General features: G+C 43.4%; 1 pseudogene; it reads left to right on the forward strand.

Annotated features, from left to right (window-relative positions):
• Positions 1 to 23,890: 23,890 nt before the first annotated feature.
• On the forward strand, positions 23,891 to 36,029 carry LOC141153367 (dead end protein homolog 1-like; annotated as a pseudogene).
• Positions 36,030 to 72,089: the final 36,060 nt, after the last annotated feature.

Here is a 72,089-nt window from a genome sequence, read left to right on the forward strand (position 1 = left end):
GAGACTTGTCCCAGAGCAGAGCAGGGACAGACAGTTGCACTGCACCTAAGAGGAAGTGTGGCAGGAGGAGAGCCACAAGCCAGAGACAAGAGGCGAAGAGAGCCTGTCTTGGCAGATAACGGACTTAACTTTACCAGACTTTGGTGTCTGAGGCTGGGAGGATTCTACATCCCCCAGCAGAGAACCAGTCCGCAAGGGACTGTATATTCCTTGGCCTAAGAAACCTGGAGGCCCTGCCACAACCGAAGGGACCAGTAAAGCCGTACAAGGCTGGGAGCAGAAAGGAACCCACGTCGCAGGCCATACAGGCGAGAATACACGGAAAGCTCGGAAACGTGGGCTGTTACCCTATAACGAGGAGATAGCCAGAAGGAGCACAGAAAGCACGGTAGGCCTACACCCTCACCCTGACCAGGGCCAATTTCCCCGTTGCTCTCAGACATCCAGGTCCCCTCCTAGCTGGGACTGTTTGTGGGTCAATTTACCTGCTCTAGTAAAGACCCTGGACTGCAACCTGTTGTCTGCGTGCTCCTTGCTCCTCCAGCACCATCAGCACTGGGACTCTCACTACCATCACTCCCAACATCCATTATACTGCCCTGGGGCCGCACTCTTCCCGTGGGGAGTCACACTATCCTAGCTGCACACCTCATCAGCCCCAGCGGTCTGCATGCAGCGGCGGTTCCTAATAACCGCAATCCACGGGTGGCGTAGTCGGACATAATCAATAGCACATAACGGACTACCACTGGCCTGACCACCCTGAGCCACGGAACCGGGTTGCCACTACTACCCCCATCGTTCCCTATTGCCCGGATCCGAGTGCCCCACGGCCCAGGGGGCGAGTCAGAGGCCCAAAACATGGCGGCCAAGGCCCGGGCCCGCCAGGCAAAGTCCACCACACCGAGTCCCCGTCTGGAGGGGATCATAGTTAAATTTGACTTAGACGCCGGGTAGGGCTTTGTGATAGAGCCCCACACTGATCGGGACGTGTTTGTCAACCGGCGGGATGTAGAACCCCACCTCCAACAGGGGCATCCCTGCCGGGATCTATACCCAGGCGACTATGTCAAATTTACCCACCACAAGGACGAGCGCGGGTGGTATGCCCTCCAGTTGTACCGAATGGCAAAGAAGAGAGACATGCCCCCGCAGTACAAGGCTGAAGACCCGGCTGGGTCAGCCTGTAGGAACCAGGAGTTTCCTCCCCGGAGGGAACCCCACTATTGAACTGGCTAAGTTACAGAAACTGTATATAGTTACCCGTAGGGGTAAAACAGAAAAGTTGCGTTTTCAAAGTGAACTGCAAAAGTTTATTTGTTTTCGTGTGCCTTTACAGGTTTTGTAAGTGTACCCGGTAAGGGTATAGAGACATTGAGGTAGAGGACGGTGATCTCCCCAAAAACTTTTACTTGTATATAATTGCACTTCTTAAAGTGCCCCTTATTGGTTTTATGCAACGAATGACCTCAGAACAAAAACCCGTTTGGCGTGGCCGAAGATGTGGTCCAACACCTGGATCATCTATGTCCTGCAGCCACGCCCAGGGCCTACGTTGAGGGTTTTCGGACGGGTCCCTCATGCTCATGTTTGCTAGCTTGCACCTTGTTGAAGAGAATGGACACCCGGTTGCAGATCGTACTGTAACCTGCTAAAAAATGTTTTATGAGTGTAAAGAAGAAAAATGTGTTCTTAAAAAAAAAAAGTCTTATAATGTTTTGATAAAAATGTAACCAGTAACGTTCAAGGAAAAGTGCCTCCCATAAAGGGAAGAAATGTTATGTTTATGATCTTATATGTGATGCATCTAAAATTTGCATGTCTTTAAAATACCCTCTTTTTACTCTGTTCCAGCCCACGGACGTGCTGTGTTTTACCAAGGGGGTATGTGGCGCCCCTGAGTTTTCAGTCGCCAGTCGCCACAGAGGTACTGCATCCCACCCAGAGGTGTGGTATCCCACTCTCAGATAAGGATAGAGTGCTGCCCGGGACCCTAACACCTGCATCCAACACATCCACTTCAGTAGGGCAGGGCGAGATTGCGCCTAAGGGAGAGCACAGTCCCTGGTCCCTGGCTGGAGTGGAGGGGAACCAAGTGAGGGGGAACCATGTAGTGGGTGTGGGTGGAGCAAGAGGACCAAGGGAGCACTTGTGAAGGAGCAGTATAAAAGAGGGAACCATCTTGGGGAGACAAGCCAGTCTGAGAGGAGGAGTGGAGGGAGCAGGGGCTCTGCACGAGCTCTGCTCCAGAGTGGGCCTAGCAAAGAGGCCCAAGACTGAGGAGAGGAGCAGGAAGGAAGGCTCCAGGAGGAACGAGGGGATCCTAGGGGTACGGGCAGTGCTAGAGGCCACCCGTACGCCCGAATCTACCTGATGTGGAAGGATCAAGTCGCAGAGGAGACCGGCCCCTAAACTAGTGATGAACTACAAGGCTCAGCTAGAAACCGGAGGCTTCTGTACTTTTAGGGTGCAGTTGCCACAGCCACAATTACATCGCCGAGAAGGTGGTCACAGAGGGTCCAGGGGACTGCAGGTCACCCGACAAGACCCGAGGCTACCGGATTGGGACACTGATTGTGAGGCGCAGGGCAGGAGGGTGAGAGCCAGCGCAGGAAGAGGACTGAGAAAGGCACACAGAAAGGGGTCCCGTTAAGCGCTCTGGAATTACCAAAGGGATTGCTGAACCCCTGCCTGGTGAACGCAGCGTGACGTGGGAGGCTGTAATCTGTACAGTGCAACCTGAGGAACTTAACAACTGTGAGTAAACTCTGAAGACTGCACCCCACTGTCTCTGTGAATTACTGCTGCACCATCACCCCCTGCACTACACTGCACTACAACGCCCACCAACATTTACAACATCTACCCAGCTCTGGAGCTAAGCTCTACCTGTGAAGAGCTAAACCAACCCTGCTGCATTTACATCAGCTCCAGAGGACCTGCTCCGCAGCGGCGGCTCCACATAGCCGCATACCACAGGTGGCGTCACAAATTTTATATAAAGAACTATAAATCCCCTGTAAATAATCCCCTTTTGATTGACCGCCCTGGGTCACGGACTGGGTCACCGCCACTGTGACATCTCCCCTAGCAACGACCGGCCCGGCACCGAGTACCCCACGGCCCAGGGGCGCGCGTCAGCTACACTAACCAAAACTGTGCAGGCCATGTAAGTGTCTCCAAAGGAAAGGATCCAGCTGGCTTCCAGTTCAGATGACGTCCCGTGGCGACGGCAGAGAAGAATTCCACCGACCAGAGGGGGGAACAGCGATCGCTACAACCAGGACGGACAACCCATCCGCCGCCGCTGTCAAAAGGCGGGGCACTACGCAAGATTCTGTGATTTAAAACGAGCAACCCCTGGAGCAGAGGGCCAACCCCCAGGAGTAAGACGACCAGGCCCACAAAGCTGGCGAGACAAGTATGTGGGAGGACACCCGGTCATACCTGTCGTGCTTGATGGCATCTTGATGAACGCACTGCTGGACACTGGGTCCCAGGTGACCACGATGCCATATATCCTTTATAAACGATACTGGACTGACTCATACATTACCCGTCGTCCAGATGAACATCTTAACATCTATACCAGCAATGGTCAGCCCTTGCCTCAGGTGGGGTATAAAGAGGTGAGCATAAAAGTTGGCCGAGAAGAATTGCTATCACAAGGAATGATTATTGTAGATATTGATCGCTGAGAAAGTCATCCTATGATAACTATAGGCACCAATGTGATAGAGAATTGTCTTGGAGAAATTATTCTTTTGTTACAGCAGGTTGCAGAGACTGCCAGGTCCAGTCAGCAGTGAGTTCTGCAGAAGGAAATCAGAGCCCTGATGAAAAGACAACAGGTAGAGTTGTCTGGTGGAGAAGTCGGCAGTGTCAGGATGAGTGATCCATTCCCCATTGCAATGCCCCCTAGGAGTGAAATGTTAATATGGTGTCGGGCAGCAATCGGTCTTAGGGGTCAAGATTATCAGGCCCTGGTAGAAACCGTGTACTCTGATAGTAGGCCCACCATCTTGACAGCCAGGGGTGTAGTCGATGTCCGCAAGGGGAGAGTACCGATACGCATCCTGAATTGTGGGGAGAAAGAGGTCCATTTACCCCGGTATACCATCCTTGCTAAGCTATTCCCGGTCAGTAACCACGCAATAAAGGCAGTGGAACCCTTGCCTCCATCCAATCTGGCGGAGGATAATGGCTCCAAGGGGCAGATGGAGGATTGGTGTCAGAAGCTACAAGTGGGCACTGACTCCACCCCTTTGCACCAAAAGCATGGAGTGTACCGGGCGGTCCAAGAATATGAGCGAGTCTTCAGCAAACACCCACTAGATTTTGGGCAGGTAAAAGGGGTCCAACATCATATCCCCACAGGAGATCATCCACCCATTAAAGAGAGGTACCGGCCTGTACCCCCAGTTCACTATCAATGTGCCAAAGGAATGTTAACGGGAGATGAAGGAGGCTGGGGTGATCAGAGATAGTTGTAGCCCCTGGGCAGCTCCATTAGTTCTCGTCAGAAAGAAAGATGGTACAATGAGGATGTGTGTTGATTACAGGCAGATTAACCACATTACACATAAGGACGCCTACCCATTACCCAGAATTGAGGAATCATTAGCTGCACTGAGATCCGCTAAGGATTTCTCCACTTTGGATCTCACCAGCGGGTACTGGCAGGTTCCTGTGGCAGAGGCGGACAGAGAAAAGACCGCGTTTACAACACCAATGGACCTCAGTGAGTTCAACTGCATGCCATTCGGGCTCTGCAATGCCCCAGGAACCTTCCAGCGGTTAATGGAGTGTTGCCTAGGACACAAAAACTTCGAAACCGTCCTGCTGCTCCTAGATGACGTAATTGTCTACTCAAAGACATATGAAGACCACCTGGAGCACCTGGCCGAGGTGTTCGAAGCCCTATCTGGTTATGGCCTGAAAGTAAAGCCGTGCAAGTGCCACCTGTTAAAGCCCAAGGTGCAGTACCTAGGTCATGTGGTAAGCGCCGAAGGTGTAGCACCAGACCCTGAAAAAGTCACTGTGATCAAGGACTGGCCAAGACCCTCCACTATCAAGGAAGTGCGGCAGCTCCTCGGGCTGGTAGGCTACTACAGGAGATTCATCAAGGGTTTCACCAAGATAGTGGCACGCATGCAAGACCTCTTAGTGGGCCAGTCCAAGAAGGCCAAGAACCCGAAACCTCCGTTCAAATGGGGTAAACCAGAAGACGAATCTTTCACTCGACTGAAAATAGCTCTTACTGCAGACGAAGTCCTGGCCTACCCCGACTATGGCCAACCCTTTGTACTCCATACGGATGCCAGCAATGTGGGATTGGGAGCGGTGAAGTCCCAGGTACAGCAGGGCAGAGAGAGAGTGATTTCCTACTCCAGCAGGAAGCTCCGTCCTACGGAAAGGAACCCCGACAACTATAGTTCCTTCAAGTTGGAGTTTTTAGCCATAGTCTGGGCTGTAACAGAGCGCTTCAAACACTACCTCGCCTCCTCCAGATTTACAGTCTTCACAGACAACAACCCGCTGACACACCTGGAGACTGCGAAGCTTGGTGCCCTAGAGCAACGATGGATGGCCCGACTGTCTAACTACGAGTTTACCATCAAGTATTGGGCGGGGCATAAAAGCACTAATGCTGATGCGCTGTCCAGGATGCCCAACTTGCCAGGTGGGGGAGAAGACCCGGAAGATCTGGAGGAGATAGAGCTACCCGCTTTCCATCGTCACGGGGTGACCCAGTGCTCCCACTGTGTGAGGGAAAAGCGCTGCGCCAACAGAGAGGCCACGTTCAACCCATTGCCCCACCATGGATGGGCAGAGATGCAGGATAGCGACCCAGCTGTCCGCCTTGTAAAGGAGTTGCTGACACAAGCTGACTCGCACCCTGATCCAGATGCTCCACAGGAGGCCCAACAGTTGTGGAAGGAGAAGGGCAAACTGTTCATCTATGAGGGAAAGCTGTGTCGAAGAAGTATCAACTCCCGGACACACAAAATGGTCTGGCAGGTGGTAGTCCCGAGGCGGGATGCACCAATGGTCTTAGAACCGTACCACGATGGAGCAGGACACTTCAGGTGGAAGAAGTTGGAAGTCCTGCTACATGAGCGATTCTACTGGGTTGGCATGAGGAAAGCAATCGAGAGATGGTGTCGAGAATGTGGTCCATGCAACCTGAGACGGAAAGACCGTGACAGACAGAGGGCTCCCCTGCAGTCCATAATCACCAAACTACCACTTGAACTGGTAGCCTTGGACCATGTGAAGCTAGCCCCAAGCTGGTCAGGCTATGTCTACGCTCTCACCATAGTAGACCACTACTCCAGGAGCTTGGTAGTAGTGCCAGTGAAAGATCAGACGGCAGAGAAAGTGTTTCAACAACACTTTTGTCGCCCGCACGGTGACCCTGAACGAGTGCTGACCGACCAAGGCCCAGCCTTTGAAGCAGAAGTGTTCCAGGAATTCTGTAACTTGTATGGCTGCAAGAAAATAAGAACGACACCGTATCATCCCCAGACCAACGGGTTGTGTGAGAAGATGAACCAGGTGGTAATAGACTTGTTGAAGACGTTGCCCCTTGAAGAACATAGCCTGTGGCCAGAGAAGTTACCAGATTTGGTGGACCTATATAACCACATCCCGGTGAACTCCACCAACTGTACACCCGCTTACCTGATGAGAGCAAGACCTGGCAAGTTACCCATTGACTTAGACATGGGAGTCTTAACACCAGAGACGACATCACCAGATGCAGATTGGGATACAGAGCGGCAGCAACAATACCGTAAGGTGCAAAAATGTGTGGAGAGAAGTTTGTCCCAGGCGAGACAGAAGCGGGAGAAAGCTTACAATCAGCACGCACCTGCACTTCCCTTATCACCTGGAGAACAGGTACTCAAGAGGAAGTGAGGAGTCCATAAATTAGATGACCAGTGGGAGGTTGAGCCATACACTGTCCTACCCTCGAATTACTATAACACCAAAGTGTGCCTCATCAGTAAAGATGGAGGGGAAACTTCAGCGGCAGTCTCAAGAGACCACCTGAAGATATGTCCTGAACAGTTGAAACACAAAGAAGAAGACCAAGACAGCCCTCAGCCCATAGAAAAAGTGGAGGAAACGGTCCAGACAGTCCTTGGAGCATTTCCCCGGTCTTGGACACAGGTCAACAGAGCAATTGTGGTACCGGTCCTGATCTTTCTCAAAGCGGCCTCACCGGAAGCTGCAGAGGCTCCAGAACAGCAGAGAGACCAATCGGCCCCAGAGACAGATGCTTCATCAGCAGCAGATCAGGAGAATCTACCCTCTGCTAGCAGTGAACCTGTCGTACCCAGGGTGAGTCAAAGAATTCGTAGGAGATTACCCAGCCTACCGGTGTTACCTCAGACTACCCGTAGTGTAGCTCACACTGAACCCACCACACCAGGGGTAGACACTAGGGACCAGAGTAGGTCAGTGACAACAAATGTACTACGTAGATCGACCCGAAGTACTAAAGGTCAGCTCCCTGCCCGCTGGAGGAACTACAGGACAATATTGAAAATAGTTAGTAAGTGGCCTTGAAAATAAACCGCAGGTGTGGCTGAAGACCAGGCCCAACGACAGAGTGCCCTGAAGCCACGCCCAGGGACGATACACAAAGTGGGTTGATGTGGTTCCCACCAGCCAAATTTCAATTATCCGGAAAAAGACAATCCCCGGATTGTGGCGTAAAGAGTAAGCGCCGCAGTGACTGCTAAAAAATTTTGGTTGGGTTTTTTGTCATTTTTGACTTTGTAAACTATTTGTAATGTGAATTGTTATTATTGTTGATTATTAATTCAAAAAGGTATCCTCAGTCTGGGAGTAGTAAATTTAACTAGGGGGGAATGTGGCACCCCAGGGGTCCGGTTGCCACAGTGGCATTGTCTCCCTCACAAGAGGTGATGCCATGCCTGGAAGCAAGCAGGGGTCCCCTAGTCAGGTATACTAGCATGCAACACTTTCCTGGCTCCAGACCAGCAAGGGGAGCCCCTCCCCTTAGCAACGGGATCTGGAGGCGGGGTTAGTTAGAGTTAGTGAGAGGAGTTGAAGTCAGGAGAGCGAAGAGGAAAGACCTGTTGAGTGGAGCTGCACGGCAGTTCACCCCAGAGAGGAGCGTAGAAGAACCGGACAACGGAGTCCGAGGTTGTGGGGCACTGAAGGCCCAGCAGCAGAAACCGGAGGGCAGCAGACTGCAGGTCTCCTGGTCCCATCAGACGCTCGGAGGCTCAGCAGCACGATAGGGCCCAGCACCGCCACGTGGGAGCGACACTCCAGGAAGGCCCGAGCTGCCTGCCATACGGGTGAGCACAAAGACGTTTTACTCAGGGACGAGGGCTGCAGCATAGCTATAAGCAGCAGGGCCAAAGAGATTAGCGCAAAAGGAAAGGCCTCCAACTTCACCTGGCGAGGTGGATTCCTAACTTGCTTCCAGGCCGCCCGGACCTCTACTACAAGTTAGTACCCGTGCCCCGGTCTGCTTAACAACCGCAAGTAAAGATAAGAGGAAACCGCCATTAAGTTCAAGTTGTGGACTGGTTATTATCTGCGCCATCACCTGCACCACACTGCACAGCAACATCTATAACATCACCATTTCCTGCCCTGGAGCTAAGCTCTGCCTGTGGAGAGCTGTCCCAACTCTGCTGCGTCACCATCAGCTCTAGAGGATCTGCACCGCAGCGGCGGCTCCATATAGCTGCATACCACAGGTGGTGTCACGATCATTAAACTATAAAAACTATAATCCCCTTTTATTGACCGCCCTGGGTTACGGACCGGGTCACTGCCACTGTGACATCCCCTGCACTGACCGGCCATGCTACCGAGTACCCCACGGCCCAGGGGGCGCGTCATGTGCATCTTGCCAGAGCCTCTCTGGATTCGGGTCAACTGTTTGTTCTTCCAACTGTTATGGGGGAATAGACTGAACCTGGTCAAGAGTGAGGTTACTTACCGTACGAGGAGACTAGGAGGGTTGGGTATGGTGAACCCTGTGGTATTCCTTGTGAATACCTTCATTAAGATCAATATTGCAAACCTCTGGAAAGAGAGGGCTCCTCCGTGGGTATTCTCCTGTAAGGGATGGTTTCAGCCTTTCTTCCAGGAATGGGAGACAGGAGGGCAAGTGTAGGATCTACGCACACCGCATGGACATCTCCCGGCTTACGCTACTGTGGTTCTGAAGGTAATTCGCGGAGGGGTCTGGGAATGTGGGAGGTCAGGACTCTGTCAAGGAAGCTCCTTGATAAAAGGGTTCTATTGACCTGACGCGCCCCTGGGCCTGAGTCGCGCAGCGTTGCGCACGCGGGAGCCTACCCGGAGCCGGATCTGATAGGGGTAGTAGTCTCGTGGCGGTGACCCGGTCCGTGCCCAGGGAGTCAAGCTGAGTGGCAGTATATTAGCAGTAGATGTAGGACGACTACGCCACCCGTTGAATGCAGCTATGGAGCTGCCACTGCAGGGCAGACCGCTGAGGCCGGTGGAAGGATGGTGCAGCGTGGATGGTGTAACCCCCAACGGGAGGGGTATGGCCTCAGGGCAGCCGACGTGGATGATGGGGGTAGCAGGAACCACTCAGAGACGATGCGGTGTAGTTCAGGGTCTTTACTGGTGACAAAGATAGACCCTCCCGGAGTACTGGCTAGCGGTCAGGGCCTGGTCAGTCCTTGAGCAGATGGGATCCCCCTTGGCCAGGCGGAGTTGTAGGCCTCCCCAACTAATTGTACTCTTCTGGCTCCCTTGCTAGAGGCGGGTAAAGGTAGCCCACGTCCCTGAGTGTACCGTGTGGTGCTCACCCGTATGGCCGGTGACTCGGGGCCTTCTAGTGGCTTCCGCTCCACGACAGCGGTGCTGGTCCCACGCGTGTGACCGTGCCTTCGGGTTTCTTGGCCAGAGGACCTGAAATCCCCTGCCGGTCGGTTTCTGCTGCTGGGTCAGGGTTAATCCCCACAGCCTCGGACTCCGGGTCCGGTGGTAACTCTTCAATCAGGGCGAGCTCTTCAGCTGCCAGCCCCTGATTCCTTTTAGCACTGCTCCCACTGAGCTCCTGATCTTTCTTTCCTAAGCTGCTCCTCTTCTTCTCTCTACTCTACTCACTAACCCTGCCTCAGCCCCAGCTTTATATAGGGGAAGTTCTTCCCCTCCCAGGGCTGGGCAGGAGGTGTGGCATGCATAGGATTCCTGACCAAGAGACCTCCCATCTGCTCTCAGACATAACATTGCTATTACTGTGGAGACCAGACCCCTGGGGTGCCACAGACCCATTTTCAGAGGCCTCTGGCGCTCAGGGATTGCCCAAGTCGAGATCTTGGGGTGGGTCTGCATCTTTTGAATTCTATCAGGATCCCCTCGAAGGTTTGGGACTTGGCTTGGCGCTGCTTCCATGGGAAACTGTGTGTGAGGGACAATCTGAAGTGTAGGATCTCTGAGGACAGGAACTGTCCTCGGGAGCATTGTGGTACCATGCTTGAAAGCATGGACCACTTCCTGCTTCGTTGTCCCTTTAACACAGAGGTGTACAACAGGGTGGGCGCCTCCATTGGCTGGCCCCGGCTGGCCGGTCTCTCTTATGCGGAATGGGCCTATGGAGCATTCGGGGACCTGGGTGGTCGGGACCGCTGCACCTTATTTCTAGTTAGCGCAGTGGTTAGGTATCACACGTGGAACGCACGGTGCTTAGTATCGACGCAGCGGAAAATCCTCGCAGTGGACGATGTGTTTAGGACCATACTCGGTGACCTGGTGAAGGTGCGTTCTCTGGAGTATGAGAGACTGGGTACACGGAGGGCCGCTCTCCTCTGGAGGGGCTTTTCTTTTAGTGTGCCCTAGTCTGGTCGTCTCCTCTCCTGGTGGTGGGCTGCTGCTGACACCATAGATTTTTGCTTTGTTTTGCTCAGTAGACAGTGATGTAGGGCTGCAGGCGCCGAACTTGGGCTTTGTCAGTTGTGGTTATTGTACTGTGTGTTTCTGTATATATTGTATATATGGGTTTGGGTGTAGGTGTTAGGTTGGGTGGAGGGAAAAGGGGGGAGGTGGGTTCATCTTGTGGGACACTGGTTATTTGGGTGAAAAACTGGCACTGCCTGATCTGTCCTATGGACGTTGGACATGGACTGAGGCATGAGACGCAGGACCAGCTCTCAGGTCAGTGCCGGGGAGGGACTGGTGGGCTCGAGTGTGGGGGTTTTTGTTTAGTCTTGTATATATTTGTATAGTTAGTATTTATTTTATATTAATTTAAAAAAAAAAAGTTTGTATATATTTTGCCTGCTATTGTTTATTTTATTTATTGTTTGTGGTTATTATTTTCTTTGGTAACCGGACCAGATGTCACAGTGTAAGTTGTTATCATTGTGTATATATGTATAATATCTGTGTGAGGAGAGAGGGAGCGGCTGGACCAGTTCATTACATTGTTTATTTTCTGGTTATTAATTTTGTTATGTTTTTCATTTTTATAATAAAAGATCTACAGGATGTAACTCAGGATCAGTAATGTAATGTATGTACACAGTGACTGCACCAGCAGAATAGTGAGTGCAGCTCTGGAGTATAATACAGGATGTAACTCAGGATCAGTAATGTAATGTATGTACACAGTGACTGCACCAGCAGAATAGTGAGTGCAGCTCTGGAGTATAATACAGGATGTAACTCAGGATCAGTAATGTAATGTATGTACACAGTGACTGCACCAGCAGAATAGTGAGTGCAGCTCTGGAGTATAATACAGGATGTAACTCAGGATCAGTAATATAATGTATGTACACAGTGACTGCACCAGCAGAATAGTGAGTGCAGCTCTGGGGTATAATACAGGAGGTAACTCAGGATCAGTAATGTATGTACACAGTGACTGCACCAGCAGAATAGTGAGTGCAGCTCTGGAGTATAATACAGGATGTAACTCAGGATCAGTAATGTAATGTATGTACACAGTGACTGCACCAGCAGAATAGTGAGTGCAGCTCTGGAGTATAATACAGGATGTAACTCAGGATCAGTAATGTAATATAATGTACACAGTGACTGCACCTGCAGAATAGTGAGTGCAGCTATGGAGTATAATACAGGAGGTAACTCAGGATCAGTAATGTAATGTATGTACACAGTGACTGCACCAGCAGAATAGTGAGTGCAGCTCTGGAGTATAATACAGGAGGTAACTCAGGATCAGTAATGTATGTAGACAGTGACTGCACCAGCAGAATAGTGAGTGCAGCTCTGGAGTATAATACAGGATGTAACTCAGGATCAGTAATGTAATGTATGTACACAGTGACTGCACCTGCAGAATAGTGAGTGCAGCTCTGGAGTATAATACAGGATGTAACTCAGGATCAGTAATGTAATGTAATGTACACAGTGACTGCACCTGCAGAATAGTGAGTGCAGCTCTGGAGTATAATACAGGATGTAACTCAGGATCAGTAATGTAATGTATGTACACAGTGACTGCACCAGCAGAATAGTGAGTGCAGCTCTGGAGTATAATACAGGATGTAACTGAGGATCAGTAATGTAATGTATGTACACAGTGACTGCACCAGCAGAATAGTGAGTGCAGCTCTGGAGTATAATACAGGAGGTAACTCAGGATCAGTAATGTAATGTATGTACACAGTGACTGCACCAGCAGAATAGTGAGTGCAGCTCTGGAGTATAATACAGGATGTAACTCAGGATCAGTAATGCAATGTATGTACGTAGTGACTGCACCAGCAGAATAGTGAGTGCAGCTGTGGAGTATAATACAGGAGGTAACTCAGGATCAGTAATGCAATGTATGTACGTAGTGACTGCACCAGCAGAATAGTGAGTGCAGCTCTGGAGTAGCAGTGTTTTATTACTATATGCCCTTGGCACCGGCTGTGAATTCATGCTGATCTGTATTCCCAGGACTCCTCTTGGCAGTAGTCGGGCTGCAGCTGATGACTCTCATGATGATTGCGCCTTGTCCCTGTTAGTTATTAGTGGTTCACTCTATGAGGGGCGGGGTCCTGTATCAGTGATTTCGGGTTACCCATGTCAGGTCCCTCTGCTCATCTATAATATAACCGGGGATGAGTGTCTCTTTCTGAAGCCTCGATAGACTGCGCATGCGTGACGCGCAGTCTGGCTCCAGACAGAAGAACGCATGGAGCCGTTACACGTAAGTGCAGTGTATGACGCCGGAGATCGCGGCGCCATACTTACATACTTACCTGACCGGGAGGAGCATTGCCGCGGCGCCTCTCTTCGCCGGACATCGGGGCAGGAGTGAGGCGTTGGAATCGGCGTATGCGCATAGTGCTATCCGGCGCCATTTTACTGAAGACACATTTGCAGTGTGTCTTCAGCAAAATGGCACCGGACAGCGCGGTGCTCTGGCACCGCACTCCTCCCCCGGCCTCCGGCAGAACAGGACACAGCAGCCCTGGAGCACAGAGAAGAAAGGAGAGTATAAGTGTTTATTTTTTTGTATGTCTGTACAGCGTGAAAGGGATGAGGGGGCCACACATACCAGGATTGGGGGGTGAGGGGACCATGCATACCAAGATGAGGTGTACCACACATGCCAGGATTGGGGGTGAGGGGGCCACGCATACCAGGATTGGAGGGTGAGGGGTACCACACATAACAGGATTGGGGGGTGAGGGGTTACCACACATACCAGGATTGGGGGGTGAGTGGTACTGTGCATACCAGGATTGGGGGGTAAGGGGTACCACACATACCAGGATTGGGGGGTGAGGGAACTATGCATACCAGGATTGGGGGGTGAGGGGTACCACACATACCAGGACTGGGAGATGAGGGAACCATGCATACCAGGATTGGTGGGTGAGGGAACCATGCATGCAAGGATTTCGGGGTGAGGGGTACCACACATACCAGGATTGCGGGGTGAGGGGACCATTTATACCAGGATTGCAGGGTGAGGGGACCATGCATACCAGGATTGGGAGGTGAGGGGTACCACACATACCAGGATTGGGGGGTGAGGGGACCATGCATACCAGGATTGGGGGGTGAGGGGTACCACGCATACCAGGATTTGGGGGTGAGGGGTACCACGCATACCAGGATTGGGGGGTGAGGGGACCAAGCATACCAGGATTGAGGGGTGAGGGGTACCACACATACCAGGATTGGGGGGTGAGGGGACCATGCAAACAAGGATTGGGGGGTGAGGGGTACCACACATACAAGGATTGGGGGGTGAGGGGACCATGCATACCAGGATGAGGGGACCATGCATACCAGGATGAGGGGTACCACACATACCATTATTGGGGGATGAGCGGCCCATGCATACCAGGATTGGGGGGTGAGGGGACCATGCATACCAGGATTGGGGGGTGAGGGGATCATGCATACCAGGATTGGGGGGTGAGGGGTGCCATGCATACAAGAATAGGGATGAAGGGTCCATACATACCAGGATAGGAATGCGGGGTACCATGCATACCAGGATGAGGGGTATCATGCATGCCAGAATAGGGATGAGGGGTGCCATGCATACTAGGATGAGGGATTGGGTGTCATGCATACCAGGTTTCTGGGATGAAGGGTCCATACATACCAGGATAGGAATGCGGGGTACCATGCATACCAGGATGAGGGATGGGGTGCCATGCATACCAGGATGAGGGGTATCATGAATACCAGAATAGGGATGAGGGGTGCCATGCATACTAGGATGAGGGATTGGGCGCCATGCATACCAGGTTTCTGGGATGAGGGGTGCCATGCATACCAGGATGAGGGGTACCATACATATCAGAATAGGGATGAGGGGTACCATACATACCAGGATAGGGATGAGGGGTACCACGTATGACAGGATAGGGATGAGGGGTACCATGTATGCCAGGATTGGGGATGAGGAGTGCCATGCATACCAGGATTGGGGATGAGGGAGCCATGCATACCAGGATTGGGGATGAGGGAGCCATGCATACCAGGATTGGGGAAGAGGGGTGCCATGCATACCGGGATTGGGGATGAGGGGTGCCATGCATACCAGGATTGGGGATGAAGGGTGCTATGCATACCAGGATTGGGGATGAGGGGTGCCATAAATACCAGGACTGGGGATTAGGGGGGCCATGCATACCAGGATTGGGGATGAGGGGTGCCATGCATACCAGGATTGGGGTTGGGGACAGGATGGGGGAAGCCCAAATACCAGGAGGGGGGCAGCACATACCAGCATGGGAGACCATATACCAATAAAAATGCTCGCCACCCGGGCGTAGAACGGGTTCAATAGCTAGTTGTATATATTCCTAATACGTCCCAGATGTGTGATGTGAACAGGATTCAGGGATCTGCAGCTAAAACCGCAGTTCTCCAGAGAGGACAACTCCCCGGTCATGTGACAGATCCGGACTACCTCTCCATCATCTGCATCTCCTCGTGATTTATAACAACAGGGAAATGTTGGCCGGACTGGGGCTTATTAAACCTTCTGTATCAATCAGACGCTGGTTTATCTCCCTCCTGGAGCAGCGAAGTCTCTCTGCAAATTAAGATTCCTCCCTTTCATACAAAACTCAGATTGTGCGCTGTGTCCAAGCTGAACAGTCATTTTATGATTGCTTACTTTGAGTTTCATCATGTTTTATCCTCGAGTCACCTTCAGAGCTGCGATCATTATTCTGCTGTTGCATAGCGTCTTATCCTCCAGTCACCTCCAGAGCTGCAGTCACTATGCTGCTGTTACATAGCGTCTTATCCTCCAGTCACCTCCAAAGCTGCAGTCACTATTCTGCTGTTACATCGTGTCTTATCCTCCAGTCACCTCCAGGGCTGCAGTCACTATTCTGCTCTTACATCATTTCTCATCCTCCAGTCACCTCCAGAGCTGCAGTCACTATTCTGCTGTTACATCATGTCTTATCCTCCAGACAGCTCCAGAGCTGCGATCATTATTCTGCTGTTACATAGCGTCTTATCCTCCAGTCACCTCTAAAGCTGCAGTCACTATTCTGCTGTTACATCATGTCTTATCCTCCAGTCACCTCCAGGGCTGCAGTCACTATTCTGCTGTTACATCATGTCTTATCCTCCAGTCACCTCCAGAGCTGCAGTCACTATTCTGCTGTTACATAGCGTCTTATCCTCCAGCCACCTCCAGAGCTGCAGTCACTATTCTCTGTTACATCATGTCTTATCCTCCAGTCACCTCCAGAGCTGCAGTCACTATTCTGCTGTTACATCATGTCTTATCCTCCAGTCACCTTCAGAGCTGCAGTCACTATTCTGCTGTTACATCATGTCTTATCCTCCAGTCACCTCCAGAGCTGCAGTCACTATTCTGCTGTTACATAGCGTCTTATCCTCCAGCCACCTCCAGAGCTGCAGTCACTATTCTCTGTTACATCATGTCTTATCCTCCAGTCACCTCCAGAGCTGCAGTCACTATTCTGCTGTTACATCATGTCTTATCCTCCAGTCACCTTCAGAGCTGCAGTCACTATTCTGCTGTTACATCATGTCTTATCCTCCAGTCACCTCCAGAGCTGCAGTCACTATTCTGCTGTTACATAGCGTCTTATCCTCCAGCCACCTCCAGAGCTGCAGTCACTATTCTCTGTTACATCATGTCTTATCCTCCAGTCACCTCCAGAGCTGCAGTCACTATTCTGCTGTTACATCATGTCTTATCCTCCAGTCACCTTCAGAGCTGCAGTCACTATTCTGCTGTTACATCATGTCTTATCCTCCAGTCACCTCCAGAGCTGCAGTCACTATTCTGCTGTTACATAGCGTCTTATCCTCCAGCCACCTCCAGAGCTGCAGTCACTATTCTCTGTTACATCATGTCTTATCCTCCAGTCACCTCCAGAGCTGCAGTCACTATTCTGCTGTTACATCAGGTCTAGTGATGAGCGAGCACTAAAATGCTCGGGTACTCATTGCTCGGGTCGAGCACATTGGAATTCTCGGGTGATCGACCCGAGCAACGAGCCCAATGTAAGTCTATGGGAGACCCGAGCATTTTTCAGGCGGCTCCCCCCGGCGGTCTGCAGAGGGCCTAAAAATTGTCCAAATTGATGGGAACACTGCTCAAATGACATGGGGACAGCATGGGGATCGCCCCAGGAAGCATTTCTGACTCCCAGGTCACTGCTGTCAGCAACGTTGTCAGAGGTATTAAGCCACTTTTACGGACTCACAATAAAACATACAAAAACAAATCCAAAATGATTTTCCTGGGAAATACTGTATGTTAAGTAATTTCCTTTCCAGGGTAATGACTTGTATATAAGGCAAAATAAATAACCAAAACCAAAAATACTCCTCCACACCTTGGGCTATGTTCACAAGTAGCATTTTTTATGCGTTTTTGCACTTTTGCATTGCTTTCAACAAAGACAAATGCATTCACTGGGAAATGTAATTTTAGCATTTTACAACCTTATCTGGCCATGTGCTGTGTGACACATGCATAAAGTGCTGAAAAGACATGGGAACAGCATGGGGAAGACCCCTGGAAGCATCTCTGACACCCAGGTCACTGCCTAAAAGTGTGCCCATCAGAAGTGAACCTATATTACTGCGGTAATAATACAGACATTTTTGGCAACGTGACAAATATTAAACTCCATTTAAAATGGTCAAGGGACGGGGAAGTGGACGTGATGGTGATGGTGATAGTGCACGCAGAGGCCGTGGGCAAGATGAAACTTTGCCTGATGAGGGAGCACAACAAACACCCACATCTTCTCACTCGACCTTCCTGTCCCAAATTCTAGGGGCCGCGGTACACAACTATTGAAGCCAGAGCAGTGTGAAAAGTTTGTTGGTTGGAAAGCAGATAAAGCTTCCAGTCAGTTTGCCACCACCACCACCACCCTGTCTTCCACACGGTCCAGTCTCAGTAGATGTGAGTCTGGATCACATTCTTATTATTATAGTGCCATTTATTCCATGGCGACATCACAAAAATAATTACAATAATCTTGAACAAAAACGTGACGGCGACTGGTACAGGAGAGGAGACGAGAGGAGACGAGAGGACCCTGCCAGCGAGGACTCAGTCTACAAGGCATGGGTGAGGAAACAGTAGGTGGGGTACAGCTGGTCCTGCAGCGGTATGGTGGAGCGAGGGTTACTGCAGGTTATAGGTTTGTCGGAAGAGGTAGGTCTTCAGGTTCCTTTTGGAAGTATCAACAGTAGGCAAGAGTCTGATATGTTGGGGTAGAGAGTTCCAGAGAAGGGGTATGCATGGGACAAATCTTGTATGCGATTGTGGGAAGAGGAGATAAGTGTCAAGCTGGGTATGGGGAGAACCCAGCGTATAACAACAGGAAAAGGAAAGGGTACCCTACAAGTGGGGAAAGGGGGAGTGGAGACCCCTAAACAGCTCAAACGACAAACCCTGACTCCCCTATGGGCCCTATATAGGTTCTGCACCTATCGCCGAGCAGGAAACCTGGACCTAGCTGACCCTAAAGCTAGATCCTAGGTGGGGATGGGGAGGGGTGAGCACTAGTCAGTCCCACTGCAAACTAAAGTACACACAGGGGAAACAAACAAGGGAATTCACTTAGCTTAAAGATGACACCGGGGAAAACAAGGCAACAACCCACGAAGGAACTCCAAGAAAATTCTAGCCAACTACTAGAATTCCAAGCCTGAATAGATAAGAACAGTCTATCACCAGTAACTTTCTGTAGAAACTGAGTGTATATAAGGATACAGCAAGGGTGTGGTAATTAGCAGCAAAAGATGGGGATCACAATGGTATAATCCCCAAGCAAGGTGAAGATCACCACTGGGTCCTAGACAGAGAGGGATCATGAAAGGATCAGGAAGATGTTTGCAAGGCTAAACGCAGCGACCTTCTACAGCCGGACCCCGTATGACTGTCTGTCAAACCTGACACACCCGTGACAATTAGAGAGGAGTAGAGAAGGAGATCTTGTGAGGATCGGAGGTTGCGTGCAGGTATGTACCGGGAGACTAGGTCATAGATGTATGGAGGAAACAGGTTGTGGATGGCTTTGTATGCCAAGGTTAGGGTTTTGAAGTGGAGTCTCTGGGCAATGGGGAGCCAGTGAAGGGATTGACAGAGGGGAGAGGCTGCGGAATAGTGGGGGGACAAATGGATTTATCGGGCAACAGAGTTTAGGATAGATTGGAGGGGTTAGAAAGTGTTAGAAGGTAGACCACAGAACAGGAGGTTGCAGTAGTCGAAGCGGGAGATGATGAGGGCATGCACTAGTATTTTTCTAGATTATGGTTTGAGGAATGTGCGGATTCGGGAGATTTTTTTTACTTGGAGTCGGCATATTCCTCACCCTAATCCTCCTTCCTCCCACCATGCCGAGTGACCGGAGACAACTCATCCCACACTTGGACACTCCGAAGAGCTGTTGTGTTCATCTGTCCATTTATAGATTCTGGCCTCTGGCTCGGTCCGCTTCAAGTGGGGCAACAGAAAATCACATTTAGCGATGCCCAAATGTTTGAGCAGCGATGGTCACCCGAAGGTGACGGAGGGAAAGTACAATTACTGTTGCAAGAGCTGGATGATGATGAGACACAATGGACAGAAAGTCAGGAGGAGGACCAGGGTGCGGAAGTGTAAGACTAGGTGGTGGACGATGAAGTCGATGGGCCGAACACCAGGGTCCAGAAACAGTATCTGCGGGTGACACCATTGCCTCTTCCCCTGTTGTACGTGCACGCCAAACCTCCATCCATGATGCAGGCAAAGATGCCTCCCACCCTGCACCTGTCGTTGCACACTTGCAACCATCACCGTCAGCAACCACGTCCCAGCGCAGCATTCAGTTGTCCCTACCCCAGTCCTTGGAACGCAAGCGCAAATACGCAGCAACCCACCCACAAGCCACAATACTAAACTGCCACATTTCTCGACTGCTTGCACTAGAAATTTTGCCTTTTAGGCTCATGGAGGTGGAACCTTTCCGCAACCTTTTGGCGGTGGCTGTCCCTCGGTATTCGGTCCCCAGCCGCCACTATTTCTCCCGGTGTGGCGTCCACACCTTACACAAGCATGTATCCCAGAACATTTCCCATGCCCTCACCAAAGCAGCTACTTGGAAGGACCGCATATCCACAAACACGTGGACAAGTGCTTTTGGCCAGAGATGGTACATTTCACTGACAGCACAATGGGTTAATATTGTGGAAGCCGAGACACAGTCAGACCCTGGGATGGAATACGTCCTACCAAAGCAGAGGATTGCGGCCCCTGGGTCAATCAGGGTTGCCCTCACATTCTACATCTCCTGCACCTCCTCCTCTTAAGCCTCCATCTTCACCACTTGATTAATTTTTTTCAGGAGATATTCCAGATTATGCACTTAAACTTCATAGGTGCTAATAACAATGAGCAGGACTGTATGCTTAGGTGACAAACTGCACACCGCTGCAGAGTTATTGAAAGCTGTAACAGACAAGGCAGATCTGTGGCTCTCACAGCCGAACCTACAGCCAGGCATGGTCGTGTGTGACAATGGTCGGAACCTGGTGGCGGCTCTGAAGCGAGGTGAGCTCGCACACGTACCATGCCTGGCCCTTGTGCTCAACCTAGTAGTTCAGTGGTTTCTGAAAACCTACCCGGGTCTGCCTGAGCTGCTTGTGTGCCCATTTCTGAAAGCCACCTACAGTTTCCGCTGCCCTTGCCGTGATTCAGCAGCGTTTGCAGCTTCCAGCTCACCGATTGGTGTGTGATGTCCCCACGCGTTGGAACTCAACGTTGCATATGTTGGGAAGGATTTGTGAGCAGCAGAGGACAGTTGTTGAGTACCAGCTTCAACACGCCCGTCGGAATTAAGGTCAGCATCCGCACATAAGAGTTGATGAGTGGTTATGGATGTCTGACATCTGTGCCGTCCTCCAAAACTTTGAGGACTCCACCAAGATGGTGAGCAGCGATGATGCCATAATTAGCGTCACCATCCCGCTTCTCTGTCTACTTAAACGCTCACTGCTCACAATTAAAGAGGAGGCATTGCAGGCGGAGCATGATGAGATGGAGCAAGGAACTATACAGGGTAATGCTACACAGTCCAGTCTCATCTCATCTCAACGCGGATTGAGTGATAGTGAGGAGGAGGAGGAAGTTGAGGAGAGCATGGACAGTCGTCCTCTTGGTGAGGAAGTCTTGGCTATTGGTAGTCTGGCACACATGGCCACCTTTATGTTCCGCTGCCTTTACCATGACCCTCACGTCGTACGCATTTTGGGCATTACAGAAAACTGGCTCAGCATGAGAGAAGTCTTGGAGATGGAGGAGTGAGGCTCGGATTCAGGAGGATGTTAGTCTTAGATTAGTTGCAGAACGGAGGGCACGGGAGGGGTGATAGACAGAAATGAGTGATGAAATATAGGGCAGTGCAGAACTTTGGTGAGCTTGGTGGGTGAGAGAGATGAGTTTGTATTGTATTCTGTAGTGAATGGGTAACCTAACCAGTGCAATGACTGGCACAGGGTAGAGGCGTTGGTGAAGCGACTTGATAGAAATACGACCCTGGCTGCTGCATTCAGAATGGATTGGAGAGGAGAGAGTTTGTTTAGAGGGAGATCAATTAGAAGAGATTTGCAGTACTGAATAAGAGCGACAGTAAGAGTTTTCGCATATCAAAGGTGAGAAAGGGTCGGATTTTGGAGATGTTTTTAAGGTGCAGGTGACATGAGCAAGTGAGTGATTTTCCATGGGGAATGAAGGAAAGTTGTGTGTCAAATATGACTCCAAGACAGCAGGCGTGCTGAGTTATGGTGGCACCACCTAAAGGAAATTGCAAAGTCATATATAGGTAGGTTAGTAAAGGTCAGATATAGGTAGGTTAGTAAAAGTCAGGTAGAGGTAGGTTAGTAAAAGTCAGGTAGAGGTAGGTTAGTAGAGGGAGGAAACAGAAGGAGTTCATTTTTGGAGATATTAAGTATTCACTATTTCAGGCCCTTGTTAAAGAATTATTTTAAAAATTCCCATCTGACAACGCAGGGGTCACAGTTGGGAATTGGACACCCAAGGAGTACAGGCAAGGGAGACACAAACCAGATGCGCCAGAGGCAGGGGAACGCTGACAACGGTGTGGGACGGTTTTCTCAGACCCTCCCAGCGCCCAGGCCCTGATACACAGGGTACACTGACAAGGAGGGAAAAGTTTTGGAAGATTCTGAAGGACTACCTTGGCGACCGTACCAGCATCCTCCAGGATTCCTCTCTGTGCCTTACAACTATTGAGCATCCAAGCTGGACACGTGGCATGAACTGTCTCTGTACGCCTTGGAGGTCCTGGTCTAGGGTTTTGTCAGAGATGGTTTTTAGTGTCACCGGGGGCATTATAACTGATATAACTGATAGGTGCATCCGCCTGTCAACTGAAAATGCTGACAGGCTGACTCTTATCAAAATGAACAAGGGCTGGATTGGGCCAGACTTCTCAACACCACTAGATGACAGCATCGAACATAAACTGAAATCCAGTTGTTATTTTTTTGGGGGTCACCCCTTCACACCCAGACATGGGTAATATATACACCGCAGGATTTCTTCTATTTTATGTCGCCCTCCTCCTTCTCCTCATCCTCCACCACCATATCACCAGGGTGACCATCATGCAACGACCACATAATTTTTTTAAAGGTGTTTATGATGTGCGTAGGAACTATTTTTAGGGGCCTACCTATAACTTAATATATAATATATACGTATACCTCCCAAGCGTCAATGTTACCAATCTAGGAGACCCACTCCTTAATTATAGAAAATATATTTTTAACTGTGGCCCTCCACTACTGTGACGAAACAGCTTATAATCGTAATCAGCCAGACGGTTAGATTTGTCAAGAGAAATACACTATTGTGTTTGTGTTAACTTGTGAATGTATGTGTATTTCTGTGGTGGGTCAAGAAGGACAGACCAGTATTTGTATAACCCTGATTGTTGTCTGCTCTTGGTTCTGAAACAATGATGAATGTTACTATGCTACTTTTATATTATATTAAAGCCAGCTAGATATTTATTCACAAGAGCCCCCAGCTATACCAACTATGTAAATTGATTAAAGGCTCAAAGAATGTGACCTGAGCCCTGTTGAATAATTAATACCCTCCATAATCTTTGACCTGTGGATGTGTACTTAAAAGGACAATTGACCTATTTAAGGAACATATGCCTCTAACTGTCACGGGTGTGTTAGAAATGACAGACAGTCGCCCTGCAGTTGGTTGCAGGAGAGCTATTCGTTTGGCATTACAGACACCTTCTTAGAAGCTGTCTCTCTAGGACCCAGCGGCTACCTTCCTCTTGCTAATTAACACCCTGAACTGGGTGTATAAATACCTGCTGTTTGCTAGAGGGAGGTGCCGGCGATACTCATATGACCCCTTGTGAAGTCTTGGAGCTAGTGCAGTACTTCTTCCTCTCTGGTGCTAAGAGGACATGTGTTCATCTCTCTGAAGTCGACTAAAGCTAAGCTATTTTCCCTTGTTTGTTCCCCCTTGCTGTCTTTAGTTGTCAGTGGGGATCGATTAGCACTCATCCCCTCCCTTCCCTAGCCAGGGCCAAATGCCAGGGAAAGACAGGGCGAGGTTCCTGTTCGGTGATTGGTGCGGAACCAGTATAGGGACGTTAGGGGAGACAGGGTGATATAGGTCAGCCTAGGAGGTCTCCACTACCCCCTTTCCCTAGAGTCTGGGCCCCCTTTTCCCCCTTTCCTTCGTGTTGCACTTAGTCTTTCCTACACCTTGCGTGGCAGTAGCTGGAGATTAGAGACAGAGAATTGAAAGAGACTTTACAGGGAGAGTCAAAGATCAGACTCTCTGCAGGCCATCAGCTTGGTAACATGGCTTTATCCAAAGAGACACAGACACTGCAGGAGAGGAGCCATGGAGCAGAAGAGAGCAGTCAGTGCAGCCTGCGAGCCGCAGATATGGCTCAACTCTGTGAACAGGAAAAATAAAGCTGGACTCATCGAGTGGATGTGGAGCTCTAATGTATCACTGGTGCAAGAGAATGGACAAAGGAAACATGGCGGCCCCCTTCCAGGTTGGGTTTTTAGAAGCTCCTCCACATGGATCTGAAATTTTTATTGTCAATATTCCTCAAGAAATATATGAAGATGCATTGATACCCCTCTTTCAGTCTGTTGGAAAGTTGTATGAATTTCGCTTAATGATGACCTTCAGTGGCCTAAACCGTGGCTTTGCTTATGCATGTTATTTCTCAAAACGCATTGCAGATCAGGCCATAGCCTAACTCCGTAGTAATGAAATTCAAGGCGTAAAGATCTTTTTGTGTCGAAGCACCAAGAAGTGTGAGCTGATGTTGGACGGGCTGCCATTGCTTATGGAACAAGTTGCATTAGAGGACTTTGCAGGAGAAATGACAGCCGGAGTAGATAGGGTTTCCCTCTATGCCAGTCCTTTCACCGACCTAAAGAATATGGCTGTGGTGAAATACAACTCTTACCGAGAAGCAGCCCTGGCTAAGAAAAGTCTTTGTGAAGGTTCCCGGACACTCTGTGGCTGCTTTTTTTACTGTGGACCGGCTCCAGCAATCTATAAGACTTAAGATGCAATCTGGCACCTTGGCCAAGCCCAGTTATGTTCTCCCTCTGATAGGGGTTGGACCAGATGACCCAGGAGGTCCCTTCCAACTCTACCATTCTTTGATATCTAACAAACAGGTCATGCTGGAGAAACTTGCACCTACTGCCACTCAGTGTCTTCAGCTCCTTTGTGAGAAACGTTTGGGCAGCCAGTCAGCCAAATAAAATCCCTGAGGTATGGAAATTGTGGATGGCTTCGCTCCTGGTACTGGGTGCTACTACCAAACCATGGCGTGCCATAATTCACTGGATATTCCTGGCTGATTGGAGACAAGCTCATTCCCACATAAAAGTACCAGCATCGAGCTAAGGAGATGGTGGCCTCTATCATCATGAAGGAGTTTGCTCATTGTCTAGGGGACCGACCACCGCTGCTGCAAAGATTAAGAGGTTACATTGGCGAGTCTGGTTTTTATACTAAAGATCCTGCAGTGTTTTTTTTTTCATATTTATTTTGCCTTATATACAAGTCATTACCCTGGAAAGGATGTTTCTTAACATTTCTTCCAGGAAAATCCATTTTGGTTTCGTTTTTGTATGTTTTATTGTCAGTCCGTAAAAGTGGCGTAATACTCTGACGACTTTATTCACCGACATGCTATTGGTCAGCGACCAACTGAGAATAGCTTTGAACACACAACTGTTAAATTCTTTAAATGGAGTATAATATTTAACACGTTCCCTAAAAATTTCAGTATTACTACCGCAGTACTATGGGATCACGTCTGATCGCCTTGTAGTATGGTATTGGTCAGCGACCAGGTGTGAATAGGTTCAACAACACACAAATGGCAGACTTTAAATGGATTATTCATAAGAGTCCAAAAAACTAGGTCAAAAAATTGCTAGACACTGTACTACAAATAATATACAGTATACTCCATCCAATGTAGCACACTTATGTACTACAGGATAACAGAGACTCAAGCTTATTAAAAAGTTATTTTCATTAACATATATTTCATCAAAGACATGCTAACAACGAACATAAAAAAGAATGGGAACAGGAAACCTCCAAATGCAGAAAGATGCACAGTAAAGCTGGGGTGTATCATAAATAGTTAATTGCAAATAAACCTACAGGTAAGTAGAATTACCAGCAAAATGTAATAGTCTAAGGCCGTATCTATAGGAAATCATGGAATTTCAAAGTGCAAATCATAAGAAGTCTGTAGCTATACGCCCATCTCTAACCACAACCCCGGAAGAAGCGTGGTGCGAAACGGTGTAGGGGTATAAGAGGTGAAGCTACACCCTGGTTGTCATTAATCTACATCACTGAACTAACCACAGGCATTTTGGATTTTAAGCAATAAATTTCTTATATAGGCACTTTTGCACTTTATAGCAAAGAGGCATGATACAGATGGGCGTATAGCTAGAGACTTCTTATGATTTGCACTATTGGCACTTTGAAATTCCATGATTTCCTATAGATACGGCCTTAGCCTATTACATTTTGCTGGTAATTCTACTTACCTGTAGGTTTATTTGCAATTAACTATTTATGATACACCCCAGCTTTACTGTGGATTTTTCTGCATTTGGAGGTTTCCTGTTCCCATTCTCTTTTATGTTCGTTGTTAATATGTCTTTGATGAAATATATGTTAATAAAAATAACTTATAATAAGCTTGAGTGTCTGTTATCCTGTAGTACAATATTTTGCTATATTGGATGGAGTATATATTATACTTTAAATGGAGTATAATATCTGACACAAAAATTTCTGGATTAGTACCACAGAAAAATCTGATATGTCTGATGACCACGGTTTTAGCCACTGGCCTTGTAGTACGCTTAGTATTGGTCAGCGACCAAGTGTGAATACGTTCAACAACACGCAGCTGCCAGACTTTAAATGGAGTATAATATTTGGCACGCTCCCAAAAATGTCAGGATTATTACCGCAGTAATATGGGATCACATCTGATGATGGACAAGTTTCTCTCCTTCCACAATACAGTAATGTGAATAAAATAAAAAAAATCTGGCTGTATTCTGCTAACAAGCAAGTGGAGCAGTTAAATGGTGTATTGTATTGCTTTTTAATCAAATAATCAGGATTCAGAGCAAAAAAAAAATTAGCTATGGGGCTAAGTCTACGGATATCTGTAACAGCAGCAGACAGAACGTGCAATGGACCCTATTCTGCTTATACACTGTCCACAAACCCTGCCTGCCTAACTCCTGCTATCACCAGTAATATATGCAGCTGGATTAGTCATTAGAAGGACTGTTAGGTCACATGGATATATACTCCTGGAGTACTACTGCCTATATGTAACTATTACACTACCAAATCTCTCCCTAGCTCAGCAGCAGCAGCTCTCCCTACACTGTCTGATCCGGAGTGACTGTGACGAGCATGGCGGCGCCAGGTCAGATATACACCTGATGACGCTGTGCGGCCAGCCAATCACTGTAATGCCACAACCAACATGGCTACAGCATTACAGTGAGTGGCAGACAATCCCTGCATGTACATTGGCTCTCTAAAGAGTGCCAAACATGCAGGGAGGAGACCCGAGCTCCCGCCGAGCAACCCCGGAAATACTCAGCGAGCATCGAGCAGTAACAAGTATGCTCGCTCATCACTAATCAGGTCTTATCCTTCAGTCGCCTCCCGATCTGCACTCACTATTCAGCTGTTACATTGTGTCTTATCCTCCAGTCACCTCCAGAGCTGCAGTTACTATTCTGCTGTTACATCATGTCTTATTCTCCAGTCACCTCCAGAGCTGCAGTCACTATTCTGCTGCTACATCAGATCTTACCCTCCAGTCACCTCCTGGGCTGCAGTCACTATTTTGCAGTTACATCATGTCTTATCCTCCAGTCACCTCCAGAGCTGCAGTCACTATTCTGCTGTTACATCATGTCTTATCCTCCAGTCATCTCCATAGCTGCAGTCACTATTCTGTCGTTACATCGTGTCTTATCCTCCAGTCACCTCCAGAGCTGCACTCACTATTCTGCTGTTACATTGTGTCTTATCCACCAGAGCTGCAATCACTATTCTGCAGTTACATTATGTCTTATCCTCCAATCATCTCCAGAGCTGCAGTCACTATTCTGCCGTTACATTGTGTCTTATCCTCCAGTCACCTCCAGAGCTGCAGTCACTATTCTGCTAATACACCTTGTCTTATCCTCCAGTCATCTCCAGAGCTGCGATCATTATTCAGCTGTTACATTATCCTATACTCCAGTCACCTCCAGAGCTGTATTCCCAGTTCTTGTTTGCACCAGACTATATTATAGAACCTGGCATAAACAAAACATTTCCTCCTATTGCAGGATTGGCTGCAGCTTTAGCTGTGACTAGAGTGACGCGCCCCTGGGCCTGTGTCGCGCTGCGTTGCGCACGCGGGAGCTTACCCGGAGCCGGATCTCTTGAGGGTTGTAGTCTCGTGGCGGTGATCCGGTCCGTGCCCAGGGAGTCAGACTAAGTGGCGCTGTATTAGCGGTAGATGTTGGACGACTACGCCACCCGTTGAGTACAGCTAAGGAGCTGCTGCTGCAGGGCAGACCGCTGAGGCCGGTGGTAGGATTGTGCAGCGTGATAGTATAACCCCCAACGGGAGGGGTATGGCCTCAGGGCAGCCGACGTGGATGATGGGGGTAGCAGGAACCACTCGGAGACGGTACGATGTAGTTCAGGGTCTTTACTGGTGACAACGATAGACCCTCCCGGAGTACTGGCTAGCGATTGGGGCCTGGTCAGTCCTTGAGCAGATGGGATCTCCCCTGGCCAGGCGGAGTTGTAGGCCTCCCAAACTAACGATACTCTTCTGGCTACCTTGCTAGAAGCGGGTATAAGTAGCCCACGTCCCTGAGTGTACCGTGTGGTGCTCACCCGTATGGCCGGTGACTCGGGGCCTTCTAGTAGCTTCCGCTCCACGACGGCGGTGCTGGTCCCACGCGTGTGACCGTGCCTTCGGGTTTCTGGGCCAGAGGACCTGCAATCCCCTGCCGGTCGGTTTCTGCTGCTGGATAGGAGTTAGTCCCCACAGCCTCGGACTCCGGGTCCGGTGATAACTTTTCAGTCAGGGCGAGATCTGCAGCTGCCAGCCCCTGACTCCTTGTAGTACTGCTCCCACAGAGCTCCTGGTGTTCTTTTCCTATATCTGCTTCTCTGTCTCTACTTCTTCTCTACTCACTAACCCTGCCTCAGCCCTAGGTTTATATAGGGGAAGTTCTTCCCCTCCCAGGACTGGGCAGGAGGTGTGGCATGCACAGGATCCCTGACCAAGAGACCTCCCACCTGCTCTCAGACATAACATTGCCGTTACTGTGGAAACCAGACACCTGGGGTGCCACATTCCCCCCTAGTGAAATTTAGTACTCCGGGACTAAACATATTTTTAGAAAAACATAACAAGGTATAAACAATAATAATGCAATAAGAAAAACACATAAAGATGGTTACGGCGTGTCCGCAACCGGGTGCAGTCTTTGAAGAAAAGCAAGGTGTCCATTTCACCAAAACAGGGAGACGTAACCAGGTAGGGGTCTGTCCTGCCCCGAGTCCTTAACAGTCTTTAGTCCGTCCTGGGTTACGCTCCAACTATACACAAAGGATTCCCGGTAAATCCACCAAGGACTCCTATAAATAACTAGAAACACATAATTATACACAAGCAACAAGAAAAACAGGTAACCACAAATAAAACAATTTATACACTTCAAATCCTCCAACGTGCGGGTAACTGGCCTCTAGTGGCCCTAGTGGACCTACGGAGCTGACTGTCTAGCCCTGAACTACAGGGTGTAGGAGCTGTCAAGGGTAAACTGGGCAGCTGTCTACCGGCTCTTTGGCTCACTAGGGGTACGGCAGGCTCACTATAAGCAGAGGGTTGATCCTCCTGTTCTGCTTGTGTGGAGTCTTCTGCCTCCTGGACCGGCTGCTCTTCCAGCTCTACCTGTTGCTCCGTAGGCACTTGGGATGCTGGTTGGAGGAACGTGAGGACGGGTACCACAACTGCACCAATGACTTGAGTCCAGGACCGAGGGAAGTCTCCGAGCACAGTACTAACCATATCCTCCCTTTCCTCTACGGGTCGATGGTCTTCTTGTTCCTCTTCAGGGTTCCGTAGCTGTTCAGGACACTTCTTCAGGTGATCTCGGGATACAATGGCTATGGTCTCCCCTCCGTCTTTACTGATGGTACACACTTTCGGGTTCTCGTGGCTTGAGGGCAGTACGGTGTACGGGTCCTTCTCCCACTGGTCGTCCAACTTGTGGAGCCATCTTTTCCTCTTCAAGACCTGCTCTCCGGGTACCAGGGGAACAGCGGGAGCATACTGGTTGTAAGTTTTCTCTTGTCTTTCCCTAGCCTGACAGAGACTTCGCTCCACGCTCTCCTGTACTTTCCGGTACTGCTGCTGCCTCTCTGTGTCCCAGTCTGCTTCTGGTGAAGTGTCCTCGGGTGTCAGGACTCCCATTTCCAGGTCAACAGGTAACTTACCAGGTCTCGCCCTCATTAGGTAAGCCGGGGTACAGTTGGTGGAACCTACCGGGATGTGGTTGTATAGGTCCACCAGATCGGGCAGCTTCTCAGGCCACAGACTGCGTTCTTCCAGGGGCAACGTTTTCAGGAGATCCATTACCACCTGGTTCATTTTCTCACAAAGTCCATTAGTTTGCGGATGATAGGGTGTCGTCCTTATCTTCCGGCAGCCATACAGATTGCAGAATTCCTGGAAGACCTCCGCTTCAAAGGCAGGTCCCTGGTCCGTCAGCACTTGGTCCGGGTACCCGTGTGGACGGCAGAAGTGCTGCTGGAAGGCTCTAGCTGCTGTTTGAGCCGTTAAGTCCTTGACGGGGACGACAACCAAGAACCGGGAGTAATGATCCACAATGGTTAACGCGTAGACGTAGCCACTTCTGCTTGGGGTCAGTTTTACATGATCCAAGGCTACCAGTTCCAACGGCTGCCGGGTGACGATGGACTGCAGGGGAGTCTTCTGGCTGGCACGGTCCTTCCTTCTTAGGTTGCACGGGCCACAGTCTCTGCACCACCTCTCGATGGTTCCCCTCATGCCTACCCAGTGGAACCGCCCACGCAGCAGGAACTCCAGCTTCTTCCATCCGAAGTGTCCAGCCCCGTCGTGGTATGCCTCCATCACCATGGCTGCGTCTCTCCGTGGCACCACTACTTGCCAGATTAGTTCATGCGTCCGGGAGTTAACCATTCTGCGGCACAACTTCCCCTTGTAAAGGAACAGTCGACTCTTCTCAGCCCACAGTTGCTTGGCTTCCTCCGGAGCGTCTGGGTCAAGGCGAGCCTCTGGCCGAGTCAGCATCTCTTTTACCAGCCGGACGGCAGGGTCACTGTCTTGCGTTTCCTCCCAGTCGTAGTGAGGCAAGGGGTTAAACGTAGCGGCTTGCTTACTCCTTACCCGATGGGAATACTGGATAGTCCCATGACGGTGGAACGCGGGGAGTTCGACTTCTTCCAGTCCCTCTGGATCTTCTCCTACGTCCGGTAGGTTTGGCATCCTGGACAGGGCGTCCGCGTTGGTATTGGAGCGTCCTGCCCGGTATTTGATTGTGAACTCGTAGTTGGACAGACGGGCCATCCATCTCTGCTCTAGGGCACCGAGTCTTGCCGTGTCCAGGTGTGTCAACGGGTTGTTATCCGTGTACACGGTGAACCGGGAAGAAGCGAGGTAGTGCTTAAAGCGTTCGGTGACTGCCCACACCACTGCCAGGAACTCTAGCTTAAATGAGCTGTAATTCTCAGGGTTTCTTTCGGTGGGTCGCAGTTTTCGGCTAGCGTAAGCGATTACTCGTTCTTTCCCCTGCTGGATCTGGGACAGTACGGCTCCTAGCCCGATGTTACTTGCATCGGTGTAGAGGATAAAGGGCTGGCTGTAATCAGGGTACGCCAGGATTTCATCCCCCGTGAGGGCCATCTTCAGCTGGCGGAAGGACTCTTCTTCTAACTTCTCCCATTTGAAGGGCGGCTTCTGGTTCTTGGCCTTCCGGGACTGGCCTATCAGGAGGTCCTGCATAGGAGCTGCCTTTTTGGTGAAACCGGGGATGAATCTGCGGTAATAGCCTACCAACCCGAGGAACTGCCGCACTTCCTTTACACTGGAGGGACTTGGCCATTCCTTAATTGCGGTGATCTTATCAGGGTCGGGAGCCACTCCATCAGCGCTCACCACGTGTCCCAGGTACTGCACCTTTGGTTTCAGGAGGTGACACTTGGAGGGTTTCACCTTTAGGCCGTAGCTTGCCAGAGCTTCGAACACTTCCGCCAGGTGTTTCAGGTGGTCCTCATACGTCTTGGAATATACGATGACATCGTCCAGGTACAGCAGGACCGTCTCGAAGTTTCTGTGGCCCAGACAGCACTCCATTAATCGTTGGAAGGTTCCTGGTGCGTTGCAGAGTCCGAACGGCATGCAGGTAAACTCGCTAAGTCCCATCGGGGTGGTGAATGCGGTCTTCTCCCGGTCCGCCTCTGCTACAGGAACATGCCAGTACCCACTAGTGAGATCCAAGGTAGAGAAGAAGTTAGCAGATCTTAAAGCAGCCAAAGACTCCTCTATCCTTGGTAAGGGGTACGCATCCTTGTGTGTGATACGGTTGATTTTCCGGTAATCTACACACATCCTCATGGTGTTGTCTTTCTTTTTGACTAAGATTAGTGGAGCTGCCCAGGGGCTACAGCTATCCCTGATCACCCCAGCCTCCTTCATGTCTCTAAGCATCCCCTTGGCGTGTTGGTAGTGTGCAGGGGGTACGGGTCGATACCTCTCTTTTATGGGAGGATGGTCTCCCGTGGGGATGTGGTGTTCTACCCCTTGACTCGCCCGAAGTCTAACGGGTGTTTACTAAACACTCTCTCGTACTCTTGAACCACCCGATAGACTCCCTGTTTCTGGTGTGAGGGAGTGGAGTCAGTACCCAAATGTAGTTGCTGACACCAGTCCTCCATTGTTTTCTGAGAGCCGTTACCTTCCTCCGGGGAAGATGGAGGCAAGGGTTCTACGGACTGTATGGAATCTTGATTGATGGTATACAATTTGGCTAGCGTGGCATACCGGGGCAGGTACATTTCCCTCTTCCCGATATTTATTATGCGAACGGGCACCCTCCCATGGCATACATTGACCACCCCCCGTGCTGTCAAAATGGTGGGCCTACTGTCTGAGTAAACTGGTTCTACCATTGCCTGGTAATCTCTACCTCTCAGACCAATAGCTGCCCGGCACCAAATCATCATTTCACTTTTCGGGGGCATGGCAATAGGGAAAGGGTCACACATTCGCACGCTACCAATCTCACCACCGGAGAGTTCTAGCTGTTGCCGTCGCATCAGTGCCCGGATCTCTTTCTGGAGCACTCGCTTCTGGCCGGAGCTGGCGTTCTTGGCAACCTGCTGTAAAAGGAAAATCACCTCTGCAAGACAATTTTCAATTACATTAGTTCCTAGAGTTATCTTTGGGTGACCCTCGTGTTTGTCAATGTCTACAATGATCAGTCCCTGTGCTGCCAGTTCGACTCTACCGATTTTAATGGTCACCTCTTTAAATCCAATCTGTGGCACGGGCTGACCATTGCTGGCGATGATACTCAAGTCGTCGTCAGGGTAGCGGGTGATATCCGAGTCATTCCAGTACTGCTTGAAGAGCACGTACGGGATGGTGGTGACCTGTGACCCGGTGTCCAGTAGGGCACTCATAGGAATGCCATCCAGTACCACGGGTAAGACTGGACGTCCTCCCACATATTTGTCGCGCCAGTTCGATGGGCCTGGTGATCTTTTTCCTGGGGGTTGGCCCTCTACCCCAGGTTGTGCCAGTTTAAAGGACAGTACCTTGCCATATGTCCGGGTTGATTGCAGCGGCGGCAGATGGGTCGTCCGTCCTCGTTGTATCGGTCGCTGGGTCTTCCTCTGGCCGGTGGGGTCCTCCTTGGTCGACGCCACGGGATGTCCTCCGGTCCGGATGCCAGCTGGATCTTCCCTGGAGTGGAAACCTGTAAAGACTGCACAGTTCGGGTTAGCGCAGCAACGCTTTTAGCTAGCTCTTGGACCTGATGGTGCAGGTCTGGAGCCGGGTCATTGTTCAAAGCCTGCGCATCAGCCCCCACAGGCCCTGCCGACAAGGGCGCCGCCTCCTGGTGGTAAGTGGCAGTGGGGCGTCTGGGGGTCACAACACCACCTGGTGCCGGTTCTCGAAGCACCCGGATGGCTCTGTCCTTGAACTGTGCAAATCCCAGATGAGGGTCCTGTAAGGCCATTGCCCGCAACTGGGTTCGGTGGGCATTGCAATATAAACCCTCTATAAATTGTTCAGTCAACAGCCTGTCCTCGTCTCCCACGCCGTCAGGGTCGGTCTGCTTAATGGCTCTCAGGGCCTCTTGTAGGTTCAGGGCATAGTCCCTTATACTCTCATGTGCCCGCTGTTTGCACCCGTAGAATCTAAGCTTGATCTCGGCTGAGGTGCGGGTATCAAAGGTGTCCCTCAGCCGGGCTAGTATCCCTGCGACAGTCCTCCCCCCAGGTGGCCAGGACTTTACCTCCCTTTGGGCTGCCCCGGTTAATTGGGCCACCAGGATGCTCACTTTTTGCTCCTTTGTGAGGGGGTACACCTGGAAGAGGCTATCCAGCTTTTCTCTAAAGTCATGCAGGGTATGTGACTCCCCTGAGTACTGGGGTAGCCAGGCTGCCCCCGGGATATAGGGCATGGTGAAAGGCATGACCGCAACAGCGGTGGCGCTGGCGGGGGTTGAAGCGGTGAAGCTCTCCTCCGTATCCGACATCCTTCTCCCCCCTAGTGGACCGTGGCCTACCTTGCGATGATCCTCTTCCGTAGGCCGCGGCTCCGCAGTGGATCGTCAGGGTTGAGGACCTTCCGTCGCGCTCCTGTGACGTCGGCGTCTGCTGGGCTCCTTCCAGGACCTTACGCAACGTCCAGACGTGAGGCGGGGCTTCAGTTCTCGCGCGCTTTCGGAGTCCACGCCCCTCTTCTTCCCGCGCGGCGTCTTCAAGATGGCGTCCAACGGCGGGAAAACTCCATGGAAGGCGGGAAGAAGGCTGAAAATGGCGCCGGATGGCGGGAATCTTCACCGATGGCGGGAAGAAGGCTGAAGATGGCGCCGGATGGCGGGAATCTTCACCGATGGTAAGTTTAAAAGTCTCTTTTTTCAGGCACGCAGTACCCGGTGGTTGCGGGCACGGAATCCTGCCGACTACGCCAAAAGTTGACGCGCCCCTGGGCCTGTGTCGCGCTGCGTTGCGCACACGGGAGCTTACCCGGAGCCGGATCTCTTGAGGGTTGTAGTCTCGTGGCGGTGATCCGGTCCGTGCCCAGGGAGTCAGACTAAGTGGCGCTGTATTAGCGGTAGATGTTGGACGACTACGCCACCCGTTGAGTACAGCTAAGGAGCTGCTGCTGCAGGGCAGACCGCTGAGGCCGGTGGTAGGATTGTGCAGCGTGATAGTATAACCCCCAACGGGAGGGGTATGGCCTCAGGGCAGCCGACGTGGATGATGGGGGTAGCAGGAACCACTCGGAGACGGTACGATGTAGTTCAGGGTCTTTACTGGTGACAACGATAGACCCTCCCGGAGTACTGGCTAGCGATTGGGGCCTGGTCAGTCCTTGAGCAGATGGGATCTCCCCTGGCCAGGCGGAGTTGTAGGCCTCCCAAACTAACGATACTCTTCTGGCTACCTTGCTAGAAGCGGGTATAAGTAGCCCACGTCCCTGAGTGTACCGTGTGGTGCTCACCCGTATGGCCGGTGACTCGGGGCCTTCTAGTAGCTTCCGCTCCACGACGGCGGTGCTGGTCCCATGTGTGTGACCGTACCTTCGGGTTTCTGGGCCAGAGGACCTGCAATCCCCTGCCGGTCGGTTTCTGCTGCTGGATAGGAGTTAGTCCCCACAGCCTCGGACTCCGGGTCCGGTGATAACTTTTCAGTCAGGGCGAGATCTGCAGCTGCCAGCCCCTGACTCCTTGTAGTACTGCTCCCACAGAGCTCCTGGTGTTCTTTTCCTATATCTGCTTCTCTGTCTCTACTTCTTCTCTACTCACTAACCCTGCCTCAGCCCTAGGTTTATATAGGGGAAGTTCTTCCCCTCCCAGGACTGGGCATGAGGTGTGGCATGCATAGGATCCCTGACCAAGAGACCTCCCACCTGCTCTCAGACATAACATTGCCGTTACTGTGGAAACCAGACACCTGGGGTGCCACAAGAGCATGAATCATGTTTCTCAGGAGCAGGGTGAAGGATCAGTCATCTCTTTACTAATGGTGTGAATGAGGACATAACTGTAAGAAGGACACCGAGTTCCACTGCACCTGCAGGAAACGAGAGCGGCTGCAGCCTCTGGGCCGGGTGATAATGGATATTCCAAACACCTTCCCTCCCAGAGATTTCCCCACGGAGGAATAATCGGCCCCTGGGCCCCGGGCCAGGTGGGTGTCTGCGGCTTCCAGACTTCTAGATAATTAGCTGCTGCACATCTACAGGGACAGAGGAAAGTTATACGATAAAGTCACCGAATTCTGCTCCATCTGTCAGCAGAGCCGTCATATGCATGCAGATGTTACATCGTCTCTGAACCTGCCCCTACCTCTGCCGCTATGCAGTGCCGCACTCTGCGGACGGCGCGCTCCAGTTAAACATCAGGCCACGTACACACGCTCAGTATTCGGTCAGTATTTGTAGCCAAAATCAGGAGTGGAACAATCAGAGGGAAAGTATAATAGACACTCGTCACCACTTCTGTATTATCACCACCGCTGGTTTTGGCTTATAAATACTGATGTGAAATACTGACCAAATACTGAGTGTGTGAATGTGGCTTTAGGATAACAGGGACTTGTGGTGCCACTTGGATGGGGAGTGCATGGGTTAATGCAGAGTCCTGAATATCAGTAGTAATTAGGTCTCTGCTGGGAGCCTTGGCCGGACCACACCCTAATTACACCCCAGCGGTGCATCCTCGCCCTGGTCTGCTGTTGGCTGCGCATCCTCTTCGCCCTGGTCTGCTGGTGGCGGCACTTCCTCCTCGCCCTGGTCTGCTGGTGGCGGCGCGTCCTCCTCGCCCTGGTCTACTGGTGGCGGCGCGTCCTCCTCGCCCTGGTCTGCTGGTGGCGGCACTTCCTCCTCGCCCTGGTCTGCTGATGGTGGCGCATCCTCCTCGACCTGGTCTGCTGTTGGCGGCACGTCCTCCTCGCCCTGGTCTGCTGGTGGCGGCGCATCCTCCTCGCCCTGGTCTGCTGGTGGCGGCGTGTCCTCCTCGCCCTGGCCTGCTGGTGGTGGGACGTCCTGCTCGCATTGGCCTGCTGGTGGTGGCACGTCCTCCTCGCACTGGCCTGATGGTGGTGGCGCGTCCTCCTCGCCCTGGCCTCCTGGTGGTGGCGCATCATCCTTGCCCTGGCCTGCTGGTGGTGGCGCGTCCTCCTCGCCCTGGTCTGCTGGTGGCAACGCGTCCTCCTCACCCTGGTCTGCTGTTGGTAGCGCGTCCTCCTCACCCTGGTCTGCGGGTGGTGGCGAGTCATCCTCGCCCTCCTCCGCTGCCGGATTCTTCTGACTTTGAACTTTTTTGGCTTCCCGCTTCTCTTATAATTCTGCTTCTGTCCTCAGGATATTGATCCATTGACACATCCCTCACTTCTGATTCTGACCTGACTCAGGTTTTGACACGGCACATTGACGTTCCTCCTCCAGCTCGCTCCACCAGCCAGCAGTCACGTTATGGACATCCCACCAGGCCCTGTATAACGGGTGAAAGCCGCGGCTCCTCTGGGACCTGCTGGACAGAGCTTGTGTGCAGCCTGCAGGAATAGTGCGTTGGGCCATAGACTCTTCCATAATGGACTTTCTCACTAAATCCAGGACATGTTCGCACGGTTCCTCCTCCAGTTTCACATCGCTCGCCATACCCAACGCCGTGGCGGAAAACGTGATTCATAGAGTAAAGAAAGAACAGAATACAATGGACCTAAAAGAAGTCAAGGTAGGTTTGCGCCCAAGCATCATCCCTGAAAACCAAATGGGTGGGGGTGAGGTGTGGAGTCCGGGTAGAACCAGGAAAAAAAGTCCAGAAAAGACTGTTCGTGCCAAAAGACTCCTCAGAACTTCCGGAAGGCCTAGTTCAAGGTGAAACTATGCTTACGATTTCTACTGGTGGGTTAGCTTGAGTGACAGTACCGGTGATGAATACTACGAAATACAAAATTAGACTGTATCCAAAGACTGTGTTAGGTCACATCGAAACCATTAAAACGGTATATCCAGCCAGTGTGAGACCAGCCCAGGGGTCTACAGTGAACTCAGTCTCCCCACCAAGGAACAGAAGTTGCCCACGGGAGGAAATTGTGCAACCCACCTCGGGGTCCTGGGATCCCCCAGTACCCCTGGAACACTTGTGTGCTGAAGATCTAGCGGTAGCAAAACAGATGCTGAAAGAAGAGTGTCATGCGTTATCCAAAGATGACTGTGATATAGGCTGTATCCCGTCGTTGCATTTGAAAATCAATTTGAAAGACACAACCCCAGTAACCAGAAGTTACATGTCTGTGCCAAAACCATTACACCGTGAAGTGAAAGAATATTTACAAGATCTCATCAACAAAGGTTGGGTCCAAAAGTCGAAGTCGTCTTATTCCTCTCCTATTGTCTGTGTTAGGAAGAAGGACGGTACGTTGAGACTCTGTTGTGATTACCGGGAACTAAACCGAAAGTCAGTACCTGATCAACACCCGATACCAAAGATCCAAGATATGCTGGAGAGCCTATCAGGAAGTACCTGGTTTTGTGTCCTCGATCAGGGTAAGGCATACCATCAAGGGTTTGTCGAAGAGTCCAGTAGACCCTTGACAGCATTCATCACACCGTGGGGATTATGAGTGGATCCGCATACCGTTTGGTCTCAGTTCAGCTCCAGCAGAATTCCAGAGGAGCATGGAGACATGTTTAGAAGGATTGAGGGACGATATCTGCCAGCCGTACTTGGATGACAATGTGGTACACAGCAAAACCTTCCGGGAGCATGTTGAACACGTGAGGACCGTATTACAACGGTATCAACAACACGGAGTTAAGTTGACCCCAAACAAGTGTGAACTGTTCAAAAGATAAGTCCGATTGCTAGGGAAAATTGTGTCCGGAGAAGGATATACCATGGACCCAGCAGAAATCACTCCAGTACTGGCCTTAAAAGACAAGCGGCCCTCTACAGTCGGGGAGTTGAGGCAGATATTAGGATTCCTCTCCTACTATCGTACTTACGTTCGGAACTTCTTCAGGATTGCCCCCCACTATACCTCCTCTTGGGGACGACGACAGAGACAACAACACCCACGGAGAAAAAGAAGAACGTGGGTAGGACCGAGCTTAAAAGAAACAACGCCGTTTCGTCCCAACAGCCCATTCTCTGGACAGCAGACCACCAGGAGGTATTGGAAGAACTAGTAGACTATCTGGTAAAACCACCCATCTTGGGATATCTTGATTTCAATTTACCATTTGTTCTTCATTGTGATGCATCTCAAGTTGGACTGGGAGTTGCCCTGTATCAGCATCAAGACAGAAAAATTAGTCATCGGTTACGGTTCTAGAACATTGACAGACTCTGAGAAGAATTACCATCTACATTCTGGAAAATTGGAGTTCCTGGCATTGAAATGGGCTATCTGTGAACGATTTAGAGATTTTCTCTACTACCGCAAAGAGTTTGAGGTATACACTGACAACAACCCTTTGACATATGTCCTTATTACAGCCAAACTGAATGCAACGGGTCAGAGATGGGTCGCTGAACTAGCTGACTTCAATTTCAGCATCAAGAACAGGCCATGAAAATGCAATGCGGATGCTGACGGATTGACAAGAATGCCACTAGAGCCTGAGGAGTTCATGCAAGAATGCTCGGAAGAAGTCAGTCTGGAAGCAATTGAGAGCACTACCCAAGCAGTACAAGCTTATCAGGAGGAAGACACACCATTGTGTTGTTCTTTGACGGTGGAAACCACCATAAAAGCGAGAGAACAAGATCACCCCCAGTCTATTCACCAACTACCAAAAGGAAAAATTCATAGAGCACAACGGGAAGATCAGATAATTGGTAGAATACTACTTTATGTGGAGCAAAATCGGTTTCCAAGTAAACGGGAGAGAAATAGTGAGTCACCAGCAGCATCTGTTTTAATTAAAGAATGGACGAAGCTCTACCTCAGTGAAGACGGTATCCTGTATCGTAAAGGAGGACAAAACCGGCAGTTGGTACTACCCAGAGTATTCCGTAGGTTGGTCTTCGAAGAACTCCATGAAAACATGGGACACCTGGGAGTGGAAAGGACAACAAATTTGATCCGTGAACGTTTCTTATGGCCGTATATGCAGAGAGATATTGAGAGGTACGTGACCAGGGAGTGTGGGTGTCTGAAAGATAAACGTCCCAACGCATCAACCCGGGCACCTATGGGCAACATCCAAACTACTTATCTGTTTGAGATGGTCTCAATAGGCTTTCTACATCTCGAGACGTGCAAGGGTGGTTACGAATACATCTTGGTGGTGATGGGCCATTTTACTCGATTTGCTCAAGCATATGCCATCACCAATAAATCGGGTCGAACAGCAGCAGAGAAGATCTTCAATGATTTTGCTTTGAGGTTTGGGTTCCCTACGAGGTTACACCACAAGCAAGGAAGAGAATTTGAGAACCAGCTCTTTGCCAAGCTAGGAAAGTGTAGAATTCAGAGATCCCACACAATACACTATCAACTAGAGGGTAATGGACAAGTGAAACATTTTAACCGGACATTATTGTCGATGTTGCGCACTTTAACAGCTGACGAGAAGAAAGACTGGAAGAGTTCTCTGTCAAAAGTGGTACATGCCTATAACTGTACAAAGAGTGATGCAACGGGTTACTCACCATTTTTCCTATTGTATGTACAATCGCCAAGACTGCCAATCGACATCATGTTCGATACTCCGATGTCAGAGTCTTACAAAACGTATCCGGAGTACGTTCGGAAATGGAAGGAAAGGATGACAGAGGCATACAACATAGCGTCCAAAGTGGTTACGCAAGAACAGAGCAAGAGTAAGGAGTACTATGTTCGAAAATGTTATGGAGCAGAATTGGCACCGGGAAGCCGGGTGCTAGTCAAGAACGCACGTGAGAAAGGCGGTCCAGGAAAACTTTGTTCGTACTGGGAAGACAAGGTGTATGTGGTTGTAAGGAGGAAAGCTGATGACAGCCCAGTGTATGAAATCCAACGGGAGACAAGAAAACCAGAATAGTCAATCGGAATTTACTACTACTCTGTGATTATCTCCCACAACAACAAGACTTCCCAGAAGTAGACCCACATTGTGCGAGATCGACTAAGGGACCACCACAGACTGAAGCTGCGGAGGTGGGTAGTGACCGTGAAAGTTCCGAAAGAGAAGAACACATCGTTGTATATTTCGGACCGGCAAGGAGAGGGATGTACCATCCTCAGGAGAGTGAACTAAGTCCTAAGGCTCCAAAGTTCTTACCAAGGAGTACAGATGAAGTCCAATTCAGATTTGATGATTGATCACCGGCCCCTGAAGTGACCGATCGACACTCAGGAGGAGCGTAATTACCAGACCATGCAGAAACAGGTGACTCAGGAGAAGTACAGGAACTTACAGAGGCAGCTCCAAGAGCATCTGAGGAAGCACGGGAAATGAGTGCGGCGGAAGAAACTTCTGTGACCGAAGAACCCGTGGTCTCTGAGAAAGAACCCACCAGGAGGATGTCGACTCGAGAAGTGAGGAGGCCTGTGATCCTGACGTATGAGACACTTGGTGAACCGAGTCAAGTGCCAAGGACTGTTGACTGGAAACAGGTATCTCTGTCTGTGGACCAGGTAAGCCCACTTGAGTGCCATTCACCACCAAGAGGCAGTATGGAAGATGTTGCCTGGTGGAAAGATTTGTTTTCATGCTTTGATTTTCCTTAAAAGACTTTGTAGAAGCAAAGAACTGTTAAAGCATAGAGAGAGAGAGCTGGTTGAAGACGTACGAAAAGCTCCAGCTGAAGAGATGCTGATTGTTTTAATTGTGTTAATTGTGTATTTCTTAAAGGCATCCTACAAGAAAAAGGTCGTAAGATTAGGTTGTTTATGTTTATGAATGTTATACCAATTTCACAATGCCAATTTATATATAAAGTTATCCAACTTTCACCACTGTCTCAGAATTGGTCAGATTGACCAAATAAGACGAATGTCGAGGATGATATTCAAAAAGGAGGGAAGAGTGTGACATGCGGAAGTAACACAAGCACATGAGACAGGAAGTGTTGTGCTCCAAAAGCATCCAGCAACTAGAGGGGTTAACACAGTCACATGAGAAGGGGAGTGTTTTAGCAGAGCCCCAGGGGGATTATGGGGAAGTTGTTTACTGTCTGGCTGGAGCCGAAGAGAAAGGTGGTGTGTGTGTGTTCTGTATCTCACAGAAGCGCCCCTGCAAGCGAAAAGGATTCAAGTCAGGAGTGAAGCTAAGCACAGGTCAGGTAGAGTTCCTGAACTAGCAGTGCAGAGTATTGTCAGTCAGAAAGATAAGGACTGGAAGAAATGGTGTCACAGGGATCATCTCCCTCAGCAAACCACCCCCCCTCCTCCATCTCACTGTGCTGTAAAGAATTCTGTGTTCATTAATGTGCCTTTGCATTAGAACTGTGCTGTCCTGTACTACTGGGAAGACTGTGAACTGCTGTGCTGCTAAGAAACTGTACTGTTTGTCACTGGAGCCTGTTGCTCATAAGACTTAACTTGCACTGGCTGTGCGGCTTCTTATTAAATGCTACTGTTCTACCGTTTATGAGGACTCTTGTCAAGTGTGTCTGGTCAGCAAATGAAACAACCTATGTGCTGTGCCTGAGGGTCAATACCCCTGTGTGCCTGAGAGAAGCTGCAGCACATGGTCTATGGTCGCCCTGAGTAACGGTTCCCCCAGGATTCCAACGAATTCATGTAACTTGTCTCACCCCTATCTGAACCTAGCGGCATGCGTGTAACATATACACAGCTGAATATTCCGAGCTCTGCTACATCAGCAGCAGAGAATACTGTGATTGTATCACAACTGATGCACCCACTAAACTAAGTAACACATCTCTGGAATCAGGGTCTCTGCCCCTACATCATGCTGCTGTCAGATTAGGGTATGTGCTCACGATGCTTCTAGGCCTGCGGTTTCCGCTCATTTTATGCAAATGAGCGACGCCATTTTTTTTTCACCTGCGGACTTTCGCCATATTTGTTAGGTCTATGGGGAAAGTCCACATGCGGACCTGCAGGAGAAATTGACATGCTACGGTCTGGAAAGATTCCCTGGTGGGAATCTACTTTTGCTAAAATGTTTTCCCATAAAGTCACTGCTGTTGGTGCCCCTGTCACCCGGGGTGCGGTGAGCCCATCACTAGGGGGTCCTGCTTGATGGGGCTTTACATCTGGAATCTGTCATTTCATGCCCTTGATCCCCTGTTGGCGGCCGCGGTCTCGGTTATGTTATCGGACGCGCTCACTGACTGGCACCGGGAGGATATTGTGCGCTGGAGCCCGAGTGTCGGGACAAATGATTGTCGTTATCTGTGAATCCGTCCGACGCTGCACCCAGGGGTCACCTGAAGGGTTCACAAACTTTACTGCCTCTGAAAATTCCCCCCACACAGATTCTGAATGTCACATTGATCTGGTACCAAACTCCGGTAAAATATATAATGTTACTGGTCCAAAGAGTCCGGCCAGGAAAGATTATACAGCAGACAGTCAGCAGGAGGGTCATCAGACATCCATCACCAGTGGGGGCAGAGGTCCGGTTTGTTGGTAAAGATGGTGGTCTCAGACCCTGTACTGACTATCGGGAATGTAACACTATCACTGTGAGGATCCGTGTCCTCGGCCGCTCATGGTGGTCATGGAGCTGGATCTCGAGGGGGAAGACGTATAACCTGGTCTGTATCAGAGAAGATGGGATGGAGACGGCAGCTAACACCCCGAGGGGCACTGTGAGGGTCCTGTGATGCCTCCCGGGCTCAGTAATGTGCCGGCTGTGGTGAATATGCGGTGGTCTCTGGAGGACGACTTGGTTTATTCACCGGACAATAACAAGCACGTTCTGTGCTCCAGACACTCGGACAATTCTTGTATAATGTGGTTCTGGTGCTGGAGGGAACCTTCCTGGGATATTTCTTGTCCACTGAATGTTTGTGGACCCCTCTAAGGTCTGATCTATTAAGCAGCGGCTACAACCTCAATCTCTGAAGACCTTGTAGTGTTCTTAGTGTCTGCAAATTATTATTGGAAATTTATGCAAAAATTGCCAAAACCTCTGACTGATCTAACTAAGAAACTAAGAAGACGACTTATGTGGTAACTGGAGACTTGAGGCCATCCGCGCCCTCGCTGAGATGAAGGAACGTTTCTCACCTCACCCTGTATTGGTTCAGCCCGATCTTGTGCCTCCTTTTATTGTGGAGGCTGATTGCCCGGAGGTCGGAGTTGGAGTGGTGCTGTTCCCAGTCCCGGTCTCTCATGTAACTTCATCCCTGCATCTTTTCACAAAAATTCTCATCTGCGGAGAGGAATCATGTCATCGGTAATCGTGAATTGTTGGCAATGAAGTAGACCTTCGAGGAATGGCGCAGCGTCCCGGGAAGCACCAACATAAAATCCACAAAGAGCGACTAACTTAGAATCAGCTAAAAGTCTGAACCCGAGGCAGCGAGGAGGGATCTTGTACGTGTTCTTCTGTAACTTTATGGTAGATCTGGTACTAAATCATTAAAGCCGATGTTCTCTCTGAAGTTTCTGAGCTTCTCAGTCTGAGGACTCTGAACAAGCCTCCATCGTAGCAGAGGCTTTGGTTGTCCTCTTCTCTAGATCTGACTGGAGAGATCAGTAGATCTGAAGCACCAGCCTGGTAAAATGCTACTACCCCACCATTATCTGTTACCCTCTGTTTCATCTACAAATCCTTCAGGCACCCCATGATCCAGTACTCGCAAATAAGCAGGGGACTAACAATACACTCCAATGTTTTGGTTGAATTTTTGGTGGCCAACCATTGTTCGGGATTGTAGAGAATGTGATTCCATGTGAAATCTGATGCCGATCCAAGAACCCGTCCTGTCTTCTCCAGTACTTGCCGATCACTAGAGGTCCTGGACCCGGCTCTCCATGGATTCATTACTGGTCTGTCCTTCTCTGATGGGAGAACTGTAATTTAGGTGCTGGGTTCCCGGTTCAGTCACCTTGTTCCTCTGAAGTTATTTGTCAAACACGATTCCAGAAAATATTGATCTGTTTGGGAAACTTCATTTCTAAATTTTGGAGAATGTTCTTCAGTAAGAAGAATGTAAAACTGTCTTTTTCATTGACCTCCCGCCCGGAGACCAGACTGGTATTTAACCTCACATAACGGCATTACTGATATTATTGGTCTTCCAAAACATCTTGGTTTCCTTCAGCAGCAGTCAAGAGTTGGATCGAGACCCCGATCTGGGAGAGTGGGTGGGATGTGGGGCAGCACGGGACTTTGTCCATATACTGTAGGTGCCAGTCCTGCCCTGACCGTCAGATGTGGACGATCCTTGGATGAATCTGGCCAGGAATCAATAAGTCTAGAGGAGGTGGGTGACATGTGGTGTGATGGATTTAAAGAGCCGGCGTCCAGTTTTATGTGAATTAAAGTGTCATTATTGTAGAATGAAAAGTTCTGTAACTTTATTATAGCCTTTCAGGTTTTGTTTTCCCCAATCTCAATATGAGCCGGATCTGGGGTCCACAGACACCTGTCCGTCTTCTCTGCGGTTTCCTTTGTGTCTCGTGGATCTGCCGCCCATCACCAAATGATATCACTCCCAGCGGAGTCTGCGTCTGATGCTCTGGTGGCATCTATACACTTTCCATAAGCTGCCACACATAGCTGCTTTGAGATGAAAATGACAGATGTGAAGGTTTAAGACGCTGTATATAGAGGCACTTTGTGTCTGGCACTGTATATAGAGGCACTTTGGGTCTGGCACTGTATATAGAGGCACTTTGTCTCTGGCACTGTATATAGAGGCACTTTGTGTCTGACACTGTATATAGAGACACTTTGGGTCTGGCACTGTATATACCGGTATTCTATGTTTGGCACTGTATATCCTATACTGTATATGGACACTCTCTACCTGACACTGTATACATCAGTATTCTACATCTGACACTGTATGTAGAGGCACAGTATTTCTGATAATGTATCTAGCGACACGCTGAGCCTGGCACTGTATACACCAGTATTCTATGTCTTTCCCTGTATATAGAGGCACTTTGTGTCTGGCACTGTATATATCAGTATTCTGTGCCTGGCACTGTATATAGCGGCGCTCAGTGTCTGGCACTGTATATACCAGTATTCTGTGCCTGGCACTGTATATAGCGGCGCTCAGTGTCTGGCACTGTATATAGAGGCGCTCAGTGTCTGGCACTGTATATACCAGTATTCTGTCCCTGGCACTGTATATAGCGGCGCTCAGTGTCTGGCACTGTATATAGCGGCGCTCAGTGTCTGGCACTGTATATAGAGGCGCTCAGTGTCTAGCACTGTATACACCAGTATTCTATGTCTGGCACTGTATGTAGGGGCGCTCCGTGGCCGGCACTGTATATACCAGTATTCTATGTCTGGCACTGTATGTAGGGGCGCTCCGTGGCCGGCACTGTATGTAGGGGCGCTCCGTGGCCGGCACTGTATATAGTGGCGCTCAGTGTCTGGCACTGTATATAGCGGCGCTCAGTGTCTGGCACTGTATATAGCGGTGCTCAGTGTCTGGCACTGTATATACCAGTATTCTGTGCCTGGCACTGTATATAGCGGCGCTCAGTGTCTGGCACTGTATATAGCGGCGCTCAGTGTCTGGCACTGTATATACCAGTATTCTGTGCCTGGCACTGTATATAGCGGCGCTCAGTGTCTGGCACTGTATATAGCGGCGCTCAGTGTCTAGCACTGTATACACCAGTATTCTATGTCTGGCACTGTATATAGGGGCGCTCCGTGGCCGTCACTGTATGTAGGGGCGCTCCATGGCTGTTGTAGTTTAGGGGGTACTCTAGCCCTGTTCAGAGCGGCCCTGGGCTGCATTGCTCTCACCGTTGTGTGGACCCTCTAGACTTTGTCGCACGTTCGGTTGCATTTTTCTTTGTTTTCGCTCAATTTCCCTTCATTCAGTATAATCTTATAATTGTTTGCGGCCGCTGATTTTGGAGGAGAAATCATTGATTCTGTTATTTTGGAGTCTCGGAGCCAAATCTGATTGATTTATCTACTAAACAATTGTAGCAGCGCGTGGAGGTGATTGAGCAATTATTGGTCCCTGGGTGGCGGAGACGCCGCTATGATCACCATTGATGCGCTGCGCGAGATATTGTTATTGCGCAATAAAGCGACTGTATTAACCCCGTGTAGGGCGTCCATCACAATCCATCATGCACGCTTCATTTACCCCTAAAGCAGCGCACTGCATCCCCATTACACACCTCCGCCGGAGACGGGAGAAGCGCACGTCCTCCGCTAACACTTCAGTACGTTCAGGGTCAGAAAATATCAATAATACTCAAGTGACGAGAGAACGGCGCGGAGCAACAATGAAACGCTCGATGTGTGACCTGACCGTGTCCTGCCGCTGCTCCGCAATACGAGAAAGCGAGAGCTGCTCAGTCCACAGTGTCATCAACAGATGAAGCCCCCAACACGGCAGAGACCCCCAATCCGAGGGTCCGCACTCTATAATCCGAACACGATGGAGACCACAAGTGGCTTATACACAAGATGTGAACTCAGAACCTCATGATCATTATTAGAAACAAAAGATCAATGCGTAATATACAGATGTGCGACAATGTAACACTCAATAAACTCTAGTGGAATCCCCCACTCCAAGTGTCCAAACAAGTGGTGAGAAAACTACACAGAAGCCATGAGATTATGTAATGTCTGATACTAACTCCAAGGAGAAGAGAAAAGTAATAATGTCTTCTACATAGGGAGCAGTATTATAGTAGTTATATTCATGTACATAGGAGCAGTATTATAGCAGTTATATTCTTGTACATAGGAGCAGTATTATAGTAGTTATATTCTTGTACATAGGAGCAGTATTATAGTAGTTATATTCTTGTACATAGGAGCAGTATTATAGTAGTTATATTCTTGTATATAGGAGCAGTATTATAGTAGTTATATTCATGTACATATGAGCAATATTATAGTAGTTATATTCTTGTACATAAGAGCAGTATTATAGTAGTTATATTCTTGTACATAGGGGGCAGTATTATAGTAGTTATATTCTTGTACATAGGAGCAGTATTAGAGTAGTTATATTCTTGTACATAGGAGCAGTATTATAGTAGTTATATTCTTGTACATAGGGGCAGTATTATAGTAGTTATATTCTTGTACATAGCAGCAGTATTATAGTAGTTATATTCTTGTACATAGGAGCAGTATTATAGTAGTTATATTCATGTACATAGGAGCAATATTATAGTAGTTATATTCTTGTACATAGGAGCAGTATTATAGTAGTTATAGTCTTGTACATAGGGGGCAGTATTATAGTAGTTATATTCTTGTACATAGGAGCAGTATTATAGTAGTTATATTCTTGTACATAGGGGGCAGTATTATAGTAGTTATATTCATGTACATAGGAGCAGTATTATAGTAGTTATATTCTTGTACATAGGAGCAGTATTATAGTAGTTATATTCTTGTACATAGGGGGCAGTATTATAGTAGTTATATTCTTGTACATAGGAGCAGTATTATAGTAGTTATATTCTTGTACATAGGGGCAGTATTATAGTAGTTATATTCTTGTACATAGGGGCAGTATTATAGTAGTTATATTCTTGTACATAGGGGGCAGTATTATAGTAGTTATATTCTTGTACATGGGAGCAGTATTATAGTAGTTATATTCTTGTACATAGGGGCAGTATTATAGTAGTTATATTCTTGTACATAGGAGGCAGTATTATAGTAGTTATATTCTTGTACATAGGAGCAGTATTATAGTAGTTATATTCTTGTACATAGGAGCAGTATTATAGTAGTTATAGTCTTGTACATAGCAGCAGTATTATAGTAGTTATATTCTTGTACATAGGGGGCAGTATTATAGTAGTTATATTCATGTACATAGGAGCAGTATTATAGTAGTTATATTCTTGTACATAGGAGCAGTATTATAGTAGTTATATTCTTGTACATAGGGGCAGTATTATAGTAGTTATATTCTTGTACATAGGGGCAGTATTATAGTAGTTATATTCTTGTACATAGGAGCAGTATTATAGTAGTTATATTCTTGTACATAGGGGCAGTATTATAGTAGTTATATTCTTGTACATAGGAGCAGTATTATAGCAGTTATATTCTTGTACATAGGAGGCAGTATTATAGTAGTTATATTCTTGTACATAGGAGCAGTATTATAGTAGTTATATTCTTGTACATAGGAGCAGTATTATAGTAGTTATAGTCTTGTACATAGCAGCAGTATTATAGTAGTTATATTCTTGTACATAGCAGCAGTATTATAGTAGTTATATTCATGTACATAGGAGCAGTATTATAGTAGTTATAGTCTTGTACATAGGAGCAGTGTTATAGTAGTTATATTCTTGTACATAGGAGCAGTATTATAGTAGTTATATTCTTGTACATAGGGGCAGTATTATAGTAGTTATATTCTTGTACATAGGAGCAGTATTATAGTAGTTATATTCTTGTACATAGGGAGCAGTATTATAGTAGTTATATTCATGTACATAGGAGCAGTATTATAGTAGTTATAGTCTTGTACATAGGAGCAGTGTTATAGTAGTTATATTCATGTACATAGGAGCAGTATTATAGTAGTTATATTCTTGTACATAGCAGCAGTATTATAGTAGTTATATTCATGTACATAGGAGCAGTATTATAGTAGTTATATTCTTGTACATAGCAGCAGTATTATAGTAGTTATATTCATGTACATAGGAGCAGTATTATAGTAGTTATAGTCTTGTACATAGGAGCAGTGTTATAGTAGTTATATTCTTGTACATAGGAGCAGTATTATAGTAGTTATATTCTTGTACATAGGGGCAGTATTATAGTAGTTATATTCTTGTACATAGGAGCAGTATTATAGCAGTTATATTCTTGTACATGGGAGGCAGTATTATAGTAGTTATATTCTTGTACATAGGAGCAGTATTATAGTAGTTATATTCTTGTACATAGGGGCAGTATTATAGTAGTTATATTCTTGCACATAGGGGGGCAGTATTATAGCAGTTATATTCTTGTACATAGGAGGCAGTATTATAGTAGTTATATTCTTGTACATAGGAGCAGTATTATAGTAGTTATATTCTTGTACAAAGGAGCAGTATTATAGTAGTTATAGTCTTGTACATAGCAGCAGTATTATAGTAGTTATTTTCTTGTACATAGGGGGCAGTATTATAGTAGTTATGTTCATGTACATAGGAGCAGTATTATAGTAGTTATATTCTTGTACATAGGAGCAGTATTATAGTAGTTATATTCTTGTATATAGGAGCAGTATTATAGTAGTTATATTCATGTACATAGGAGCAATATTATAGTAGTTATATTCTTGTACATAGGAGCAGTATTATAGTAGTTATATTCTTGTACATAGGAGGCAGTATTATAGTAGTTATATTCTTGTACATAGGGGGCAGTATTATAGTAGTTATATTCTTGTACATAGGAGGCAGTATTATAGTAGTTATAGTCTTGTACATAGCAGCAGTATTATAGTAGTTATATTCTTGTACATAGGGGGCAGTATTATAGTAGTTATATTCATGTACATAGGAGCAGTATTATAGTAGTTATATTCTTGTACATAGGAGCAGTATTATAGTAGTTATATACATGTACATAGGAGCAGTATTATAGTAGTTATATTCTTGTACATAGGAGCAGTATTATAGTAGTTATAGTCTTGTACATAGCAGCAGTATTATAGTAGTTATATTCTTGTACATAGGGGGCAGTATTATAGTAGTTATATTCATGTACATAGGAGCAGTATTATAGTAGTTATATTCTTGTACATAGGAGCAGCATTATAGTAGTTATATTCTTGTACATAGGGGCAGTATTATAGTAGTTATATTCTTGTACATAGGGGCAGTATTATAGTAGTTATATTCTTGTACATAGGAGCAGTATTATAGTAGTTATATTCTTGTACATAGGGGCAGTATTATAGTAGTTATATTCTTGTACATAGGAGCAGTATTATAGCAGTTATATTCTTGTACATAGGAGGCAGTATTATAGTAGTTATATTCTTGTACATAGGAGCAGTATTATAGTAGTTATATTCTTGTACATAGGAGCAGTATTATAGTAGTTATAGTCTTGTATATAGCAGCAGTATTATAGTAGTTATATTCTTGTACATAGCAGCAGTATTATAGTAGTTATATTCATGTACATAGGAGCAGTATTATAGTAGTTATAGTCTTGTACATAGGAGCAGTGTTATAGTAGTTATATTCATGTACATAGGAGCAGTATTATAGTAGTTATATTCTTGTACATAGCAGCAGTATTATAGTAGTTATATTCATGTACATAGGAGCAGTATTATAGTAGTTATAGTCTTGTACATAGGAGCAGTGTTATAGTAGTTATATTCTTGTACATAGGAGCAGTATTATAGTAGTTATATTCTTGTACATAGGGGCAGTATTATAGTAGTTATATTCTTGTACATAGGAGCAGTATTATAGCAGTTATATTCTTGTACATGGGAGGCAGTATTATAGTAGTTATATTCTTGTACATAGGAGCAGTATTATAGTAGTTATATTCTTGTACATAGGAGCAGTATTATAGTAGTTATAGTCTTGTACATAGCAGCAGTATTATAGTAGTTATATTCGTGTACATAGGGGGCAGTATTATAGTAGTTATATTCATGTACATAGGAGCAGTATTATAGTAGTTATATTCTTGTACATAGCAGCAGTATTATAGTAGTTATATTCATGTACATAGGAGCAGTATTATAGTAGTTATAGTCTTGTACATAGGAGCAGTGTTATAGTAGTTATATTCTTGAACATAGGAGGCAGTATTATAGTAGTTATATTCTTGTACATAGGAGCAGTATTATAGTAGTTATATTCTTGTACATAGGAGGCAGTATTATAATAGTTATATTCTTGTACATAGGGGGCAGTATTATAGTAGTTATATTCTTGTACATAGGGGGCAGTATTATAGTAGTTATATTCTTGTACATAGCAGCAGTATTATAGTAGTTATATTCTTGTACATAGGAGCAGTATTATAGTAGTTATATTCTTGTACATAGGGGCAGTATTATAGTAGTTATATTCTTGTACATAAGGGGCAGTATTATAGTAGTTATATTCTTGTACATAGGGGCAGTATTATAGTAGTTATATTCCTGTACATAGGGGCAGTATTATAGTAGTTATATTCTTGTATATAGGGGCAGTATTATAGTAGTTATATTCTTGTACATAGGAGCAGTATTATAGTAGTTATATTCTTCTACATAGGGGCAGTATTATAGTAGTTATATTCTTCTACATAGGGAGCAGTATTATAGTAGTTATATTCTTGTACATAGGGGCAGTATTATAGTAGTTATATTCTTTTACATAGGGGCAGTATTATAGTAGTTATATTCTTGTACATAGGAGCAGTATTATAGTAGTTATATTCTTGTACATAGGGGCAGTATTATAGTAGTTATATTCTTGCACATAGGGGGGCAGTATTATAGCAGTTATATTCTTGTACATAGGAGGCAGTATTATAGTAGTTATATTCTTGTACATAGGAGCATATTATAGTAGTTATATTCTTGTACAAAGGAGCAGTATTATAGTAGTTATAGTCTTGTACATAGCAGCAGTATTATAGTAGTTATATTCTTGTACATAGGGGGCAGTATTATAGTAGTTATATTCATGTACATAGGAGCAGTATTATAGTAGTTATATTCTTGTACATAGGAGCAGTATTATAGTAGTTATATTCTTGTATATAGGAGCAGTATTATAGTAGTTATATTCATGTACATAGGAGCAATATTATAGTAGTTATATTCTTGTACATAGGAGCAGTATTATAGTAGTTATATTCTTGTACATAGGAGGCAGTATTATAGTAGTTATATTCTTGTACATAGGGGGCAGTATTATAGTAGTTATATTCTTGTACATAGGAGGCAGTATTATAGTAGTTATAGTCTTGTACATAGCAGCAGTATTATAGTAGTTATATTCTTGTACATAGCAGCAGTATTATAGTAGTTATATTCTTGTACATAGGAGGCAGTATTATAGTAGTTATATTCTTGTACATAGGAGCAGTATTATAGTAGTTATATTCTTGTACATAGGAGGCAGTATAATAGTAGTTATATTCTTGTACATAGGGGCAGTATTATAGTAGTTATTTTCTTGTACATAGGAGCAGTGTTATAGTAGTTATATTCTTGTACATAGGGAGCAGTATTATAGTAGTTATATTCTTGTACATAGGGGCAATATTATAGTCGTTATATTCTTGTATATAGGGGCAGTATTATAGTAGTTATATTCTTGTACATAGGAGCAGTATTATAGTAGTTATATTCTTGTACAATAGGGGCAGTATTATAGTAGTTATATTCCTGTACATAGGAGCAGTATTATAGTAGTTATATTCTTGTACATAGGAGCAGTATTATAGTAGTTATATTCTTGTTCATAGGGGCAGTATTATAGTAGTTATATTCTTGTACATAGGGGCAGTATTATAGTAGTTATATTCTTGTACATAGGGGCAGTATTATAGTAGTTATATTCTTGTACATAGGGGCAGTATTATAGTAGTTATATTCTTGTACATAGGGGGCAGTATTATAGTAGTTATATTCTTGTACATAGCAGCAGTATTATAGTAGTTATATTCTTGTACATAGGAGCAGTATTATAGTAGTTATATTCTTGTACATAGGGGCAGTATTATAGTAGTTATATTCTTGTACATAAGGGGCAGTATTATAGTAGTTATATTCTTGTACATAGGGGCAGTATTATAGTAGTTATATTCCTGTACATAGGGGCAGTATTATAGTAGTTATATTCTTGTATATAGGGGCAGTATTATAGTAGTTATATTCTTGTACATAGGAGCAGTATTATAGTAGTTATATTCTTCTACATAGGGGCAGTATTATAGTAGTTATATTCTTCTACATAGGGAGCAGTATTATAGTAGTTATATTCTTGTACATAGGGGCAGTATTATAGTAGTTATATTCTTTTACATAGGGGCAGTATTATAGTAGTTATATTCTTGTACATAGGAGCAGTATTATAGTAGTTATATTCTTGTACATAGGGGCAGTATTATAGTAGTTATATTCTTGTATATAGGGGCAGTATTATAGTAGTTATATTCTTGTACATAGGAGCAGTATTATAGTAGTTATATTCTTCTACATAGGGAGCAGTATTATAGTAGTTATATTCTTGTTCATAGGGGCAGTATTATAGTAGTTATATTCTTGTACATAGGGGCAGTATTATAGTAGTTATATTCTTGTACATAGGGGCAGTATTATAGTAGTTATATTCTTGTACATAGGGGCAGTATTATAGTAGTTATATTCTTGTATATAGGGGCAGTATTATAGTAGTTATATTCTTGTACATAGGAGCAGTATTATAGTAGTTATATTCTTCTACATAGGGGCAGTATTATAGTAGTTATATTCTTCTACATAGGGAGCAGTACTATAGTAGTTATATTCTTGTACATAGGAGCAGTATTATAGTAGTTATATTCTTGTACATAGGAGAAGTATTATAGTAGTTATATTCTTGTACATAGGGGGCAGTATTATAGCAGTTATATTCTTGTACATAGGAGGCAGTATTATAGTAGTTATATTCTTGTACATAGGAGCAGTATTATAGTAGTTATATTCTTGTACAAAGGAGCATTATTATAGTAGTTATAGTCTTGTACATAGCAGCAGTATTATAGTAGTTATATTCTTGTACATAGGGGGCAGTATTATAGTAGTTATATTCATGTACATAGGAGCAGTATTATAGTAGTTATATTCTTATACATAGGAGCAGTATTATAGTAGTTATATTCTTGTATATAGGAGCAGTATTATAGTAGTTATATTCATGTACATAGGAGCAGTATTATAGTAGTTATATTCTTGTACATAGGAGCAGTATTATAGTAGTTATATTCTTGTACATAGGAGGCAGTATTATAGTAGTTATATTCTTGTACATAGGGGGCAGTATTATAGTAGTTATATTCTTGTACATAGGGGGCAGTATTATAGTAGTTATAGTCTTGTACATAGCAGCAGTATTATAGTAGTTATATTCTTGTACATAGGGGGCAGTATTATAGTAGTTATATTCATGTACATAGGGGCAGTATTATAGTAGTTATATTCTTATACATAGGAGCAGTATTATAGTAGTTATATTCTTGTACATAGGAGCAGCATTATAGTAGTTATATTCTTCTACATAGGGGCAGTATTATAGTAGTTATATTCTTCTACATAGGGAGCAGTATTATAGTAGTTATATTCTTGTTCATAGGGGCAGTATTATAGTAGTTATATTCTTGTACATAGGGGCAGTATTATAGTAGTTATATTCTTGTACATAGGGGCAGTATTATAGTAGTTATATTCTTGTACATAGGGGCAGTATTATAGTAGTTATATTCTTGTATATAGGGGCAGTATTATAGTAGTTATATTCTTGTACATAGGAGCAGTATTATAGTAGTTATATTCTTCTACATAGGGGCAGTATTATAGTAGTTATATTCTTCTACATAGGGAGCAGTACTATAGTAGTTATATTCTTGTACATAGGAGCAGTATTATAGTAGTTATATTCTTGTACATAGGAGAAGTATTATAGTAGTTATATTCTTGTACATAGGGGGCAGTATTATAGCAGTTATATTCTTGTACATAGGAGGCAGTATTATAGTAGTTATATTCTTGTACATAGGAGCAGTATTATAGTAGTTATATTCTTGTACAAAGGAGCAGTATTATAGTAGTTATAGTCTTGTACATAGCAGCAGTATTATAGTAGTTATATTCTTGTACATAGGGGGCAGTATTATAGTAGTTATATTCATGTACATAGGAGCAGTATTATAGTAGTTATATTCTTATACATAGGAGCAGTATTATAGTAGTTATATTCTTGTATATAGGAGCAGTATTATAGTAGTTATATTCATGTACATAGGAGCAGTATTATAGTAGTTATATTCTTGTACATAGGAGCAGTATTATAGTAGTTATATTCTTGTACATAGGAGGCAGTATTATAGTAGTTATATTCTTGTACATAGGGGGCAGTATTATAGTAGTTATATTCTTGTACATAGGGGGCAGTATTATAGTAGTTATAGTCTTGTACATAGCAGCAGTATTATAGTAGTTATATTCTTGTACATAGGGGGCAGTATTATAGTAGTTATATTCATGTACATAGGAACAGTATTATAGTAGTTATATTCTTGTACATAGGAGCAGTATTATAGTAGTTATATTCATGTACATAGGAGCAGTATTATAGTAGTTATAGTCTTGTACATAGCAGCAGTATTATAGTAGTTATATTCTTGTACATAGGAGCAGTATTATAGTAGTTATAGTCTTGTACATAGCAGCAGTATTATAGTAGTTATATTCTTGTACATAGGGGGCAGTATTATAGTAGTTATATTCTTGTACATAGGAGCAGTATTATAGTAGTTATATTCTTGTACATAGGAGCAGTATTATAGTAGTTATAGTCCTGTACATAGGAGCAGTATTATAGTAGTTATATTCTTGTACATAGCAGCAGTATTATAGTAGTTATATTCTTGTACATAGGAGCAGTATTATAGTAGTTATATTCTTGTACATAGGGGGCAGTATTATAGTAGTTATATTCTTGTACATAGGGGCAGTATTATAGTAGTTATATTACTGTACATAGGGAGCAGTATTATAGTAGTTATATTCTTGTACATAAGAGCAGTATTATAGTAGTTATAGTCCTGTACATAGGAGCAGTATTATAGTAGTTATATTCTTGTACATAGGGGCAGTATTATAGTAGTTATATTCCTGTACATAGGGACAGTATTATAGTAGTTATATTCTTGTATATAAGAGCAGTATTATAGTAGTTATATTCCTGTACATAGGGGCAGTATTATAGTAGTTATTTTCTTGTACATAGGAGCAGTGTTATAGTAGTTATATTCTTGTACATAGGGAGCAGTATTATAGTAGTTATATTCTTGTACATAGGGGGCAGTATTATAGTAGTTATATTCATGTACATAGGAGCAGTATTATAGTAGTTATATTCTTGTACATAGGAGCAGTATTATAGTAGTTATATTCTTGTACATAGGGGCAGTATTATAGTAGTTATATTCTTGTACATAGGGGCAGTATTATAGTAGTTATATTCTTGTACATAGGAGCAGTATTATAGTAGTTATATTCTTGTACATAGGGGCAGTATTATAGTAGTTATATTCTTGTACATAGGAGCAGTATTATAGCAGTTATATTCTTGTACATAGGAGGCAGTATTATAGTAGTTATATTCTTGTACATAGGAGCAGTATTATAGTAGTTATATTCTTGTACATAGGAGCAGTATTATAGTAGTTATAGTCTTGTACATAGCAGCAGTATTATAGTAGTTATATTCTTGTACATAGGGGGCAGTATTATAGTAGTAATATTCATGTACATAGGAGCAGTATTATAGTAGTTATATTCTTGTACATAGGAGCAGTATTATAGTAGTTATAGTCTTGTACATAGGAGCACTGTTATAGTAGTTATATTCTTGTACATAGGAGGCAGTATTATAGTAGTTATATTCTTGTACATAGGAGCAGTATTATAGTAGTTATATTCTTGTACATAGGAGGCAGTATAATAGTAGTTATATTCTTGTACATAGGGGCAGTATTATAGTAGTTATTTTCTTGTACATAGGAGCAGTGTTATAGTAGTTATATTCTTGTACATAGGGGCAATATTATAGTCGTTATATTCTTGTATATAGGGGCAGTATTATGGTAGTTATATTCTTGTACATAGGAGCAGTATTATAGTAGTTATATTCTTGTACAATAGGGGCAGTATTATAGTAGTTATATTCCTGTACATAGGAGCAGTATTATAGTAGTTATATTCTTGTACATAGGAGCAGTATTATAGTAGTTATATTCTTGTTCATAGGGGCAGTATTATAGTAGTTATATTCTTGTACATAGGGGCAGTATTATAGTAGTTATATTCTTGTACATAGGGGCAGTATTATAGTAGTTATATTCTTGTACATAGGGGCAGTATTATAGTAGTTATATTCTTGTATATAGGGGCAGTATTATAGTAGTTATATTCTTGTACATAGGAGCAGTATTATAGTAGTTATATTCTTCTACATAGGGGCAGTATTATAGTAGTTATATTCTTCTACAAAGGGAGCAGTACTATAGTAGTTATATTCTTGTACATAGGAGCAGTATTATAGTAGTTATATTCTTGTACATAGGAGAAGTATTATAGTAGTTATATTCTTGTACATAGGGGGCAGTATTATAGCAGTTATATTCTTGTACATAGGAGGCAGTATTATAGTAGTTATATTCTTGTACATAGGAGCAGTATTATAGTAGTTATATTCTTGTACAAAGGAGCAGTATTATAGTAGTTATAGTCTTGTACATAGCAGCAGTATTATAGTAGTTATATTCTTGTACATAGGGGGCAGTATTATAGTAGTTATATTCATGTACATAGGAGCAGTATTATAGTAGTTATATTCTTGTACATAGGAGCAGTATTATAGTAGTTATATTCTTGTATATAGGAGCAGTATTATAGTAGTTATATTCATGTACATAGGAGCAGTATTATAGTAGTTATATTCTTGTACATAGGAGCAGTATTATAGTAGTTATATTCTTGTACATAGGAGGTAGTATTATAGTAGTTATATTCTTGTACATAGGGGGCAGTATTATAGTAGTTATATTCTTGTACATAGGGGGCAGTATTATAGTAGTTATAGTCTTGTACATAGCAGCAGTATTATAGTAGTTATATTCTTGTACATAGGGGGCAGTATTATAGTAGTTATATTCATGTACATAGGAGCAGTATTATAGTAGTTATATTCTTGTACATAGGAGCAGTATTATAGTAGTTATATTCATGTACATAGGAGCAGTATTATAGTAGTTATAGTCTTGTACATAGGAGCAGTGTTATAGTAGTTATATTCTTGTACATAGGAGGCAGTATTATAGTAGTTATATTCTTGTACATAGGAGCAGTATTATAGTAGTTATATTCTTGTACATAGGAGGCAGTATTATAGTAGTTATATTCTTGTACATAGGGGGCAGTATTATAGTAGTTATATTCTTGTACATAGGGGGCAGTATTATAGTAGTTATATTCTTGTACATAGCAGCAGTATTATAGTAGTTATATTCTTGTACATAGGAGCAGTATTATAGTAGTTATAGTCTTGTACATAGCAGCAGTATTATAGTAGTTATATTCTTGTACATAGGGGGCAGTATTATAGTAGTTATATTCTTGTACATAGGAGCAGTATTATAGTAGTTATATTCTTGTACATAGGAGCAGTATTATAGTAGTTATAGTCCTGTACATAGGAGCAGTATTATAGTAGTTATATTCTTGTACATAGCAGCAGTATTATAGTAGTTATATTCTTGTACATAGGAGCAGTATTATAGTAGTTATATTCTTGTACATAGGGGGCAGTATTATAGTAGTTATATTCTTGTACATAGGGGCAGTATTATAGTAGTTATATTCCTGTACATAGGGAGCAGTATTATAGTAGTTATATTCTTGTACATAAGAGCAGTATTATAGTAGTTATAGTCCTGTACATAGGAGCAGTATTATAGTAGTTATATTCTTGTACATAGGGGCAGTATTATAGTAGTTATATTCCTGTACATAGGGACAGTATTATAGTAGTTATATTCTTGTATATAAGAGCAGTATTATAGTAGTTATATTCCTGTACATAGGGGCAGTATTATAGTAGTTATTTTCTTGTACATAGGAGCAGTGTTATAGTAGTTATATTCTTGTACATAGGGAGCAGTATTATAGTAGTTATATTCTTGTACATAGGGGGCAGTATTATAGTAGTTATATTCATGTACATAGGAGCAGTATTATAGTAGTTATATTCTTGTACATAGGAGCAGTATTATAGTAGTTATATTCTTGTACATAGGGGCAGTATTATAGTAGTTATATTCTTGTACATAGGGGCAGTATTATAGTAGTTATATTCTTGTACATAGGAGCAGTATTATAGTAGTTATATTCTTGTACATAGGGGCAGTATTATAGTAGTTATATTCTTGTACATAGGAGCAGTATTATAGCAGTTATATTCTTGTACATAGGAGGCAGTATTATAGTAGTTATATTCTTGTACATAGGAGCAGTATTATAGTAGTTATATTCTTGTACATAGGAGCAGTATTATAGTAGTTATAGTCTTGTACATAGCAGCAGTATTATAGTAGTTATATTCTTGTACATAGGGGGCAGTATTATAGTAGTAATATTCATGTACATAGGAGCAGTATTATAGTAGTTATATTCTTGTACATAGCAGCAGTATTATAGTAGTTATATTCATGTACATAGGAGCAGTATTATAGTAGTTATAGTCTTGTACATAGGAGCAGTGTTATAGTAGTTATATTCTTGTACATAGGAGCAGTATTATAGTAGTTATATTCTTGTACATAGGGGCAGTATTATAGTAGTTATATTCTTGTACATAGGAGCAGTATTATAGCAGTTATATTCTTGTACATGGGAGGCAGTATTACAGTAGTTATATTCTTGTACATAGGAGAAGTATTATAGTAGTTATATTCTTGTACATAGGAGCAGTATTATAGTAGTTATAGTCTTGTACATAGCAGCAGTATTATAGTAGTTATATTCGTGTACATAGGGGGCAGTATTATAGTAGTTATATTCATGTACATAGGAGCAGTATTATAGTAGTTATATTCTTGTACATAGCAGCAGTATTATAGTAGTTATATTCATGTACATAGGAGCAGTATTATAGTAGTTATAGTCTTGTACATAGGAGGCAGTATTATAATAGTTATATTCTTGTACATAGGAGCAGTATTATAGTAGTTATATTCTTGTACATAGGAGGCAGTATTATAATAGTTATATTCTTGTACATAGGGGGCAGTGTTATAGTAGTTATATTCTTGTACATAGGGGGCAGTATTATAGTAGTTATATTCTTGTACATAGCAGCAGTATTATAGTAGTTATATTCTTGTACATAGGAGCAGTATTATAGTAGTTATATTCTTGTACATAGGGGCAGTATTATAGTAGTTATATTCTTGTACATAAGGGGCAGTATTATAGTAGTTATATTCTTGTACATAGGGGCAGTATTATAGTAGTTATATTCCTGTACATAGGGGCAGTATTATAGTAGTTATATTCTTGTGTATAGGGGCAGTATTATAGTAGTTATATTCTTGTACATAGGAGCAGTATTATAGTAGTTATATTCTTCTACATAGGGGCAGTATTATAGTAGTTATATTCTTCTACATAGGGAGCAGTATTATAGTAGTTATATTCTTGTACATAGGCGCAGTATTATAGTAGTTATATTCTTTTACATAGGGGCAGTATTATAGTAGTTATATTCTTGTACATAGGGGCAGTATTATAGTAGTTATATTCTTGTACATAGGAGCAGTATTATAGTAGTTATATTCTTGTACATAGGGGCAGTATTATAGTAGTTATATTCTTGCACATAGGGGGGCAGTATTATAGCAGTTATATTCTTGTACATAGGAGGCAGTATTATAGTAGTTATATTCTTGTACATAGGAGCAGTATTATAGTAATTATATTCTTGTACAAAGGAGCAGTATTATAGTAGTTATAGTCTTGTACATAGCAGCAGTATTATAGTAGTTATATTCTTGTACATAGGGGGCAGTATTATAGTAGTTATATTCATGTACATAGGAGCAGTATTATAGTAGTTATATTCTTGTACATAGGAGAAGTATTATAGTAGTTATATTCTTGTATATAGGAGCAGTATTATAGTAGTTATATTCATGTACATAGGAGCAATATTATAGTAGTTATATTCTTGTACATAGGAGCAGTATTATAGTAGTTATATTCTTGTACATAGGAGGCAGTATTATAGTAGTTATATTCTTGTACATAGGGGGCAGTATTATAGTAGTTATATTCTTGTACATAGGAGGCAGTATTATAGTAGTTATAGTCTTGTACATAGCAGCAGTATTATAGTAGTTATATTCTTGTACATAGGGGGCAGTATTATAGTAGTTATATTCATGTACATAGGAGCAGTATTATAGTAGTTATATTCTTGTACATAGGAGCAGTATTATAATAGTTATATACATGTACATAGGAGCAGTATTATAGTAGTTATAGTCTTGTACATAGGAGCAGTGTTATAGTAGTTATATTCTTGTACATAGGAGGCAGTATTATAATAGTTATATTCTTGTACATAGGAGCAGTATTATAGTAGTTATATTCTTGTACATAGGAGGCAGTATAATAGTAGTTATATTCTTGTACATAGGGGGCAGTATTATAGTAGTTATATTCTTGTACATAGGGGGCAGTATTATAGTAGTTATATTCTTGTACATAGCAGCAGTATTATAGTAGTTATATTCTTGTACATAGGAGCAGTATTATAGTAGTTATAGTCTTGTACATAGCAGCAGTATTATAGTAGTTATATTCTTGTACATAGGGGGCAGTATTATAGTAGTTATATTCTTGTACATAGGAGCAGTATTATAGTAGTTATATTCTTGTACATAGGAGCAGTATTATACTAGTTATAGTCCTGTACATAGGAGCAGTATTATAGTAGTTATATTCTTGTACATAGGGGGCAGTATTATAGTAGTTATATTCTTGTACATAGGGGCAGTATTATAGTAGTTATATTCCTGTACATAGGGAGCAGTATTATAGTAGTTATATTCTTGTACATAAGAGCAGTATTATAGTAGTTATAGTCCTGTACATAGGAGCAGTATTATAGTAGTTATATTCTTGTACATAGGGGCAGTATTATAGTAGTTATATTCTTGTACATAGGGGGCAGTATTATAGTAGTTATTTTCTTGTACATAGGAGCAGTGTTATAGTAGTTATATTCTTGTACATAGGGAGCAGTATTATAGTAGTTATATTCTTGTACATAGGGGCAATATTATAGTCGTTATATTCTTGTATATAGGGGCAGTATTATAGTAGTTATATTCTTGTACATAGGAGCAGTATTATAGTAGTTATATTCTTGTACAATAGGGGCAGTATTATAGTAGTTATATTCCTGTACATAGTTTCAGTATTATAGTAGTTATATTCTTGTACATAGGAGCAGTATTATAGTAGTTATATTCTTGTTCATAGGGGCAGTATTATAGTAGTTATATTCTTGTACATAGGGGCAGTATTATAGTAGTTATATTCTTGTACATAGGGGCAGTATTATAGTAGTTATATTCTTGTACATAGGGGCAGTATTATAGTAGTTATATTCTTGTATATAGGGGCAGTATTATAGTAGTTATATTCTTGTACATAGGAGCAGTATTATAGTAGTTATGTTCTTCTACATAGGGGCAGTATTATAGTAGTTATATTCTTCTACATAGGGAGCAGTATTATAGTAGTTATATTCTTGTACATAGGAGCAGTATTATAGTAGTTATATTCTTGTACATAGGAGCAGTATTATAGTAGTTATATTCTTGTACATAGGGGGCAGTATTATAGCAGTTATATTCTTGTACATAGGAGGCAGTATTATAGTAGTTATATTCTTGTACATAGGAGCAGTATTATAGTAGTTATATTCTTGTACAAAGGAGCAGTATTATAGTAGTTATAGTCTTGTACATAGCAGCAGTATTATAGTAGTTATATTCTTGTACATAGGGGGCAGTATTATAGTAGTTATATTCATGTACATAGGAGCAGTATTATAGTAGTTATATTCTTGTACATAGGAGCAGTATTATAGTAGTTATATTCTTGTATATAGGAGCAGTATTATAGTAGTTATATTCATGTACATAGGAGCAGTATTATAGTAGTTATATTCTTGTACATAGGAGCAGTATTATAGTAGTTATATTCTTGTACATAGGAGGCAGTATTATAGTAGTTATATTCTTGTACATAGGGGGCAGTATTATAGTAGTTATATTCTTGTACATAGGGGGCAGTATTATAGTAGTTATAGTCTTGTACATAGCAGCAGTATTATAGTAGTTATATTCTTGTACATAGGGGGCAGTATTATAGTAGTTATATTCATGTACATAGGAGCAGTATTATAGTAGTTATATTCTTGTATATAGGAGCAGTATTATAGTAGTTATATTCATGTACATAGGAGCAGTATTATAGTAGTTATAGTCTTGTACATAGGAGCAGTGTTATAGTAGTTATATTCTTGTACATAGGAGGCAGTATTATAGTAGTTATATTCTTGTACATAGGAGCAGTATTATAGTAGTTATATTCTTGTACATAGGAGGCAGTATTATAGTAGTTATATTCTTGTACATAGGGGGCAGTATTATAGTAGTTATATTCTTGTACATAGGGGGCAGTATTATAGTAGTTATATTCTTGTACATAGCAACAGTATTATAGTAGTTATATTCTTGTACATAGGAGCAGTATTATAGTAGTTATAGTCTTGTACATAGCAGCAGTATTATAGTAGTTATATTCTTGTACATAGGGGGCAGTATTATAGTAGTTATATTCTTGTACATAGGAGCAGTATTATAGTAGTTATATTCTTGTACATAGGAGCAGTATTATAGTAGTTATAGTCCTGTACATAGGAGCAGTATTATATTAGTTATATTCTTGTACATAGCAGCAGTATTATAGTAGTTATATTCTTGTACATAGGGGCAGTATTATAGTAGTTATATTCCTGTACATAGGGAGCAGTATTATAGTAGTTATATTCTTGTACATAAGAGCAGTATTATAGTAGTTATAGTCCTGTACATAGGAGCAGTATTATAGTAGTTATATTCTTGTACATAGGGGCAGTATTATAGTAGTTATATTCCTGTACATAGGGACAGTATTATAGTAGTTATATTCTTGTATATAAGAGCAGTATTATAGTAGTTATATTCCTGTACATAGGGGCAGTATTATAGTAGTTATTTTCTTGTACATAGGAGCAGTGTTATAGTAGTTATATTCTTGTACATAGGGAGCAGTATTATAGTAGTTATATTCTTGTACATAGGGGCAATATTATAGTAGTTATATTCTTGTATATAGGGGCAGTATTATAGTAGTTATATTCTTGTACATAGGAGCAGTATTATAGTAGTTATATTCTTGTACAATAGGGGCAGTATTATAGTAGTTATATTCCTGTACATAGGAGCAGTATTATAGTAGTTATATTCTTGTACATAGGAGCAGTATTATAGTAGTTATATTCTTGTACATAGGGGCAGTATTATAGTAGTTACATTCTTGTACATAGGGGCAGTATTATAGTAGTTATATTCTTGTACATAGGGGCAGTATTATAGTAGTTATATTCTTGTACATAGGGGCAGTATTATAGTAGTTATATTCTTGTATATAGGGGCAGTATTATAGTAGTTATATTCTTGTACATAGGAGCATTATTATAGTAGTTATATTCTTCTACATAGGGGCAGTATTATAGTAGTTATATTCTTCTACATAGGGAGCAGTATTATAGTAGTTATATTCTTGTACATAGGGGCAGTATTATAGTAGTTATATTCTTTTACATAGGGGCAGTATTATAGTAGTTATATTCTTGTACATAGGAGCAGTATTATAGTAGTTATATTCTTGTACAATAGGGGCAGTATTATAGTAGTTATATTCCTGTACATAGGAGCAGTATTATAGTAGTTATATTCTTGTACATAGGAGCAGTATTATAGTAGTTATATTCTTGTACATAGGGGCAGTATTATAGTAGTTATATTCTTGTACATAGGGGCAGTATTATAGTAGTTATATTCTTGTACATGGGGCAGTATTATAGTAGTTATATTCTTGTACATATGGGCAGTATTATAGTAGTTATATTCTTGTGTATAGGGGCAGTATTATAGTAGTTATATTCTTGTACATAGGAGCAGTATTATAGTAGTTATATTCTTGTACATAGGGGCAGTATTATAGTAGTTATATTCTTCTACATAGGGAGCAGTATTATAGTAGTTATATTCTTGTACATAGGGGCAGTATTATAGTAGTTATAGTCCTGTACATAGGAGCAGTATTATAGTAGTTATATTCTTGTACATAGGGGGCAGTATTATAGTAGTTATATTCTTGTACATAGGGGCAGTATTATAGTAGTTATATTCCTGTACATAGGGAGCAGTATTATAGTAGTTATATTCTTGTACATAAGAGCAGTATTATAGTAGTTATAGTCCTGTACATAGGAGCAGTATTATAGTAGTTATATTCTTGTACATAGGGGCAGTATTATAGTAGTTATATTCTTGTACATAGGGGGCAGTATTATAGTAGTTATTTTCTTGTACATAGGAGCAGTGTTATAGTAGTTATATTCTTGTACATAGGGAGCAGTATTATAGTAGTTATATTCTTGTACATAGGGGCAATATTATAGTCGTTATATTCTTGTATATAGGGGCAGTATTATAGTAGTTATATTCTTGTACATAGGAGCAGTATTATAGTAGTTATATTCTTGTACAATAGGGGCAGTATTATAGTAGTTATATTCCTGTACATAGTTTCAGTATTATAGTAGTTATATTCTTGTACATAGGAGCAGTATTATAGTAGTTATATTCTTGTTCATAGGGGCAGTATTATAGTAGTTATATTCTTGTACATAGGGGCAGTATTATAGTAGTTATATTCTTGTACATAGGGGCAGTATTATAGTAGTTATATTCTTGTACATAGGGGCAGTATTATAGTAGTTATATTCTTGTATATAGGGGCAGTATTATAGTAGTTATATTCTTGTACATAGGAGCAGTATTATAGTAGTTATATTCTTCTACATAGGGGCAGTATTATAGTAGTTATATTCTTCTACATAGGGAGCAGTATTATAGTAGTTATATTCTTGTACATAGGAGCAGTATTATAGTAGTTATATTCTTGTACATAGGAGCAGTATTATAGTAGTTATATTCTTGTACATAGGGGGCAGTATTATAGCAGTTATATTCTTGTACATAGGAGGCAGTATTATAGTAGTTATATTCTTGTACATAGGAGCAGTATTATAGTAGTTATATTCTTGTACAAAGGAGCAGTATTATAGTAGTTATAGTCTTGTACATAGCAGCAGTATTATAGTAGTTATATTCTTGTACATAGGGGGCAGTATTATAGTAGTTATATTCATGTACATAGGAGCAGTATTATAGTAGTTATATTCTTGTACATAGGAGCAGTATTATAGTAGTTATATTCTTGTATATAGGAGCAGTATTATAGTAGTTATATTCATGTACATAGGAGCAGTATTATAGTAGTTATATTCTTGTACATAGGAGCAGTATTATAGTAGTTATATTCTTGTACATAGGAGGCAGTATTATAGTAGTTATATTCTTGTACATAGGGGGCAGTATTATAGTAGTTATATTCTTGTACATAGGGGGCAGTATTATAGTAGTTATAGTCTTGTACATAGCAGCAGTATTATAGTAGTTATATTCTTGTACATAGGGGGCAGTATTATAGTAGTTATATTCATGTACATAGGAGCAGTATTATAGTAGTTATATTCTTGTATATAGGAGCAGTATTATAGTAGTTATATTCATGTACATAGGAGCAGTATTATAGTAGTTATAGTCTTGTACATAGGAGCAGTGTTATAGTAGTTATATTCTTGTACATAGGAGGCAGTATTATAGTAGTTATATTCTTGTACATAGGAGCAGTATTATAGTAGTTATATTCTTGTACATAGGAGGCAGTATTATAGTAGTTATATTCTTGTACATAGGGGGCAGTATTATAGTAGTTATATTCTTGTACATAGGGGGCAGTATTATAGTAGTTATATTCTTGTACATAGCAGCAGTATTATAGTAGTTATAGTCTTGTACATAGGAGCAGTATTATAGTAGTTATAGTCTTGTACATAGCAGCAGTATTATAGTAGTTATATTCTTGTACATAGGGGGCAGTATTATAGTAGTTATATTCTTGTACATAGGAGCAGTATTATAGTAGTTATATTCTTGTACATAGGAGCAGTATTATAGTAGTTATAGTCCTGTACATAGGAGCAGTATTATAGTAGTTATATTCTTGTACATAGCAGCAGTATTATAGTAGTTATATTCTTGTACATAGGGGCAGTATTATAGTAGTTATATTCCTGTACATAGGGAGCAGTATTATAGTAGTTATATTCTTGTACATAAGAGCAGTATTATAGTAGTTATAGTCCTGTACATAGGAGCAGTATTATAGTAGTTATATTCTTGTACATAGGGGCAGTATTATAGTAGTTATATTCCTGTACATAGGGACAGTATTATAGTAGTTATATTCTTGTATATAAGAGCAGTATTATAGTAGTTATATTCCTGTACATAGGGGCAGTATTATAGTAGTTATTTTCTTGTACATAGGAGCAGTGTTATAGTAGTTATATTCTTGTACATAGGGAGCAGTATTATAGTAGTTATATTCTTGTACATAGGGGCAATATTATAGTAGTTATATTCTTGTATATAGGGGCAGTATTATAGTAGTTATATTCTTGTACATAGGAGCAGTATTATAGTAGTTATATTCTTGTACAATAGGGGCAGTATTATAGTAGTTATATTCCTGTACATAGGAGCAGTATTATAGTAGTTATATTCTTGTACATAGGAGCAGTATTATAGTAGTTATATTCTTGTACATAGGGGCAGTATTATAGTAGTTACATTCTTGTACATAGGGGCAGTATTATAGTAGTTATATTCTTGTACATAGGGGCAGTATTATAGTAGTTATATTCTTGTACATAGGGGCAGTATTATAGTAGTTATATTCTTGTATATAGGGGCAGTATTATAGTAGTTATATTCTTGTACATAGGAGCATTATTATAGTAGTTATATTCTTCTACATAGGGGCAGTATTATAGTAGTTATATTCTTCTACATAGGGAGCAGTATTATAGTAGTTATATTCTTGTACATAGGGGCAGTATTATAGTAGTTATATTCTTTTACATAGGGGCAGTATTATAGTAGTTATATTCTTGTACATAGGAGCAGTATTATAGTAGTTATATTCTTGTACAATAGGGGCAGTATTATAGTAGTTATATTCCTGTACATAGGAGCAGTATTATAGTAGTTATATTCTTGTACATAGGAGCAGTATTATAGTAGTTATATTCTTGTACATAGGGGCAGTATTATAGTAGTTATATTCTTGTACATAGGGGCAGTATTATAGTAGTTATATTCTTGTACATGGGGCAGTATTATAGTAGTTATATTCTTGTACATATGGGCAGTATTATAGTAGTTATATTCTTGTGTATAGGGGCAGTATTATAGTAGTTATATTCTTGTACATAGGAGCAGTATTATAGTAGTTATATTCTTGTACATAGGGGCAGTATTATAGTAGTTATATTCTTCTACATAGGGAGCAGTATTATAGTAGTTATATTCTTGTACATAGGGGCAGTATTATAGTAGTTATATTCTTTTACATAGGGGCAGTATTATAGTAGTTATATTCCTGTACATAGGAGCAGTATTATAGTAGTTATATTCTTGTACATAGGAGCAGTATTATAGTAGTTATATTCTTGTACATAGGGGCAGTATTATAGTAGTTATATTCTTGTACATAGGGGCAGTATTATAGTAGTTATATTCTTGTACATAGGGGCAGTATTATAGTAGTTATATTCTTGTACATAGGGGCAGTATTATAGTAGTTATATTCTTGTATATAGGGGCAGTATTATAGTAGTTATATTCTTGTACATAGGAGCAGTATTATAGTAGTTATATTCTTCTACATAGGGGCAGTATTATAGTAGTTATATTCTTCTACATAGGGAGCAGTATTATAGTAGTTATATTCTTGTACATAGGGGCAGTATTATAGTAGTTATATTCTTTTACATAGGGGCAGTATTATAGTAGTTATATTCTTGTACATAGCACCAGTATTATAGTAGTTATATTCTTGTACATAGGAGCAGTATTATAGTAGTTATATTCTTGTACATAGGGGGGCAGTATTATAGCAGTTATATTCTTGTACATAGGAGGCAGTATTATAGTAGTTATATTCTTGTACATAGGAGCAGTATTATAGTAGTTATATTCTTGTACATAGGAGCAGTATTATAGTAGTTATAGTCTTGTACATAGCAGCAGTATTATAGTAGTTATATTCTTGTACATAGGGGGCAGTATTATAGTAGTTATATTCATGTACAAAGGAGCAGTATTATAGTAGTTATATTCTTGTACATAGGAGCAGTATTATAGTAGTTATATTCATGTACATAGGAGCAGTATTATAGTAGTTATATTCTTGTACATAGGAGCAGTATTATAGTAGTTATATTCTTGTACATAGGAGGCAGTATTATAGTAGTTATATTCTTGTACATAGGGGGCAGTATTATAGTAGTTATATTCTTGTACATAGCACCAGTATTATAGTAGTTATATTCTTGTACATAGGAGCAGTATTATAGTAGTTATAGTCTTGTACATAGCAGCAGTATTATAGTAGTTATATTCTTGTACATAGGGGGCAGTATTATAGTAGTTATATTCTTGTACATAGGAGCAGTATTATAGTAGTTATAGTCTTGTACATAGCAGCAGTATTATAGTAGTTATATTCTTGTACATAGGGGGCAGTATTATAGTAGTTATATTCTTGTACATAGGAGCAGTATTATAGTAGTTATATTCTTGTACATAGGAGCAGTATTATAGTAGTTATAGTCCTGTACATAGGAGCAGTATTATAGTACTTATATTCTTGTACATAGCAGCAGTATTATAGTAGTTATATTCTTGTACATAGGAGCAGTATTATAGTAGTTATATTCTTGTACACAGGGGGCAGTATTATAGTAGTTATATTCTTGTACATAGGGGCAGTATTATAGTAGTTATATTCCTGTACATAGGGAGCAGTATTATAGTAGTTATATTCTTGTACATAAGAGCAGTATTATAGTAGTTATAGTCCTGTACATAAGAGCATTATTATAGTAGTTATATTCTTGTACATAGGGGCAGTATTATAGTAGTTATATTCCTGTACATAGGGACAGTATTATAGTAGTTATATTCTTGTACATAGGAGCAGTATTATAGTAGTTATATTCTTGTACATAGGGGCAGTATTATAGTAGTTATATTCTTGTACATAGGAGCAGTATTATAGTAGTTATATTCTTGTACATAGGGGCAGTATTATAGTAGTTATATTCTTGTACATAGGGGCAGTATTATAGTAGTTATATTCTTGTACATAGGGGCAGTATTATAGTAGTTATATTCTTGTACATAGGAGCAGTATTATAATAGTTATATTCTTCTACATAGGGGCAGTATTATAGTCGTTATATTCTTCTATATAGGGGCAGTATTATAGTAGTTATATTCTTGTACATAGGAGCAGTATTATAGTAGTTATATTCTTGTACATAGGGGCAGTATTATAGTAGTTATATTCTTTTACATAGGGGCAGTATTATAGTAGTTATATTCTTGCACATAGGGGCAGTATATAGTAGTTATATTCTTGTACATAGGAGCAGTATTATATTAGTTATATTCTTGTACATAGGGGCAGTATTATAGTAGTTATATTCTTGTACATAGGGGGCAGTATTATAGTAGTTATATTCTTGTACATAGGGGCAGTATTATAGTAGTTATATTCTTGTACATAAGGGGCAGTATTATAGTAGTTATATTCTTGTACATCGGGGCAGTATTATAGTAGTTATATTCTTTTACATAGGGGCAGTATTATAGTAGTTATATTCTTGTACATAGGAGGAGTATTATAGTAGTTATATTCTTGTACATAGGGGCAGTATTATAGTAGTTATATTCTTGTACATAGGAGCAGTATTATAGTAGTTATATTCTTGTACATAGGGGCAGTATTATAGTAGTTATATTCTTGTACATAGGGGCAGT

The sequence above is a fragment of the Phyllobates terribilis genome, unplaced genomic scaffold, assembly GCF_046119375.1.
Source record: "Phyllobates terribilis strain yellow unplaced genomic scaffold, ASM4611937v1 Scaffold_7__3_contigs__length_470593459, whole genome shotgun sequence".
NCBI lineage: Eukaryota > Metazoa > Chordata > Amphibia > Anura > Dendrobatidae > Phyllobates > Phyllobates terribilis.